The following is a 71,392-nucleotide window of genomic DNA, read 5'->3' as shown; positions in this document are numbered from 1 at the left end:
TTACCTTTTCGAAGAACGAATGAAAGACAAAAAGAGCAGAAAAAATTACCTTTTCGAAGAAGATGACGCCATCGAGAAAGGAGGACGAAAAGATCGGATTGTTGGATAACGACAGTTAGTTAGTGGTACTGGTGGTCCTTCCAAATCTAAAAACCTGGATATACTACAATAAAAGGAATAAATTAAATAATGGGACCATAATGTTTTATTCTGTCGGGCCAAAAACACAAAGCCCAATCATACGCAAGTCCACTAAATAAACAAACAAAGTGAGTTAAAAATAGTTTAATATTATAATAACTAATTTAACAAAAAAAAAAAGATTTAATAAATAACATATAAGATTATAATTTATTATAATTTTTTAAAAACTTATAGATAATTTAAAGGATAATAATCTTGTTTATTATTCAGAAAAAACTTCAAATACACGAAAATATAAATTATTAAATTAATAAATCAATAAGATTTTCAAATATTGCCCTAACTATAAGACATAGAAGAATTTATATAAAATAAAAATAAATAAAATATCTAATCTTTAATTAAATATTCAACTCTATTTAACTACAATATATTACACAATTATTAAATGTGCAAAGTTAATTTTTTTTTTAACAAATATAATATATATATCTTAAATAATCGATAAAAATATAGAGATTCAACAATAATCAATAAAAAATAGAAAAAACTGAGAAGTTAAGAAAAAAACACCACACAATTAAATCATCAATAACACTAATAAAAAAATTATATCACTCTAAAAAGATAAAAAACAAAAGAAATTTGTCCTTTCAAGTTTTGAAACTATAGATTGAACACATTTTCAATAATATACACCCTTATACTCATTCATATTTATTCAACACTAAAAAACAATTGCTTCATTCATCATCCTCCAACACAAAATAGTAGAGCTGTCAAAAAGGGTCGGGCTATTAGGCTGACCCATTAGCCTTATCCTTTTACACGGGCCAGACTTCATAAAAAATGACTGTGCCTTATCGGGCCGGACCTTATCGGATCAGGCTTTTCCATGAGCCGTCGTGGGCCGCCCACAGGCTTTTGAACTGGCCCCTTAAAGAATTACAAAAATTATTTAAAAATTTTTTATAATTTTTTTATTGTTATATTTTGGTCCTATTTTTATGGATAAATTCTTATATAACCTTTTTTATTATTTTTGTTGTTTATTGTTATTATTTGTGTTTTGTTCCAATCTATAATTTGTATTATCCCTATTTTTAAGCATATCACCTTTTATTTTTTTTAATTTTTTTTTTTTTGCAATTATAACGAAGAATATAAAACTTAGAATATAGTTATTTAAAGCATATCATTTTTTTATTGTATTTATTTTATATTCTTTTTAACAGCTCTAAAAACAGTCCTACCAATACCAATATATAGTACAATTACTTAGATGACATTATGCGAGTCCCTCTTAGTTTAACCAAACTTTTGGGTACAATCTCTAATTATAGAATGCAAAAGGATTAAAACACTCAAAGATAATTTGTAACTAATTTAGATATCACAAAAAGTATTCGATAATTCTATTCAATTTTGAGTAGGAACTCCCCGTTTTTTTTAAAAAAAATAACATGTAAAAAAATAAGTTACAATATTTTAAAGAACAATTAATGATTAATTTTTAGCTCTAATTTTTTTTTAAATTGTATAAAAATATCTTAATTAAAAATACAATAGTAAGTAACAAATTAATACTCTTAGAAATTATAACAAAGAACTAAACTAAATTGATAAAAACACCCCACATGTGTAAGAATTAAGATTTGAACGGAGTTATCAATCAATTTACATCAAATTATATATATATATATATATATATATATATATATATATATATATATATATATAAATGATAGAAATAACCAAATAAACAAATTTTTAATGTGTCCGCCATGTTTGAATCACAAATAGATAAAGTCATATATGGACATCCAACTTTAAGTATTTTAGAACGAATGATTTTAAACATTGGAACGAAAACTAAAATTAGCTAAAAAAATATAGACCAAAAACATAATTTACCATGTTCTAAATTATGAACCATTTAAAGTTATACAATATATTCATCAAAATTTCTTGTTCAAATACTTTGCACCTCCTCAATATAATTTATCCAACTCATAATAGACACATGTAATCCAATCTTATTATTAAAAATTGACAAATATCATCACAACTTTTCCTACTTACTGAAAACAATACCTGCTACACTTCAAATTCATTGCACAAGGAAGAATGAAGCAATCCAACCACAAGATTCATACATATGTATTACGATCCAGCATGAAAAATCAACAGCATCATGAACTTTCGCAAACATCAATTAATATACATAAAACAACACAACGTAATACCAATACAATAAAATGACAGCAACAAATATCATTATAACTAAACCAGGTTCTTGTTACAAAGTTACTAACTTCAAATTACAACTACCATATTTCAAAAGAAGTAGAAACTTAACAAACAAACTACATTAACATCTTATCAAAACATTAAAATTGTACAACCTTAATATGATTCATGAAGCTGCAAAACATTTAATACTAACAGCATAACAAAAAACATGAATTTTCTTCATCAACCAAAGAACCATGGAAGTACTGCAACTCTTACAAAATATAACTCATTCCAATCATTACATCCTTAGATAAAATTAGAGGAAGAGGAATCAGTATGTACTCTGCCAATAAATCCACTGTCATTACGAACATTGAACTGAATATATTTCCTGTGATACTCCGGAGCTGAATCTTTCAGAATTGTTTGGAAACGTTCTTCAACCAACACTTTCTTTCCAGCATCATCACAATGTGGCAAAGACGATAACATCGCACACTCAGATAAATCAGAAGGTAAATCAGCAGAGGCAGCCTGAAAGATACACTGCATTTAAAATTTACATCAATCCAACAGCACAAGCCACTCATATAACATAATATACAAACAACATTATAATCTCAAAAATATCTATGCTAACAATACAAACCTTAGTTGGAGTGAAGTTGTTGCCAGCCAAATGAAATTTCTCAATCAAGTCAACACCATCAGTGACTCTCAGAACTTCGACAACATCATCAGTTACATCATCAACTCTTCGAATTTTCTTGACAATCATCAGTACTGATTTATCAGCCAACACCTTTTCACCATCATTACTCAAAGCAAATGAAGATCCCTGAGAACATCACAAAAAAAAACCAATTAAAATAAAAATTATCGACAATGAGGATTATTGTTCGAAAACAAGCAAAGAAAAAATAAAGAATACATTATTATTGATAACATCAATCCCCTCGAGCAAATTCTCAGACATTGGCAATAATGCAGCGGATGTAGCATCTTGAACTGCAATTTGAAGCCTACAACTACAAATATAAGAGCACCTATAAAAATTATCCAACAAACAAACAAAGCAACAAACATCACAATAACTTTCAGAAAAAAATCAGAAGAATACTTCGATGTTGTGCCAAACACACTATGATGGCAACTAACGCAGTAATAGGATCCAGCTTCATAATCCAAAAAATCGCCACAATGACAAACAGGATAAAACCATTGATCAACTTTGAAAAGACCAACAATTTTGACACACATCACAAATATTCCATCTTCAAATGTCTGAATAAAATCATAGAGAGATTTAGAAGGATACAATCCATTGAACTCTAAATCTTTACATGATGTCGAACCAGAATAAAACTGATTCTTCGTCACTTGGCTGGAACCACTAACATAACCCATTCTGAAACATAAAAACCAAAAACATAAGATCCAAAATAACAACATACAAAGAACATACAATATGTTAAAAAACATATAGATATATCATATATACATATCACTTACTTAATCTTAAATTCTTCCACTTCCAAAATAGGAGGATTCAAAAGAACTTTAGTAACTTGATCCACAGATTCAACAAAAATAACACCTTAGCATTAAAAAAAAACACAAGATAGAAATACTATTAGTAACAATCATGTCATAGAAACAACTACATTGATAAGACAAAACAAAAAGAATTTAATTCAACAAACCTTTATTGCTAGTAATGCTAACAAACTGCAATAGTAAAATAGCCAACTCAGAGCCGTTTTCATAAAGCATATTCTTCAATTCATCACCATAATCACCATATAGGAAACACTCAAACATCCCTCTTGAAGTATTTAAAAAAAAAAAACAAAAACCATCAATCTTATATCTAAAAAACCAAATCTCATAACTAAAAAATGATCCTAACAACGAAATACCTCTTATCAGCCAATGTAACCTTCACAGCACCAGTATCATTAGCTGGATTGACATGAACCTCAGTCACAACTCCAATAACATCTACATTATACAAAAGCGAAAACACAAAACCACTATAATCACAGTTATCTAAAAAAGACAATAAAAAAAAACCTTAAAAAGAACACAAGGAATTCACATACCAATAACATACGATAAACCATTTTGGTAGTTCCTAATCTTTTGAGAATCAAATAACATCAAGGAATAGTAAGGAATAGCTAAATTTTCAGATGAAATAACCTTGGTCCTCATACAGAATGTTAACTTGTACTGATTCATACAAAAACTAACATTTTCTTCCACTTGAAAGTACCTCATGGAGTACAAACAACCTTCACACAAAACCTTAGAGAAAAGATCAACACATAAAGCAGGTACAGTAGCTTGAATCTTCTTACCCTGAATAAAAATTAAAATAAAAAATAGCCATAAAAATATAAAACTATAAAATAAAACTTCAACTATAATATAAACACAAAAAACCAGAATTCAAAAACTTTACCCCACTATCAAGTAAAATAAGTTGTATCTCCTTAATTTTTTCTGGAGAGAACGAACTTCTGATCTTCCACATTCTTACTAACCTAACATTAATAACCCAATCTAGCTTAGAAGTGTTCAGACGGTGCAAAGGTGTAACATTGAACAAAGAACTCATTGACATAATGTACCCTACAAAGAAATTTTACACAGACAAACAAAATAATGTAAACTAAGCTTCACTACACATGCAGACACTCCTATTTTATATAAGCAACCAAAACAAAATTCCAAATGTGGAAACTATGGAAATGACAGAACAACCCTCTTAACTTGAATAAAAGAAGCAAAAACAGCCTTATCGATTAAGGCAATACTCAGAAACTTAATAACCTGTGCATAAAGCATTAGACCTTGCATTAATTGTGATAAGTAGTGAGTGACTTATTGGGACGTTTTTGAACCTTGATGGTGATTGATATCATTACAAATATAGTGAGTAGACCACACAAAACCAATACAACCAAATTAATTTAAGACCTAGATTTGGTAAATCATCATTTCAATAAATTACCAACTATACAATCAAACAAAAAAAATGGTTTTAAAATCTTTCCCAATAAAAAAAAATTACACTTAAACGAATATGTTAAAAAATACATTTAGTTTAGGTTAATCACAAAGTCCTAAATTTTTATGATATAACTAATCTACACAAGCAATAAAGTTGATCAATATAAATTGCAAATAATATAAAATACCTCAATAAGCATAAACAATAAACTAAAAAAAAATTATATTAACTAATCGTTGGTTAAATTTAATAGTGATTAGCGCTAACCTTGGTAAAGAAAATCGCAGTTCAAGAGAAAGTTAAAACAAATTAATAACAAAACTAACCAACAAACCAAAATTAACAAACAATGAACCACCAAAAAGAAAAAATATATATTAAGATAAATATTAAAAAATAGCACGAATAGTTTGTCAAAATAATATATCAAATTTTGCTATATATATTTCCGAAATCATATAATTAGATTTTCAGTTTTTATATTTTTTAATAAACTATAAGCTGATTCAATAAAAAATTTAATAATCAACTAATCTACACAAATAATAGGATTCATCAATATAAATTAAAAACATGAAAAACCTCATTTAGCAAAAACAAATAACTAACAAAGGTTTATATTAACTAATCATTAGTTAATTCATTGGTGATTCACACTAAGTTTGATACGGAGAACCATGATTCAATCCACCGCAATTAGAGCTGTCAAAAATGGTCAGCCTATCGAGCTGGCCCATTAGCCTTATCCTTTCACACGGGCCAGGCTTCATAAAAAGTGGGCTGTGTCTTATTGGGCCGAACCTTATCAGAGCAGGCTTTTTCATGGGCTGTCATGAGCCGGCCGACAAGCTTTTGGCCGGCCCCTTAAAGAACTTCAAAAAAATTATTTAAAATTTTTTTTATAATTTTTTTATTGTTATATTTTGGTCCTATTTTTATGCATAAATTCATATATGACTTTTTCTATTATTTTTATTATTTTATTTTTATTATTTGTGATTTATTCTTATTTATAATCTGTTTTATCCCTATTTTTAAGCATATCACCTTTTATTTATTTTAATCTTTTTTATGCAATTACAACAAAAAATATAAAACTTGGAATATGATTATTTTAAGGATATCATCTTTTTATTATATTTATTTTATAATCTTTTTATATTTTTGCTTTTTTTTACTTAAATTACAATGGATGAATGAAAGATATAAAACTTGGAATTTTTTTTGGGTAGTAATAATAATAATAATAATAATAGGCTTTCCCTTATCGGGCAAGGCTAACCGAGCCGTGCTATGAAGTTAACGGGCCGGGCTGAGCCGACCCCTTTATTTAACCGGACCCCTTCAGGCCGGGCCGGCCCCTTTGACAGCTCTATCCGCAATTGTGATCAGGAGACAGCTGAAAACACTTGATGTAAAAATTGACCGCAGAACCAGATTAAAGAAAGGATGAAAAACTAAAAAAAAAAAATCTATTAAGATAAGGATTAAACTTATATATGAACAAATAGTCAAAAAAATATATTCAACATATCACATTACTTTTTTTAATTAAATCACTATGGACATTTCTTCGAAACCACATATCAATAATTCGAATTCGAACCTTCCTCTCCTAACTACGCCACGAAAAATTTCCCGAAAACCAAACACTTAAAAAAATTTACTTTAACCAAAATCAGCCACAAAATAACCAAATAATTATATGCTACCTCAGCGATTGAATTACCTAGTTGATCCACAAAGATCATCAATGGTCGCACAAAAGTCAAGCTACATTGTTCATATCGCCGATTATGTCAAAAAAATAAGAAATTTAAAAACTTGGTCAAAGAGATGTCATTATGGAATATAGAGTGTTGTACAAAACCATAAAACTCTTGCAAATCTTCTAAATGCATTTTTAGAAATTATTAAATTTAAAAGAATTTTCTTTTACAACTTTGAAATAAAATCAAGAGTAACACTCAAAATTATATATTTAATAAAACCAACAAATAATTATACATATTTTAGTCCAATTCAACAAACAATTGAACTATTGAAGGAAATTCATGCTAACAATACAAATTTAATAAAGAAGCTAAAAACATCAATAAAAGTAACACCATAAAGACAATGTAGGATAACAAAATATAATACAAATACAATAAAACAAACTAAATAATCTTGGCATGCTTGACCAATTTCTTCTCAGAAGCTAGTGAAGAAGATTCACAAATGAACTCAGCCTTTCTCTTAGATTCAGCACAGGGTAACTCTTCACCTGAATATTCATCTTCTTTTGAATAACTTTCACCATGAGCTACAAATGGTGACAACTTTCCAAAAGGACAGTCAAGAACTCCATAGGTTGGCATATAATATTGACGGAACTTATCCAAAACCAAAGGATCAGAAAGCATATCAACTACTTCATAAGAAGATGAAACATAACGACCATTTACAGATTTCTTCCGAACTTTAAAAAGAATTGAATCACCATACATATCATCCATTTCATCAGGATAAACAGAAGAGCTTTCACCCTATAAAGTAAAACATAGGAATCATAAACAAACTCACAATTCAAACCAATACACAACAATGAAAACATACTTTTATCAAATCAATAGTAACATTAGTAAATTTTAAAGAAATATGAAACAGATAAATAAACTCACAATGGAAACCAATACACCACAAGTCTCAAAAGCCAACTTCTTAACTTGTTCATCAAACAAAACCAAAGTTGTCTGGTGGTACTCATCTCGAACATTTATCTTGAGACGAAATCTACAACAATTACAAACAAATTAATGTATATTTAAATGAATCTATAAAAAAACTAAAAACCAAAGACAAAAACTGCTATAACCTTGGCTGATCAAGATAAATTCCACCGGAATACCAAGTATCAACCCCTTCACAAACAGAATCGTACCAACCAAAAACAATGACAGTTGAACCATCTTTAGAATCAAACAAATCACTTAATCTCTTGACTTCATTACTTCCAATAAATTCATACAATATCAAACAGCTGGACTTAAGAGATGAAGAAATAACCGGAGAAGAGAAAACCAATGGAATGGAAGGAACAATAACTTGACCAATTTTAGATTCACATGAATCACTTCTAAGAATCTCAGCCTCAACAACAGGTGAAATAACAGGATCATCTAAAGTAACCTAAAATACAAAAACACAATATTTAAAAATAAACTTAACCTTACAAAAAAAAAATAACATCAACAAAAATAAAAAGAAACAATTAAAACAATATAACTTACAGTAGTAGAATAAGCAACATGACCAGGATTAAGGTAAATTTCCAATAGATTACTATGAAAAAGCACATCCAAAAACTCAACTGAAACTGAACCACAAGAATCACAACCATGTTCTTTTCTAACTTTAAAAAGCATAGGGTCACCAAACATCTCATCAATTTCATCAGGGTACAAAGTGGAAGAGGCATTCTGTTGATGTAAGTATGTAACAACACACAAACATAATTACAAACAATATACATTCAACAAAACCATAAAACTAATAAAATCAAATAAACAACATAAGTATGATAAAATACAAACCTCTTTCAGCAATTTAACACAGGTTAAAGGAGCAACTTTCTTAACAATTTCACCATACAAAACAAACTCAAAATCATCAACATCATCACCAACATTAATTTTGAGACATAACCTACATGCAAAAAACTGCAATGTAAATCCCAAAACAAATTAACATAAACATGGAAACATTAAACACCAAAAAAACACCTTGGAATAACTTTAGTTTCATCATCATACACAACATCAACTCCCTCAACAACTCCAAAATAACAACCAATGACATAAGCAATAGAATTTTCCTCAATAGTTAATAACTCTACTAATTTTGAAACCTTTCCACCATCAAGAAACCTACTTACATCAGAACTTAAATAGGAAACAACCATTCTTAATAATTTTTACTGCTTATGAATTCTTTAAACATGGAAATGATATATCCTATGGAAAAGAGACTAAGTAACTATAAATAGAAAATACAACAGATTCAAACAATTTCTTGGAGGGAAACCACTAACTTTTTTCCACATATGCCCCTACAATACTTGAAACACAAAAAAAAAATGAAAACTAAACAAAATTCCAATTCACTGTAGACAGTGATAGCAGCCACCAAATTCTGACCGGTAGTCACACCAACACAAAGTTACATATATTACACCACAAGAATCCAAAAACTAAAGTAAAAAAATTTAATGCAACTCAAACAAAAACCCAGCAATTTGCAAACTAACTCAAGCATGGTCTTTCAATCATAATAATCAATAACAATAAGACAAAACGAATTGAATGAATCAAACAAACCCAAAGCCATTCATATCAAATAAAACCTCGCAATTCTTGAATGATCAATCAGTAATCAAAACCATCTAATTTAACTAATAAATAGACAAAACCAATAACAAACTAACTCCAATAATACCGATCAATAAACCACAAACAACGAAAGAAGCAACAACGAAAAACATAACAGAACGACCTAATTTTCTAAATCAGAGTAAATCCTCGACGCCAAGACCTAAAACAGATTTCGCATAAAAAACAACAAAATAAACCGAAACCATAAAACAAACGATTGAATTAAAGTTAAACAATACCTGAATCAATGAACCAAATTGCCAGCGGGAATAAGAAGAACAAATTATCCCAATCCACGCATACAACGAAGGAAGAACACAAACAAACGAAAACCAAATCCACAACCCAAAAAACACCCTCATAGAAACAACAATAAATCATTGGAATATTTTCAATTTTTTAAGGTACATAAACCGTATGCATTTTTATAAAACATATTCTCTTTTGTTATTATCAATTTTATTATAATATATTTATTTTGTTTAAAATATTATAAATTCAAACAAATTATTAAAAAACACGGCCCATAATATTCATAATTTATTTAAATAAAACAATTTTTATTCTACTTACAAAATAATCGAGATTGACATAAAAATATAGAAATATTTATAGAACATATTCCCTTCTATTATTACCAATTTTATTATTTATTTCAAAATACGTATAGTCTATTTTTTTATTTCCAATTTTGAAGCGTAAAAATTTAAATTTAAAAAATAGAACGGAAAAAATCGGCTTTATTTTTTATTTTCGAAAGAACCGGCTTGTATATATATATATATTACAAAACAAAACCAAAGTACATCAACAAAAATATATTAAATAACAATATTTAACAAAATTAATCCATATTTTTTTATCAATTTAACATTAAAAATATAAAAATATTTCTAAAACATTAAATTAAAGAGCACGAGCCATAGCTGCAACCACTGCATGTCCTCCATCACGGATAACTTCCATTACAATCTTAGAGCATCGACAATCATCTGTCACAACAGCTCCATGATAAGCAATGATTACTTCATTTATTGTTTTTGTGTAATTAAGACTTGAAGCATACACCACATTGAAATTATCGAATATATTTATAGAAATTATATGAATTATCGACCAATATTTAAAAAGACAAAAAAATTATTATAATATATTTATTTTGTTTAAAATATTATAAATTCGAACAAATTATTAAAAAACACGAACCATAATATTCGTAACTTATTTAAATAAAACAATTTTTATTCTACTTACAAAATAATCGAGATTGGCATAAAAATATTGAGAAGATTATATATAAGCAAAATAAAGAAGAAACAAATATATTACATTGATTGTTGGTGATGGTATTACAAAATACTACATAAAGAGTTAACTGATCAACATGGAAACAACAGCAGGAATCAATAAAAAGACAACAATACTAAACAGAAAGATAAGATTATTGCCTCTATATAGGCAACATTTTCTTGGAAATAAACTAAACAAACAAACTTTTAAACCACAAACCCAACAAATTAAACCAATCAACATATTCTTCATTGAGGAGAGTATTTGATACGCTTAGAAGAACTGGCTTCATCATCATCACATCCAGCAAAAGCATCAGACAAATTTCTCTTAGCAGCCAAAACCTTGCTCACATCCACACCAACACGTTCACCCAGGAAAACTTCAAATCCATTATCAGAATTATCATCCAAATTTATGATCTCAGGCACCAATTGAGCAGTTGAAAGCTTCAATATAAAAATACAATTATTCTTAATACTGTTAATCAATGATCAGCAACAACTGTACCGCAAACACAGCACAAATAAATACAAAACACTTACATCAATTCCATGTTTAACTTTAACATCAGTTGGGGAAACAATGAGATTTCCCACAACATCCTCCACAGGGGTATTATCAACATAATCTACTTCCAAATCATAACCATGTTCACCAGAATCATCTTCAGCCATAGACTACATCGAAACAATGAAAACCAAATATATAAAACATAACCAAAACACAACAATTAAGATAAACCAAAAAATAAAAACACAGAACATCTTACTGCATCAAAGGCCTTCACAATAGACAAATTACTGCATATTCTCTTAACTCTAAATGAACCATCAAACCTTGGAACTCCATAGGAAACTTTCTCAACCTTGAACAGCAACCTCTTCCCTTTCAGCAAGTCTAATTCAGGAGGACAATAATCACGATTTCTAGCCTATAATCAGATAATTAACAAAAACAAATACCACAAAGTCATATTCAAGAATTAAAAAAAAAATTACCAAAAAAAAAAACAAAGAAATAATAAACAACACACAACCTTAGCTGCAGCAACCAAATCAGGGCAACATTTTCCAACCAATGAACTCATATCACCATCAAAAACAACAAACACTCCTTCAGCAGTTCCATCATTAACCACAAGCTTAACCCTAAACCTGAAATTAATCAAACCAAATTCAATAAGTTCACTAAACATAAGACAAATATATTCAAACAAAATAATATATGATAAAAACAAACCTTGGAACCATTTTGAAAACATGTTTATCACATTTTTTGCAATAATAAGCCCCTGAATCAGCAGAAAGTCCCTTGTGGCACTTACAGGATGCATACCACCAATCTTCACCTTCAAGCAAACCACCAACAACACCACTCACAACATAGATACCATCTTCGGCCAATTCAAGTAAATGAGCTATGGAAGTCTTTGGATAATTTAACAAAAAATCTTCTTCAAAAGATGGCTTCACACGTTCCCCAATAGCAGGTATGGAAACACAAGATTCAACACCTTCAAGAGGCATACTAATTGACAAAACATATTAATCAATCATCCAAAATCATCAACTAACTCTAACCAACAAATAATAAATAATTAATAAGTAATCAAGACTCACACTTGTTTGAAAGAAACAACCTCTGGTATTGGGGGATTAACATAAATCCTAGTAGCATTCAATACATTTTGAATTGACACTTTCCCTGCATAAATAACATAATCAACCACTAAAAACACAAATTAAAACAAATCAATAAAAATAAAAAAAAACTACAATAAATAACCTCCAAACATCTTTATCTTGGCAAATTGAACAACAACAATTGGCAATCCATCAGCACATTTTGCAAGCATCTCTTGAAGCTCTTGCACATAACCACCAAACAAAGCACACTCACACTTTCCACTATCCAAATAACAAAACCAATGATAAGACAATAAACAAAATATACTACTACAAACATTAAAATTCATTGATTCAAAGCATATTCCAAACCTATTATCAGACAACTCAATCACCACCATCTTAGTGACCTTTCCATCACGAACATATTCCTTCTCAGGTGAAATACCAGTAATTAAAGCAACAACATCTACAAATATTTAAAAAAACAAACTTAGACCAATATACAACAATTATAACAATAAACATGATTAAAAACATAAAAACTAACCAACTAAAAAATCATGATCAGGTCCATAAGCACAAATGTCTCCAATAGAAGTAAGAGATAATCCATATCGATCTATCACACCACTTTCACAGATCTGAACTTTTGTTTTCATCTCAAAGCTAAGCTTGTATCTATGAGAAGTTGTCCGATACAAACCAGACTCTGGGTAAACAACGAAAAATGACATCTTATAAACACTACCCTCAACAATTTTGCCATTAAACAGATACAACAACTGACGACGAATGGATGCATGAATCTTGGCCCCCTTCATACAAATTAAAATCAACAAACAAAGATTAATTTACAAATTAAAAAACAAAGAATGTAAAGTACCATAACAAAAACTTGCAGGTACCTTTTCATCAATTAACACCATCTCAAGCGAATTCACTTGATCTGGTCTCAAAAACGCGGACACACTCCATAAACGAAGAACACGAACTTTGAATCGCCATGAATCCCTTCCAGGACTGACCAAACCAATCGAATCAAACGCAGTATTCATGCCCAAAAAACTTAAAAGATTCAAATAAGTTATAAAATAAAAGTATTCTGAGACTCCACAAACTGTACCAATAAACTACCACGCTCCACATTTTATAGGCAACAAAACACGGATGAGCAGATAAGAACGAAAACTTTATAAGCACCGCGACGAAAACTTTAAATCAATTGAATCAGTTTGACATGAGCAGATAAAACAAAAATCAATAAATAGAACTCAAATCAACAATAAATGGAAGAAGTACAACTCAAAATAACAAATAAATGGAAGTAGTGTGGGACACTCCCTATGAAAAACTTTTAAAACCCAACTTTGATTGTGGAGAGTTCGCGGATAAATCCTCAACCCTGAGATGGCCACGTCGTCCAGCTCTCATGGCCTCACAGCGATCTACAGTGCTTCGAAGGCATAACGAAAAATCCCGCATTCATAAGTTTTGGGATGATCCACCTCGTGAACACCTCTTGCATTGCTGTCCAAAACAAAACACACACACAAGACAATTCATGAATAGAAGTTAAAACTACAAACAACACTTTTGCCTAATGTACAACTTCCTGTCCAAAGACTTAGCAGCAAATACTAAAGTACCATGACGTTAATGGATACCTCTCATTCCATGTGTTGTTTTATTTATTGAAAAGGCCAAATCCCAATCCATGTGTTGTTATTGTTAACTTTGTTATTTTTTATTTATTGAAATAGTACGAGTTAATTTTTATTATTAGAATAATAAATCACACTATTGTATAAAATGAGATTCGATGAAACCTATTAATGATCAATGATAAAAATATTTTAATCAAGTTATTGTGCTCAATTGGTTAATGAACTTCGTCAAATGATGGATTTCGGGAGAACCCGAGTTCGATTCTTGAATGAAACATTTTCTTAGCTAGAAGATTTTACTTACCATACGGCTGAACTCTAGACTATTAGAGTCCTCTTCCCCTAAAAACCAGAGGATTTTAAAAAAATGATAAAAATATTTTAGGATTTGACTGAGTACAAATAACTATAGACAAAATGTATTCAAAATTTATAATTTTATTTTGGGTACAAAAATTTGAATATGGTTTTTAGATAACGACAGGTCGGGAATCAAAAATAAGAAACAATAATATGTTTCTATTTGATTTGCACAAGAGATTATTCCGGGGGCCTAGCACCTCTAAAGGTGGGTCTTGGTAAATCATGATAGGAACTTCACAGTTGCACCCCATATTAGTTAATACATGGATCGATTAGGATTTATTGTTGTAGCATTTTTTATGATTATCATTCTCAACTATTGAATTTATATCGGCCGTTATATTAAATACACAGTTAAATAATTTTATCCATTGTTTAAATCAAACAACCCACTATTGTAATTTGTAACTACACGATAGAAGAAAATTTCATTCATGTGCACATCTATTCGTAAATAGATATGATAGAATGCATTGAATGGGGATTGGTTATATTATAACGGCCGTCTATATTAAATACACGGTTAAATAATTTTAATCATTGATTTAGATGAGACAACCCACTATTGTAATTTGTAAGTGCTCGATAGAAGAAAATTTCATTAATGTTCACATCTATTCGTGAATAGATATGATTGAATGCATTGAAGGCATGCATTAACATAAAATTATATATCTATCAAAATTTTGGAATTCAAAGTTTTTTTGGTGTAAACCATGGACTCTATTCGCATAGCTGAAGGTTAATTTTGTGAGACTCAAATAAGTAGCAATGTTTTTAATTTTCTTTTACTAAACGGCTAACTCTCTAGCAAAAAACATATTTCACTTTATACAAACAATTCTTTATAATATTCTTTCCTTTTTTGTTCTCTTGCTTGCAAGATAGTAATGGTCAAATCATTTATTTATACAAGTGATGATCAAATCAATGACTATTTTTTTATGAAAAATGTTATTCAGTAAAAAAAAATGATGCAAGAAAAATCTTATATGACAACCTTTAACACTTAAAAATTATAATCACTCTCTCGGCCATGTCTACCATGCACAAATGCATGAAGTCTTGCACCATGCAACACTTACAAATATTATTATAACGAATACGAGTTTTACAAAATCGACCGTTGGATTGAAAGTTTATATCATATAGATCATCTATATTTTTTTCTAAAGAAATCGAAAATCATTTGATATGTTATCGAAACCAATCAAAATTAACGGTTTATGGGTTTTAATTGAATACCGTTAATCTTGATGTGTCTCAATAACATATCAAACGATTTTTAATTTTTTTAAAAAAATTTATAGATAATCTATATAATATAAACATTCAATCCAACGATCGATTTTGTAAAATTCGTATTCGTTATAATAATTTTCTCAACTTGTGCACCATGAAAGACTTGTTGAAGTCTTCCATGTTAGCCAAAGCCCACTCTCTCATGTATGGTTCAAATCTCTCTCTCATGTATGGTTCAAATCTCTGTGGGCGAAGCAGCGGAGATAAAAGTGCTTCTATAAAGCTAAATCAGTTGCCAATTTTTGGTTGATAAATTCTCTACTTTTATGAATTCTTCTCTTACTTATATAAATATTTCTTACTGATGCTCTTTTTTTATTTATCAAATAAGTATGATATCAATTACTTTCTGCTTTTCTTGACCGAATCAATTACTTTTTATGAAAAAGTATAAATATTTATATCTTCTCTTAAAATAATTAGGTACGTACCCACTATTCATTTTCTTAAGCAAAGCTAAAAGAATATCACTATTTTGTACCCAAAAAAAAGTATCACTATTAAATATTCATGGACGACGCACCCAAATATGCAATACTACATCATCTGACAAACTAATAGAGTTGAGATGTTAATTTTTTTAAAAGAGTTGTATTCCTGAATACTACTATTTTTTTCTCTGCTCTAATAACATAGTAACAATTAAGATTTATTTAGGATAAACACTCCGTTACACATATTATGTGGATATATACCAGTACACCACTTAAGTAGATAATTGTGATTGGTCCACAAATAATATTTAATATAAAAAATTAATAAATACTATTTATAAACTAATCAGAATCATCCACCTCAACAAATATACCGGTACATATCTACATAATATGTGTACCAAAGAATTCACCTAAAAAACATAACAAACAAACAACCGTGAAACTCTGCATTATAAGAATTTTTATGTAGAAAATAAGTATTTTCTTGCCTACATATATCCATGTAGAAAATAAATACTATTTATAAATCAATCAGAATCATCGACAAATATACCGATATATATCTACATAATATGTGTACCAGAGAATTAAAAAAAAATACAAACATTTGTGAAACTCAGTATTATAAGAATTTTTATGTAAAAAAATATATTTTCCTGCCTTCATATATCCAAGTACTATTATTATTCGTTCCGTCTCAAAATATAAATAAAAATGACTCAAACAAATTTAATGTACTTGGTTTAAAATATGAACTAAATACATTCACTTTTATTGACTAATTTTTGTTTATATTTTGAGACGCGTGAATATGCATATAAATTCCTCGTTTAAAAAAATGCATACAAATCATTGGTGGATATTTTGAAGATGAATGTGGATGGTTCTCTACTCACAACTTTTCTAATGACACACACATCGGTTTGTAGGGTATTATCCGTTATCACAATAGTGCTTTTGTGAAGGTTTTTTTTTTTTCCAGTTACCTCGAGTAGCTTCATTTTTGCTGAGGCTCGAGCTCTGCGAGCATATGTTATTTTAGCTCGTGACACAGGCATTCAAAACTAAGGATGTCAATTTGATCCGTAAATGAAGATTTTAATGGGGATTGCCCTGTTTGAGACCCGAATCCTGTGGGAACGAGATGGAGGAGAAAGCCCCCGTAAAAGAGGTTTGGAGATGGCGATGAAATTTTATCCCTCGTTTCGCGGAGACTTAGTCCCCAAACACTTTATTAAAATAACATATATTCATAGATATTATATTTATTTACATTTTCACAAGATATTGTGTATATATTTGTTTACTTGGGATTTTTTTTTTTCAAGTAGTTTAGTGGCTAGAAATTCCACCCTTAAGATAGATAAGTGGGATGACCGGGATTCGAACCCCGGCCCCGTGCATATATAATGCAATGTCCTGCCAACTGAGTTAAGCTCACGGGACCTTGGGATATCTATTATTATCACAAGACTCGTATTAATGGCTTCAATTTATTTATTTGTTTTTTGAATACAATTAATTTAATTGAAATTAATAGAAAGTTGATACTTTTTTTGAATCATAGGTGGATTTCAGATGGGTCAATCATTCCAACACCACCAAATTTGCATGAGGAACTAGCAAATATGACTATATCTGACATCTTTATAGGCAATGAAAAAAGGTGGAATGCCCCTTTAATTCAAGACCTTGTAGATGACAATACTGCAACAAAAATTCTCAAAACTCCTCTTCTTGCGTCGGTTCAGAATGATCGGATTATTTGGAGATATGAGAAGAATGGTATATATTCTGTTAAAAGTGCTTATCGTTACTGCGTTGTGGATGCTATTGATACTTCTCACCTACAAGTTCCGGGACACTGGAATTTAATCTGGACGATAAAATCTCCACCTAAATTAAGGAATTTTCTTTGGAGGTTATGTCGTAACTGTGTTCCAACTAGAGTTCGCCTTAACGCAAAAGGGGTTAATTGTCCAAATTCTTGTGTGCTATGTGATGATGGCTTAGAAGACAGTCACCATGTTTTCTTTTTGTGCAAAAATAGTGAATCTCTGTGGCGGAATGTGGGCTGGTGGAACATGATACAACAACACATTAATAATAATTCCGAAATTACTGGTATAATTTTTTCTGTGTTGCAGGTTCTTGGAACAGCTGAACGCTCTCTCTTTGCAGCGTTGTTATGGAGTATATGGCAGCAACGGAATAATAAAATATGGAAGAATCATAGTGAAACACTACATGTGGTGTGTGACCGAGCAAGAAACTTAATCATGGAGTGGAATGTAGCACAGGAACAACAACAACAACAACGACGAACCGTTCCGCAACAACAACATGTTGACTCGGTATGGTCAAAACCACCTGTAGGAAGATATAAGTGTAATGTTGATGCTTCTTTCTCTACAAGGCGCAATAGGACAGGGATTGGTATTTGTATCCGAGACGATCAAGGGAGTTTTGTCCTTGCAAAAACTGAATGGTTTTCCCCCATTCTCGATGTCGACACCGGAGAAGCGGTAGGTTTGCTCCATGCTTTGAAGTGGATCCAAGAGTTGCAATTGGAGAATGTAGACTTTGAACTTGACTCTAAGAATGTTGTTGCAAAGTTTCATAGCAAAGCAAGAGATATTTCTGGGTTAGGAGATGTCATTAAAGATTGTCAATATATTCATAACTCTCATTTTAGAAACTCTCGGGTTGAGTTTGTTAGGAGACAAGCCAATGAGGCCGCTCATATATTAGCAAATGTGGCCTCATCTCTAGCTAGTTTCCATATTTTCATTGATGTACCCTCTTGTATCGATTCTATTATTGCTAATGAAATGTCATGAGTTTCCTTCGGTCAAAAAAAAAAAAAAAAAAAAAAGAAAGTTGATACTTTTTTGTAATGTTGATGGATCTCTGTGATAACTGTGGGGATGATGATGAAGGAAAAATACTCTCCGAAGCGGATAATGGGGATGAAGAACATTTTAAATGGCGGAAAAGAGAGTGATACACTACATTTTAGGGTCTTGCTAATCAGTGCCCCCGGACACTAATTAAGGAACCAAAAGAAGAAATAAAATAAAAGTTGTGCATGGAAAACATCAAAATATAGACTTTTGTTGTATTGACTACACAATTTCCAAGTAAAACTTTCTAAATTTGAATCCTTAACAAGTGCCCCTGAAACACTATTTAGCATTTGCCTACATTTTAAATGACTAGGTTTTTTTTTAATTAATAAAGTTCATTAATTGTCTCTATTTTTTTATTGTGTAGTTTAATGACTACAAATTCATCTTTTAAAATCAATAAATAAAAAATCCCAAATTCGAACTCCAACCATATGTAATAATATTTCTACCAATTGTATATATTATTATTATTATTATTATTATTATTATTATTATTATTATCTGTATTTAGACAGATTTAATAGACTGAAATGTCATAATTAGGTGATCTTAAGAATAAAAAAATAAGACGATTTTTCCATAAAAAAGTCTTGACCCGTAAGGAAGGACAATAGTCCGTATTCGTCTGTGATTGGCTGTGAAGTTGTAGTCATATAGGTCAATGACAGCCTTATCCAATTGGATTTATTTCCCTTCATTTTATTTTATCCAATTAAAAAAGATTCACGCAAAACATTAGGTAATTTCTCAACTTAATTTATTCAAGAAATTGGAAAAGGAATGAATTATTTATCGCAAAAGACACGCAAATATTCTGCTGAGTCAGATTATTATGTTTATCCAGTTATTATTAATTTTTAAAAATAAAAAAGTGTCTGCAACTGCAACTACAAAACCGTGTTTTTCAATTTGCACATGGAATGGAAGATAACATTCATTTACTCGGTTACATTACATTACAACAGGTTTAGTTTGTTAGCTAGCTTGTACAGGTCAGCACCAACCGACTTTTTAAAACCATAATATTTCTCTTTTATTTCCTTCCTATTTTAACCCTCACTTTTTTATAATCTTCTTCTTCAATCCATTTTTCATTCAATCTCTTCTCTCTCTCTTTGTCTCTCCACCAAACCAAACCAAACCCTCTTTTTCCTCTTTCCCTTCTAATTATCGCCGTTAACAACCGTCGATCGTCACGTACCGTCGTCATTCATTTCATCATCACCACCATCACCATCATCCGCCAAGGCACACCTGCCCGTTCAATATGGAGTGGGTCGTCGGCGGCAAGTTTAAGATTGGTCGCAAAATCGGAAGCGGTTCATTCGGTGAAATTTATATCGGTAACAAACTTTTACCTCTCCTTATGTTTTATTCATATTTTTCTATGCATATATGCTCATTATTTTTTTGTTGCTTTTTGCAGCGTCAGATATGGATACTTCTGAGATCGTAGCCGTCAAAATGGTTTTTTTTTTTCCTTCTATTTCTTGCCTTTTTATCATATTTATTATTATTCTTATGCAAATTTTGCTGTTTGTTCAATTTTATTTAATTTATTTATTTTCTTCATTTTTTGTATGATTTGTCAATGTGTATCATAGCTCATTATTGCTTTTGTTGATGTTTTGGTAATCTACGAGTTAAATATTTTGAATCCGAACATTTTGTAGTTCGATCCATGTATACTACATGGAATTAGGGATGGGTTTTTCCATTTTTGATATGCTAAACCTGCGTTAATTTGTCTATGTGAGCATAACGTCCCAAGTTATATGCAAAAGTCGGGGTTTGAACCCCAGACACTCCATTTTTTTTTGGACAAAATCCCAGTCCCCAGACACTCCATTTATACACCTTGAAAAGGTGGAATTCTAGCAACTTAGGCTACTTGTCCAAAAAAAAAAACTTCGGTTAATTTTTAATGAAGAGAACTAACTATACTTGCTTTGCTAGGTGTATGCTAAATTGCTAATTGCTAATTGCTATGCCCTTTATTTTTTGACATACCTTCATATTTGATTGTTCAAGTACTATATGTACAAGGGTTAATGCTGATTCGTAGTGGCTGCATTTTTATTTCGTAGGAGAAGAAGAAAACAAGACATCCACAACTATTGTATGAGGCTAAATTATACAGTATTCTTCAAGGAGAAAGTAAGTTATAAAAGAAGTACTTTGGTATTTTAGTTAGATGCATTTACGTCATTTGAAAAAGGTTATGTTATTTGTTTTTTCTGATTCTTTTTATACTTTGGATTTTAGGTGGTGTTCCGAGTATGAAATGGTGTGGTACTGATGGAGACCATAATGTTCTGGTTATTGATCTTTTGGGACGTAGTCTGGAGGACCTTTTTGTCTTCTGCGGGAGCAAGTTTTCTTTAAAAACAGTTTTGATGTTGGCCGATCAGATGGTAACCACTGATTCATGTCTCGATTTCAAGTGGCAGCATTAGTTCCTTGCTGATTTTAATTGTCTTTTCGAAATAAACACCATGTTTTTTTTTTTGCATATCAATAGTTTTATATCTAAAAGTTACTTCTTGTTACAGCTTTCGAGAATAGAATATATGCATTCCAAGGGATTTTTGCATAGAGACATAAAACCAGATAACTTTCTAATGGGTATTAGGAGAAAATCAAGTCAGGTAAAATATCCAAATTCATTATTTTCAATGGCTAACTTATGTTGATAATTTTCCTGTCCCATAATTCTTTTTGTGCTTCATATTTCTTACATTTTCTTCCTTCAATTTGTTACATTCATAGGTTTATATAATTGATTTTGGACTAGGAAAAAGATATAGGGATCCCAAAACAAACAAGCATATTCCTTACAGGTATATTTTGTTTATATTTTTATTCTTCTATTATGGATCATGTTTTTACTTTTCTATTTCGTAAGTCTAGAGGTTTAACCAAATGAAACCAGATTTTTTAATGTCATATATGCAGTAAAAAACCCAAAAAACAAGGAGATAATACCAAACAGAAGATAAATTGAATGTTGATATTATTTATTCTTTATTGGATAACAGTCAATAAAGGTCTTCAATCAAGTTTTCTGCAGTTGAAATCTTATAAAGTTATAATCACCAAACACTTTTCTAACTGGTGTGACCATTGCCTATTTTCCTCTGCCACCCTTGATGTGTATTTTATTTATTGAAATGGTTTCTCTTATTTTTGTTTTTGTGAATTAAATGTACATTGTTGTGTTGTGTATCAATGGATCTAGTAGTCTTCCAACTTGTTATCTCAAATAATTCCTTTTCCGAACTCTTCTGATTGTTTCATTCTCACAGTTATTTGAGCTTTACCAGTTTAGCTAGCAGGTTTACATTGCCTAATGTTTTGACCTTTGATAAACTTATACAGAGAGAATAAAAATTTAACCGGGACTGCACGATATGCAAGTTGCAATACTCACTTAGGAATTGGTACGTAGAAAGAACTTCTCCTTATTTACAGCTACAGCTACAACTTGTAACCCACAAATTTGACTCGATTGTGGTTTAATTTTGTCAGAGCAAAGTCGTCGTGATGATTTGGAGTCTATTGGCTATGTTCTTATGTACTTCTTAAGAGGAAGGTATGTTTCTTCCTATTCATTGTAATTTTCTTAGCATCTTGAATTTTCAAAAAATGATGCATATGAGTATAAATTCCACATACTTTTAAGGAGGATTTAGGGCTTGACTATATTGTTCTTGCATTTCAGCCTTCCTTGGCAGGGTCTGAAAGCTGTCACCAAAGAGGAAAAATATGACAAGATTCGTGAGAAGAAGTTATCAACTTCGATTGAGGTATAAATTTTCACCTCCATAAAATGATTAACCCCTGACCCCCTCATACTTTGGTCTACGGTAGAAATTGGATTAGGTTTTGATTCCCTCAGCAGTCCTTTTCCTATTTTTGTGTTAAAGAGTGGAACAAGAAAGTGTGTTGGCAAATGCTAAGGTAGGAAATGGTAATGAATTATGCAAAAACAAGAAGAGGCAACTGTAATCTCAAACAATATTAAGAGCCTTTAAGGATTGCTATTGCTGGATTAATAAAATTTTAGTTAGTTCCCTCCCCCTCCTGAGAGGTTTTCTTGTTGAATTTTTTTGTTACTCAGAAGTTTAATGAATCCACATTTCTTGTTCTCAGAAACTTTGCGAGTCATATCCCGTGGAGTTCACGTCTTACTTTAATTATTGTCGCTCTTTGACATTTGATCAAGATCCAGATTATGGGTTCTTAAAGCGTCTGTTTCGTGATTTGTTCACTCGTGAAGGTATTGACTGTTTTTTTAACTTGTACTTGATTTTAAATAGTTCCGGTCAATTGGACCTATATCACATTGTTGATATGATACTTTGCTTATTGGTTGATTGCTTTAGCCTGTTGACTATAGGAGGTAAATGAATGCCACCAAGTATTTAACCTTTCTTCCTCTCTCTCCTCTAGCTATGCAAATTCTGTGCCAGAGTATCTCTACTTAAACACAATTTGCATACAATACAGAGCTATACGTTGGAGATGAGACCTACTTGAGAGTTGAGAAAAAAGCCAATTGTCTAAAACTTTTTATGATATTATCGTTTTTAATCCCTCACTCAATCCATAAATTAATGTTTTCAGGTTTTGCAAATTTTATGAATTATTTCATTAATTATTCATTTGTCTTTACTTGGGAATAAATGATTTAGCTATATCATGTGTTGTATTTATCTTCTCCCCTGATGCAATAAGAAGTTTATTTGGCTGAATTTAATGAGCAGGATATGAGCATGACAATTTATTCGACTGGACCATCCTAAAACAGCAACAGACAAAGAGACAAATGCAATCACCGGTTAGTATTTTATTTTGAACCTTTAATTTAATTTTTAATTATGGTTGAGATTGCATTTACTGGAATGCATATGGGTTTTATGATAGTCCGAGTATTAAACTTTCCCGATCTTATTCTATTCCTCACTTGAGTTAATGACTATTTGCAGCCTTCAAATGCTGTGCCTAGTGCTGTGCCTAGCAGTCTACAACCAATGATTGTGGAAAAGCATACAGGTAACTTTAGTCTCCTATGTTCATACCACGTGGTTGAAACTTTGAAGGAATTCTGTTTTATGGTGGGAGATTTTTCCTATTTGTATTTTCCAGTAGAATGAGTTAGAATTTAAAGTGACATTTTAATGCTCACAGGAAAACGGAAAAAAGGATATAACTCCTGACTTATATATGTTGGTTACTTTTAATGGAAATTTGTTATTTCTGAAAACATATTATAAGCTTCTGATGTAGTACTAAGAATTAGGATAGTTGTCTAGACTGACAGATATTTACCAATAAATTCCTTGTAGTTGTTGTTATTATTATTATTCACTTGGAAGTTTTACTTTGATGTACCAACCAGTGTTCAACTAAGATAGACTTAAAAGTTCGATTCCTGGGTAGAACAATTTCTTGGCCAGGCTTTACTTACCTCACGGCCGAACTCTAGACTACTAGGGCCCCTTTCCCCTAGGAACCAGAGGGTTATAAACCAAAAAAGATAGACTTAAAAGTTTGCAGTATAGTGAATTAATGCTTTCTACAGATCACATCCTGATGATGTCTATGCCTTAATTTCCTTTTCAGGAATCAATAATTCACCTCAAATTACTGTAACAAAATTGGTAACCAATCTTGATCGTCTAAACGTGCGTGGGCAGCCTAAGCCATCTAATGTTAAGAATCTAAATGCCAAGAATCATACCGGAAAACATGTAAGTTACAGTAATTTCTTCCGACTTCCATCGGCTTTCTTAATATTACATCTATACCCTCTATTAATATCTAACACATGGTGACTTCACTTCTTTCGTCATGTTTGGGCTGTTATTTCAATCATAAAGATATTTTGTTTTGAATTTTTATTTGGCTGAAGAAATTCAACTGATTGAGATATAATTTTTGCAGAATGTGAACAATGGTCCATCCACTTCATCTGCTTTGCCCAAATCGACTACAGAAAATGTTTCCAAGCCTGAAAGGCCCACAGGAACCTCAAACCTAGGTCGTGTATTTGGGAATAACTCCCATGTTTCAAGCAGCTGGATTCCTTCATTACGGCGAATTTCTTCAGCCAAATAGTTGGTAAGGAAATCGTTTATCCAGTGTATGAAATTGGACTCTGCTATATTATTATATTATTATGAAATTGGACTCTTCTCATTGTATTTTGAATGACACATTCTATACCATAGTTGTAGAGTATTTCGCTGAGTCGCTGCCTTTATTTGTTTCTCAGATAGTATTTCGGAGGAGTCACTTAAAGCTTCTCTTTATTTTCACTGTTGCATATGTCATACCACTCACTTCACCAGAGGAACCGTACGACAACTAAGATTCCTTGCATGATTAACTACATGGCACCTTCCTATCAAATGTAATGGCTTGTCCCACTTTAAGAGTCGGAGAGAGGGAAACTTCAAAGGTTTTAACAATTTTGAAGAACAAGGTATGCTAATGGACATCCATATGAGGTTCAGGGTCATCGGTTATAGTAGACCTATAAATTGTGATTAGTCAAACGTGCATGAATGATATGAGGGGAAGCCACAAATTATTTGTAGTCATTATTTAAGTGTCTTGATTTTCTTTCAAGCATTTTAATACACATATTCGGTTGTCTATCTCGTGTACAGTTAGGTTTGTAAGCATTCAGTCTGATTGTAACTGTAACCCAACAACTAAATTATTCACAAATCAATCCAATTCATAGTTTATTGAAACTAACATTTTGTTGAATTTGGTGTTACAATCCTAGTTAGGCTTTTCATCTCAGGGGTAGTTAGAAACTTAGAATGGAAGGAATTCAACAAGCAAATATTGAATAATCTAAAACTATCAAATTCTGATTGGTGTCTACATTTTTTGTGAAATTATAAAAGTAATAGTCAAGGAATAAGAGCCGTTTGCTTTGTACTGGCTGCCGCGCTTTTAAATTGCCAACATGCATCTTTCTTTAAAATATACTATTAAGTATTAGGTAATGGTCACTTTATAGTTTTAATTTACTTGCATAATTGTGGTCACAACATTGAAGAATTTGTAGTATTTCTTATCACACAGAAACTACAATAAGTTTTCTATAATTTTTATGATGTCAAGAATTATGTCATAACCAGAATGCAATTTAAAACAGCCTTTCTTCAAAACCACAGACTGATTGTCAACTCTTGAAATACCAAATTACATTATTGCAGCTACCTAACAAAGCTATGTATGCATGATTGATCTTCTCAGTAATCAGTAACAAAAATGAAGAAAATGTGAGGTAAAGAAACAGTGTATGTATAAATGGGTCCCTAAATTCTACTTTAAAAAGTGATAATGGTGACAAATAAGACTTCTGAGTAATGAACTCCGCTGCCATAAAAACAGGTCTCTTTAACTCTTTATGCATAAAGCACTAAGAGGTGGAAGTGGAGACAAATATAAATGGCCTTTCAATTGTGTCCTTTTGATCATCACTATGAATCTTTTAAGTTGTTTTTTATCATCCTAAATAAAAAAAGCACATAGAAACAACTTCACATTTTCTTTTTAAATATCTAACAATTGCTCATATATTCTCTCATGATATTGCTCTCTTGAGTGATTGAGACCTTAGGGACTTAGTTAGGGTATTCATCTTTACAAGTGTGTTAAAATTGATAAAATATAGAAACTTCTTTTCCATTTCAAGATAACTATTGAATATGAAAAAAGAATTCAAACTAATTATAATTCTTATGTACAAGTTTCATTCATCTCATGAAAATATTTAACTCATTTTCTGTGATTAATTTCAATGTTAGTGAACTCCAGCGCCTCTGTCTCTAAATGCTTCGTTCATCAGCTCGAGAATATAGACGAGAACGTTCCTGCATCATCTTGCGCACAGCCTGAAACCCCTACAGAATCTATGGAGTTCCTTGCTAGATCTTGGAGTCTTTTTGCCACGGAACTCTCCAAAGCACTGCATAGCACCAATACTACGATCAATGGCGGATCCAGGACCCTGAGTCAGGGGGTGCAGAATTTTTTCGTACTTTTTTATTTTTGTAAATGAATTTTTATCGTACTTAATAATTATAATATATAAATATAAAATACACATACTACTAAATTTATGATTTTTTCATCTTTTATCATATTAAATGACTATTATTTTGTCTCATAAATACAATTCAGAGCGTTTATACTCGCAATTTTCCGGACATAATGTGTATAAAGCTCTCAAACTAAGATAGTGAATTTTTGGAATTTTTTGTTTCTATTCTACCCTCATTTTGAAAAAGGTATATAGTTATTAAAAAAGAAGAATTAATTTCATGAAAAATATGAAGTATGAGCTATTGAAAGAATAAAAATATAATTAATAAATTATAACTTTAAACTACCAAAATAACGGTTAAATAGAAATAAAAAGTTCTTTTAATAGTACACTAACAAATGTCCTAAGGATATATGTTAGTTTTTGCCTTAAAAAAATGGAGTGAATAATATATATTAAATTTGTGAGACTTAAACTTTATTATCATTGTAGTTTGGTGGCAATAACCTTTTTTATTAACATATGGAACACCTGTTCGATCCCCAACATTCATTATTTTGGGATTATTATAAGTAGTATATTAATCATTAAATAAACAATAAACAATAGTAATATGGAGAAAAAAAAAAAGAAAAGAAAGAAAAAAGCATGCGCCTCTGCTAGTGCTACTATTGAAACAGAAAGGTAAAGTTTGTGTCAGATAGTCATAAATGAGGTGATAGATACTGGGGTCTAAGTGAAAAATCTTTAGACTCAAGGTGCAAACTAAAAAATTCAGTGTGGTCAAAATGCAAAAAAATAAGATTATTAGTTCAATTTTTCAAATTTCAGGGTGTGCAGGTGCACCCCCTGCCGGCTGCCACCACACTGGATCCGCCCCTGACTACGATGTCCACCGCCATTGAGATGCAACTCTTATGTTCTTCTGACCAGTTTTATACCACTGCCTCTAAGGATTCTGTAAGAACATTTTCTTTGATTTTGTTTAAGCATTTAGCTATTTGCTTTTCACAATGCAATGCTGCATGTAAATTGCAAACCATGCAAACAAAATCTGTGTTAGTCCTAGGATACTTCAATATTAAGAGACACATAGTATTGTGTTGTGTTCCTGCTGCTTTTATGTATTGGTTCTGAAGTTCTGATACATGTTAGTTCATAGCAGTTATGAGTGGGCGTTGTCCTCAGATTTTACCAAAAGAAAGTGGCGAAACAAAGGTACTTTACTAACAAACAACTCATTTTAAACTTGTGTGATCCTATCATTGGGTGTTAGCATCTTTTCACAACAAATCATTTGGACCATTTTTTTTGTTTCAATTAAGATTTTGAGCCTATCATTTGATGTTAGCATCTTTTCATGAGATACACATTTTGTTCTCACTTTATCAGCTAAATGAGGTTCACTTTTCACCTTAAAACCTTAAAATCATTTACTAATGCATGTATAATTCTTCATCTGCAGGATTTATTTTTACTTCATCAAGCAATTTCTCTAGAATTCCTGTCCAGTCAAAACTTGCTGAGAAATGGGGTATCTTGCATGGGAGATTCTATGGTACATTCCTTTTTTGGACTGTTTTGGTGCAGTCTTTTTTTTAACCAATAAAATTCATTTTAATTCTTACATCAGCGCAAGTCTATGGTAAGTCCTTTTTTTAAACAAACTTTTATTTATTGCATATGAGTCCCCCATCAAGTAAATATTCATTTACAAATTACAAACAAAAAAAATAATTTATTTCAATTAAAAAAAATCATGCCTAAAAAAAACCATCAATATGTCAATTAAAAAAAAATCATACTTAAATCCCTAAATAATATATGTGATAACATCCATTTTCTTTCTAACATCAAGAAAACCCTAAATCCCAAATTGAAAAACCATCTCAATATCTGTATCACAAATTTAAGCTCAAATTCCATGTTCTTGTCAAATTTCATCTATGCTATCACTTCGTACCAAAATCAGTGTTTTTATTTATTTTATTTTATTTGGTAGAAATAGTGTTTTTATATTTTATTTATAAAAAAGTGAAGTTATTTATTATTTTATAATAACCGAACTATGTTTGTTAAAAAAAAAAAGATTAATGTGAAAATTGTTGAGTGATTATAGGAGATAATCACTCAACTATTAAATATACAGATAATCACAACAAAAAATTAATATTAAACATTTGGGGCTTGATTTACATTAAATTATTATCATTATTATTGATTATTACTTAAAGCTTAAAACGAAACAACAGATTTCAAACGAAATAAGGGGCACCACCAATTTTCTCATTGATGACCAGCTATTAATATTCATTTCTCTTTTGTAACAAAAAATAAAAAACCATTCAGATTAAAAATAAAAAAACTATTAATATTAAAAAAAAATTAATTTTACCAATCCATTAAGAATATTTTATTTTGCCAATTCATTAAGCATATCATCTCGCAATACAAGTTGTAACTAATAATGAGACAAATTTTTGAAAATAAACTACAAAGTTCAACTAAATAATTTGCATGAAATAAGTCTGCAAAATTTAATCACGATGTAACAGACCATAGCAGATTTCATCTGAAATACTCAACGTTGATTAGCAGATTTCATCACTTGTTGTAACAGACCATAGCATGAATTTGAATTTTCCCCAACACTCATTCCATATATTGGGTATACGGGTGGTACGTGCATTGGTTGAAGTTCATATATTGGAGAGAATTGTCTGCTTGTGCTTGTAACATCCACAAGTGATTTTGAGAACTGAGAATTTTTAATTTTAGTGATTTTGAGACTTAGAGATGAAAGGAAGTGATGATGAAGAGAGGTTTCAATTTTTTTTTTATATCGTATAAAGCCAAAGTAACTGACTTTGTTTCTTTTTTTTTTTCAATCACAATTAAAATAAAAAATAATTTAAATATTGGGGTAGTTTTATAACTTTTAATATGATAGAGACTTAATTGAAATATTATTTGATATAAAGATACATGGTAGGTACCATATAAGTGGTTTGTACCATATAATTAAAAATTAGTCAATACTTCCATTCTCATTGATCAGATTAAGACTGCACCAAAACAGTCCAAATAAGGAGCTGCACCATAGAATTTTCCATCTTGCATTCAATCATGTGATTATTTTCATCAATTATACTCAGATGCCAGCTCAATTTGTCAGACTGTTACAATACTACTCAGAAGTTGTTTTTCTTTCATTCTTTTTAATTATTGCAAATTTTCGATTACCAGCTTTACAGGAGCTTGATAAGAGGAAGGACAACAGGCAGGTGGTCGAACATAACAATAGATAGAAGGTTTTTCTCTTCTCAACATATCAAGCAAATGTAAGTAGATAACAATGATATCATTTTTTTTCTTTACTTAAACACAACAGTTTTTTCTTTGCATAGAACAAGGCATATTTTTTCCACCATTGATATTTTATTTTGATTTTTAACTGATATTTTCAAATATAGAAAAGAAAATAGATATTTTCAAAGTATCTGAAAAATTAAAGAAAAAATGAATTGAAACCGAATAACTTTTACTTTGGTCCTTTATTTCATATATTTTGTTGTTAAATCTTTTGTTTCAAGAGAATTAACTTTTAAAAAAAATCATAGTTGAAACAAAAAATTGGCAACCATTACTGATTAGAAAGAACAAAACAAATATATCATACACGGGACAAGTTATGTGCTGATCAAAACACATGAAGATGCATAGCTAATTGATCAGTCTAAACTATTTTAAGTGCAATGTTTGTCACCAAGTAAAATATATAAATTAAAAATAGTGATTTCAACGAAACAAACACGAGACAAGTTATGCGCTGATCAAAACACATGAAGATGCAAATAGCTAATTGATCGGTCCAAACTATTTTAAGTGCAATATTGATCACTAACTAAAATTTATAAAACAAAAATAGTGATTCCAAATTTAATATCTCAGTTTCTACACAAGATAATTCAACTTGCAACATTGAATTTGGTTGATAATAATGATCCACACACTACGACCAAACGCACCCCACGACTCAACAACTCCGACGAAACCTAACGCGCGGAACGCGCGACACCCGTGCGACAGCACGGGTATTTTACTACTACTCTTAAAAATTTAAATTCATTCTATATATATATATATCCTTATTTAATTGCTCTTAATTCAACTAACTTATATTCAAATTCTCTCTCATAATAACTAAGGGTATAAATGAAATTAAACATTTAAAACATTTGAAAATTGGTTAAAGTTTCTTATAAAAAAGACCGAACTTTTTTCCCAAAGTGTTTCTTATAAAAAGGGCCGGAGGAAGTATTTAGCAATGCACTTCGTGGAACGAAGATCATCTGACTATGCAATTAGTAACTTTTGAAAATTTGATGATGTTGATTGTTTATCGCAAGGACAATCTCAAAGTCAATAATAGACTTTCATTAAAACCTTAATATGGTTTTTCAATCTGGGGCCAAGCTCCTCCTATGTTAGTTTTGGAGAATGCTTTGGTAAGCTCTTACTTGACTTTGATTTTTGCATAGTATGCTAGTAATTTTATACATGAGATGAAGTGGTTGGATGTGTAGATAAGATACAGTTTCAGGTACATTATCAAGTGGTGCGATTATTATAGAGATATAAAGACAATACAGTTAATATATATTGATGTGCAATTAACATGTTATTTTATGGTTGCAACCAAGTAGCATATATAGGAGTACATAATTTTATTTCAGATATCCAAAATATATCAATGCCTTTGAGTCTTGAAATTGAACATAACATGGTACACAAAGTTGCATAATGCAGGTCCATACAGATTAAGCTTTGGATTCACTCCATTCTTGTAATGTCGGGGTTGCAACTCCAATATTTTTCATGTCAAACACATTGGCTGAAACCACCCAATTATTGCTCATCGTTAGAATCTAATAAACTTTGGTCACATAATTAGATTTCAAAAGCAACATGTTGAAATTGATAATACATACCAAGATGAATATCAGGTGTTGCTGCTGCTGTGGCATCAACAAGAACAGTCACATGTTGATAGTCCAATGCTACAGCATCAAAGACAGTTTGCCGGATACAGTTTGGAGTTTGAACACCTACAAATTAAGTTATATGTCGTGTTTGTTTGGATAAAAAAACTTAATGAAACACTTGTAGCTTAAACGTTTATTATAGTACTAATTATATGTATAAGTTATTTCTATAACAAAAAAATAAAATAAAGTCAAATTACTCACCGGTGACCACTAGACTATTGATTCCTGCTCCTTGAAGGACTGAATGAAGGTGTGTAAAAAAGAATGCACTAAACCTTGTCTTCACAAGTTTATAATCTCCTTCTTTAATGACGAGACCGTCAACTAATTCTGCACCTTCGCTTCCTTTCGTTGCTGGACCGACATTCCCTGATGTGTATAGATGTCGACGAAACATTTCAACATCTCTTCCTAAGGAATCGTGTTCGCGTACCACCTGAAAAACAATTTGAGAGAGACACAGTTCAGAAATTTAAGAGTTATTTTGTTGAATATTTGCAACTGATGAGGTCTACACAATCATATCCTGATGTGGTTGTAGAACAATTAAATTTTCTTTACATATTTTGAGAATGCATAGGTATTTATCGGTACACAAGACACCTCTTAATAGTAGAATACCTTAATTTCTTGTAACTAAATCCCTTATAAATGTGCTTGAATCTAGAGATACATGCTATATAGAAAAATATAATGAATCCTAAAGTATACACCAATAAGGGAGGGGATGAATCAAATGTTAATTTATATACTTTCAAACACCTTTGCTAGCAGAATATTTACATAAATTTTGAATACTCAACTATCATTCAACAGACTAATAATTTGATGTGCATATAATAATATATATTTTATTAATCAATTATATATTGATAATGAAAAATTCTCATCCCCACACATATCTAATATACTCTAATATATATCCATGAATAATCAATGATTATTAGTAACGGCTTATCAAAAAAAAAAAAAAAAAGATTATTAGTAACGATGAAACACTCACAGAACACTTACAATATTGACAACGACTATAATTGAGAAAATCAAAGTGATTGTATGTAGCCACATTCCACATGATACTCTAACATGCCTTCAATTTAACGTGTCATTGCCTCATATGAATAGGATAATACTCATTTTGTGGTGAGTGCTACGGTGGACAGTCTTCACTTGTAGAAATTTTAACGACAATCGACAATACTCTTTACAAGTAAAAAATTAATGATTTTCCTCATCTTTATGACTAATATAATGACATGATTGACGTAAGTTCAATACGAGTTACATCTTTATATTTTATTGTGTTAATCGAACGATATCAATTAAATAATTATCTCAATTGTAAAAGTGAAGATAAATTAGTCCCAAGAAAGGTAAGATAATTATAATTTATACTTCCAAACAATGTGAGAAATACTTATCCAGGCACGAGCCCAAATAATTATTTTAAATATTAATTAATGTGACAAATTTACATTGTGAACATATAGAGTTAGACCTTTTTTTTTTTTGACAAAAGGGAGTGAAGATTTATTAATTACCCAAACAATGAGAATTCCACGTTGTCTAGCAACCTCAACAGCCTTGATCACATTTGGGACAATATCTTTCCCTCCTTTTAGTCGTATAGGACTCTCATCATCTATAAAATCTTTCTGCAAAAAAATCCAGATAGTAAAAAATCCTTAGTTTCTCCAAAAGAATAAAACATCCTAAGGAAATAGACAGAGCATATTAACAACTACCTGTATGTCTATGACTAGAAGAGCTGTCTGATTCCAATGCTCTGTCATTTCCTAAAGGATCAACTTATCCAACTTACAAAGATTTTGGCAAGTTGAGTTGTGTATTTATGTATGTAGGATATATAGGATCCTACTGCAAGAAAAACTCCTTCAATTTTTTGTGGTTCCCACATAAGGTTGGCATGTGGCAGTTGGCAGTTGGCAGCATTCTTCCTGTTATGGTTTTGTCCTTGTGCAATTGTTCCTATTGTAATTTGTTACCGTTTTTCACGTGCATGCATGGTTCATGAACCCATTTGTGCCTTTGCGAAATTGTGCTTAATAAGTTTCTCAAATATCATCCGTTACTTATGTAGAGCACGATATATTTTCCTTAAATTTATCATTTTATAACTTCTACTATTTAAGTAACGGATGAATAAAATTTGAACGCACGAGAAACTCATAAAAAATCTACAGAAATATTCCTAAGAAATTATGTTGTTGTGCATTTATTTGTTGATTGACGTGTTGGTGAACCTTTGGAAGCAATATTACATTTTGCATGAGTAATTAATTTGTCAATAATTTTCCTTTAAAATATTATTTGGAAGGCCACTTATGATTTTTTTTTTTAATAAAATAAATTAGTTCATCCAAATTGGCACAATGTATAATTTAACCTGAGACCTTAAGTAGAAGCACACTCCCAGATTTAAAGTCAATACCACCAGACCAACTCAAATGGGTTGAAGGCCACTTATGGTTATGAAAGAATTGGAACAACTTGGTGGTACTTGAATAACTTGAACAACTTGGTGGTACTAGAATTAATTTGATGGTCATGAAATTGGCATTTAATTGAGGATAAGTCTTAGTTCTCGTTGGCACATGGATGGAATTTCAGTAACATTTATAGCACTAATTATTTGCATCCGTTTACGCTGCAATTTTGGACTTTGCATCTGTGTCATTACTTAAGGGTGCATTTGGATCATTATTGCTCACAATAGAGTGGGAATATGCTAGGTCGAACTAGATTTTCCTAAGTTTAAGTTTGACGTGTCAAAAAATCGAAGGTCTGAATTTGACTTGTGGCTTATTATAGGCTTAATTTTTTAGGTCTGAGTCTGACCTTTTAAAAGCTTAGCGTGGCCTGTTGTTAGCCTGTTTATATACGCTTATTTCATATAAACATATTTAAATAAATAATATATTTATTTTTAAATATTCTTATGAACTAATAAACAAATGTTTCTTTTGATATTTAACATGTTATTTTAAAGAATTTGATTATATACGTCATCATATTTCAATTCTAATTTATAATAATACATGTTAAAAACTAATGTAGATTGAGAAACTTAAACTACTTAAAAAGTTAATAGATTTATAATTTAATCAAAGTAAAAATTTTAATATATAAATAACAATCATAGTAAAAATATTATACTCTCTCCGTCCCGAATTATAAGAGAAAATAAAAAAATCACACTTATTAAGAAAAAGTAAAACATGAAAATTTCAAATATGTTTTTGTGGGTTTTCCTTGGAATAAGTTGCATAGGAAGATGTAAAAACAATTTTTATTGGTTGTTGTTTATTGAGAAAAGGGTAGAGAGAGAAAATTAAATGCAATTTGCATTTAATTTTATGAGAATAAGGGAAAAACATTCTTGAAAATGACTTGCTCCCTTATAATTTGGGGGGCTTTTTTCCCTTATAACTTGGGATGGAGGGAGTACATATTAACTTAAATAGGTCAACCTAGTAGGCCTTAAAGGCTTTTTTAATGGCCTGCGGCGTGATCTTTTTAGCTAAATAGACTTATAAAAAAGCTTTGACCTGCTCTATTTAAAGAAATAGACAGGCCTGACCTGAGCCTATGTAGGCTAAGCCATAGGCCCTTGTAGACCGACCTGAACTATTCCCACCACTACTCAACAAGAACACGTGGACAACCTAATAATGCTGCGCTGCCATAAGTAGAGCTGTAAAAAGGGCCTTAAGGGGCCGGCCCTTTAAGGGGCGGACCCACTTATTCCTGATTATTAATTTTATTTAAATTTTAAACACAGTTTTTTTAGGGTGCCGATCGTGGACAGTGCTGATTGAAGAAAAAGAGAATAAGTTCACGACACTAGAAAAATTGTTTAAAATTTAAATAAAATTAATAATCAGGAATAAGTGGGTCCGCCCCTTAAAGGGCCGGCCCCTTAAGGCCCTTTTTACAGCTCTAGCCATAAGACAACACCAGTCACAATTAAGGATAGAAGAATATTCAAAATTCCTACAACCCATAGAAAAGTAGTTTTCTTGGACAAACATATTTTCTTTAAAATTCACTTTTATACAAACAAGGTAAAAATTTACTACTTTCTTTTATAAAAATTAATGTTTATCAAGATAAATAAATGCAAAATAGTGAGAATGCATAGGTTTGTTCAAGTTCAAACTGTTTTTTTTTTTTTGTTTAGCATAGCTCTGGTATGTCTAAATCCTGAGGCTTATTATGTTGATGTTGAGGAGTGCTAGCAACACACTCCTTAACAAACACACTTCAACACACTTTCTTTTATTGGTTGAAATTCACATGAGTCCCATAAAAGTTATATGAGTCCACATTTTTTATGGGACCCATGTAAATTTCAACCAATAAAAGAGAGTGTGTTGGAGTGTGTTTGTTAAAGAGTGTGTTGCTAGCATTATTCTCTGTTGATGTTACTTACTGTGCTACACTATTTATGTAGTTAAGTGGTGTTTTGTTTTTCTCCCATTTTATTTCATTTCATTATGAATCACTTTAACTCCTTGCATCATGATGTTTAAAACTCCTTAATATATCTAAAAGGATCATGTCAAAGAAAGCTTTGCAGATAAAGGGCTAATTTAACTTCCAAATAATACATATATTATTTTACGGCGTGACAAACTATGGAGCACGAACACAACAAATAACTCATTCTCAACACCCCTTTCCGACCTGTTCAAAATGCTGCCACCTTCCCTAATCCTTTTCACAATGTATCTGAATTATTCATCCCGCCACCAAACAGATTAACCAATCACACACCATATGGGGTTTTGACCGATGCCATACTCGATGTCTTTGAAGAGACTCATGGCCAAGTTACAAACTTGGAGCTTGCTCAAAAAGCTATGCAGAAGCTTGGAGGAGGAATAACACCTACTCTCCGATGCAGTGACCACAACCAAGCTTCTGTTGTGGAGACAGATTGATAGAAAATTAGTTATTCCTCCTTAGGAGCATACTAAGTGCATTTTTCATGATTTTTACTTTAGGATTGGTAATATTGTATTAGTTTTCAACTTAAAAGGGCTGCTGTTTACAGCTAGTCAATTATGTATTTTAATGGGTGTTCTTTGTATTAAGGATTGTGTTTTTCAGTTATAAATTTGGTTTATTTGACAAAAAAAAAAGTTAAAAGTTTGGTATATTTGGCCAAATAGTATTTTTTCTGTGGTAATTGCTAGTCTTAAATATTGTGCTGAATTTGGTGGTTCCCTGTCTTGTAGTTATCAATAATCTTTACAAGAGCCGTGCCTCATTTCACTGTTCATTCGCGGTTTTAGGCGTTTTCGTTTTTCCTGATTTATGATTTTTTTTTTTTTTCCGCGTCATCTGTGCGGTTCTCCCATGGCGTGTTGGTGAATTTTTTTACCCTGTGTGATTTGCAGGATTGCATGCAAAATCTCTGGTTGCATGCAAAATCTAAGGTATTAGGCATTGATTGTTCATGTATTTAATTTAATTTCATTTTGAAGTTTTAGGGTTATTATGTTGTTTGGTTAATTACGCATTATACAGTTTGTATGCAAATTCTGTGCCAGAGTATCTCTACTTAAACACAATTTGCATACAATACAGAGGTATATGTTGGAGATGAGGCCTACTTGAGGTTTTGAGAGTTGAGAACAAAGCCAATTACCTAACATTTTATGATTTTATCGTTTTTAATCCCTCACTCAATCCATAAATTAATGTTTTCGGGTTTTGCAAATTTTATGAATTATTCGTTTGTATGGGAATAAATGATTTAGCTATATCATTATCAAGTGTAATAAGAAGTTTATTTGTCTGAATTTTAATGAGCAGGATATGAGCATGACAATTTATTCGACTGGACCATTCTATTTGTCAAAAAAATAAATAAAATTTATTCGACTGGACCATTCTAAAACATCAGCAGACACAACAGACAAGGAAACAAATGCAACCATCTGTTAGTATTTTATTTTAAGCCTTTAATTTATTTTTTAATTATGGTCGAGCTTGCATTTACTGGAATGCATATGGGTTGCAATGTAGCCCGAGTAAAAAACTTTCCTGGTTTTATTCTATTCCTCACTTGAGTTAATGACTATTTGCAGCCTTCAGATGCTGTGCCTAGCAGTCTACAACCAATGATTGTGGAAAAGCATACAGGTAACTGGATTAAGAACGAACTCTGTTTTATGGTGAGAGATTTTTCCTAAAACATCAGCAGATGCAACAGACAAGGAGACAATGCAGGCTTCCATTGGCTTTCAGTAATTTCTTCCGACTTCCATTAGCTTTCTTAATATTACATCTATACCATCTATTAATGTCTAACACATGGATTCACTTCTCTCGTCATGTTTGGGCTGTTAGTTCAATCATAAAGATAATTTGTTTTGAATTTTTACTTGTCCAAATAAATTCAACTGATTGAGATAAATTTTTGCAGAATGTGAAAAATGGTCCATCCACTTCATCTGCTTTGCCCAAATTGACTACAGAAAATGTTTCCAAGCCTGAAAGGCCACAGGAACCTCAAACCTAGGTCGTGTATTTGGGAATAACTCCCATGTTTCAAGCAGCCAGATCCCTTCATTACGGCGAATTTCTTCAGCCAAATAGCAGGTAAGGAAATTGTTTATCCAGTGTATGAAATTGGACTCTGCTATATTATTATTAGGAGGCTTCTCATTGTATTTTAAATGACACATTCTATACCATAGTTGTAGAATATTTGGCTGAGCCTCTGCCCTTATTTGTTTCTCAGATAGTATTTCAGAGGAGTCACTTAAAGCTTCTGTTTATTTTCACTGTTGCAAATGTCATACTACTCACTTCACCAGATTCCTTAAATGATTAACTTCCTTCACATGACACCTTCCAATCAAATGTAATGGCTTGTCCCACTTTAAGAGTCGGAGAAAGGGAAACTTTAAAGGTTTTAACAATTTTGAAGAACGAGGTATACCAGTGGACGTCCATATGAGGTTCAGGGTCATCGGTTGTAGACCTATAAATTGTGACGATTCAAACATGCATGAATGATATGAGGGGAAGCCACAAATTATTTTTAGTCATTATTTAAGTGTCTTGATTTTCTTTCAAGCATTTTTAGTACACACATATTCTGCATTCCGTTGTCTATTCTCGTGTACAGTTAGGTTTGTAAGCATTCAGTCTGATTGTAACTGTAACCCAACAACTAAATTATTCACAAATCAATCCAATTCATAGTTTATTGAAACAAACATTTTGTTGAATTTGGTGTTACAATCCTGGTTAGGCTTGTCATCTGGACTTGGATTATATTCTAATTTCTAACCAACCTCTCCGTGGTAGTTAGAAACTTAGAACGGAAGAAATTCAACAAGCAAATATTGAATATTCTAAACTATTAAATGCTGATTGGCCTCTGTGCATGTTTGCAAAATTACAGTATAAAAGTAATCTGACTTCAGTCAAGGAATAAGAGCCGTTTGCTTTGTACACTGGCTGCTGCACTTTTAAATTGCCAACATGCATCTTTCGTTAAAATATAGTATTAGGTAATGTAATGTTCACTTTATGGTTTGAATTTACTTGCATAATTGTGGTCACAACATTGAAGATTTTGTGGTATCTCTAGTCACACAGAAACCACAATTAGTTTTCCATAATTTTTATGATGTCAAGAATGTCATAATCAAAATGTGATTCAAAACCGCCTTTCTTCAAAACTGCCTTTCTTCAAAACCGCAGACTGATTGTTAACTCTTGAAATACCAAATTGCATTATTGTAGTTACCTAACAAAGCTATGTATGCATGATTGATCTTCTCAGTAATCAGTAACAAAAATGAAGAAAATGTGAGGTAAAGAAACAGTGTAATGTATAAATGGGTCCCTAAATTCTACTTTAAAAAGTGATAATGGTGACAAATAAGACTTCTGACTAATGATGAACTCCGCTGCCATAAAAACAGGTCTCTTTAACTCTTTATGCATAAAGCACTAAGAGGTGGAATGAAAAGATACAACTTAAGTGGAGACAAATATAAATGGCCTTTCAATTATGTCCTTTTGATCATTACTATGAATCTTTTTAGTTGTTTTATATCATCCTAAATAAAAAAGCACTTTGAAAAAACTTCACATTTTCTTTTTAAATATCTAACAATTGTTCATATATTCTCTCATCATATTGCACTCTTGAGTGATTGAGACCTTAGGGACTTAGGGTATTCATCTTTACAAGTGAGTGTTAAAATATAGAAACTTCTTTTCCATTTCAAGATAACTATTTAATATGAAAAAAGAATTCAAACTAATTATAATTCTTATGTTCAAGTCTCATTCATCTCATGAAAATATTTAACTCATTTTCTGTGATTAATTTCAATGTTAGTGAACTCCAGCGCCTCTGTCTCTAAATGTTCCGTTCATCAGCTCGAGAATATAGACGAGAATGTTCCTGCCTCATCTTGCGCACAGCCTGAAACCCCAACAGAATCTATGGAGTTCCTTGCTAGATCTTGGAGTCTTTCTGCCACGGAACTCTCCAAAGCACTGCATAGCACCAATACTACGACATCCACGGCCATTGAAATGCAACTCTTATGCTCTTCTGACCAGTTTTATTCCAAAGGTTTCACTGCCTCTAAAGATTCTGTAAGAACATTTTCTTTGATTTTGTTTAAGAATTTAGCTACTTCCTTTTCACAACAAGTGGAGTATCATAGCTACTTGTAAACCATGCAAACAAAATCTGTGTTAGTCCTAGGATTCTTCAATATTAAGAGACCCCTAGTATTGTGTTGTGTTCATGTAGCTTTTATGTATTGGTTCTGAAGTTCTGATACATGTTAGTTTTAACAGTTATTAAACGGGCGTTGTCCTCAGATTTTGCCAAAAGAAAATGGCGAAACAAAGTTACTTTACTTACTACTCATGTTAAACTTGCGCGATCCTATCATTTGGTGTTAGCATTTCACCACAAATCATTTGGACCATTTTTTAGTTTCAATCAAGATTTTGAAGCCTATCGTGTTAGCATCTTTTCATGGAGAACCACCTTTTGTTATCACTTTATCAGCTAAATGAGGTTCACTTTTCACCTTAAAACCTTAAAATCATTTACTAATTCATTTATAATTCTTCATCTGCAGGATTTATTTCTACTTCAACAAGCACTTTCTCCAGAGTTTCTGTCCAGTCAAAACTTGCTGAGAAATGGGGTATCTTGCATTCAATCTTGTGATTATTTTCATCAATTATACTCAGATGCCAGCTCAATTTGTTAGACTGTTACAATACTACTCAGAAGTTGTTTTTCTTTCATTCTTTTTAATTATTGTAAAATTTCGCTTACCAGCTTTACAGGAGCCTGATAAGAGGAAGGACAACAGGTAGGCGGTTGAAAGATCAGAAGGAGAGGAAAAAGCAGGAAATTAGGACTCATAATGCTCAATTGCACGCTGCAGTATCAGTAGTTGGTGTTGCTGCCGCTGTTGCAGCTGCTGCGGCTTCAATAGCATCATCCGGAAAGCCTAATGCCTACCAAAAGAACCCTATCATGGCTTCTGCTGCAATTGCATCTGCAGCAGCTCTAGTAGCCTCTCACTGCATTGAGATTGCAGAAGATATGGGAGCTGAACAGGATCAAATCATAACAGCAGTTGACTCTGCTATTAATGCAAAAACTAATGGAGATATTATGACTCTAACAGCTGGAGCAGCCACAGGTATCAGAATATCAAGTCTATTTATTCATCTCGGACAAAACTGAACTTTGTTTATGAAAGTTTGAGCTAAAACCTACGATCTGAGTTCGTTTTAGATTGATTCCACCAAACAAATTCTAACACAAATTAAGAGAAAATCTAATGAACTAAATGGTAGCACTGCGAGGAGCTGCTACTTTAAAGGCGCGGCTGCAGAAGGGGTTTGGAGCTACTACAATTCCTCCAATTGAGGAGAAGTGCGGTGAAGCCAAAGAAACAAACATATTGACAGCATTGGACTACGTCTTTAGAGGTGGAGCACTTCTCAAACGTACAAGAAAAGGTATGTCTACTGATATGTTTGCAACAATGATTTTACTGAAATTGAATAAAAAAAGACAAATGGAAAATGCATAAAGCAATTTGTACTTCTAATGCAAGTAACCATATGCTATTTTAAATGTCCATAACAGGAGTTCTTCACTGGAAGCAAGTCTCTTTCAATGTTAATTCAAATTTGCAGGTAATTGCTTGAAGAAGACACTTCTATATCGAATACTACACCATAGGCATGAGTTCCAATAAATTATAAGTATGTTAACAAAGTATCAAATATTAATTCTTGTAGAAAATTAGAAATCACTTCACAGATCAGATAGAAGCATAAGTATTGGCTGTGTCTATATTTCAATCATATAATTATTTGAAATATCTATTCAACAATGACAACAGGTAGTAGCCAAAATGAAAAGCAAGCATATTGGAGGAACATTTACGAAAAAGAAGAAATGTAAGAAAAGTTTTAGTACACAAAAATTACTTATTTTACTTTTGTTACTAGAAGCAATGTTAAGGTATGGCCTAAAATGGCAGATATAGTCACTGGAGTGTGCAGCGATATCCCTGCTTGGCCGGGAAGGGAGAAGGAAGACATTGGCGAAAAGAGAGCATACTTTGGAATAAAAACAGAAGACAGATCAATAGAATTTGAATGTGGAAGTAAAGGAGACAAACTGAGCTGGTTAGAGGGAATCCAGTACATGTTGAATTGCAGTGCCAAAGTAACATACTAAAAAATACTCCATCTGGACTTAAATATAAGCCAAATAGTATACGTATCTGGTCCACATTTAGACCAAATACATGTACTCTATTGCTTATATTTAATCTCGGAGTAATAAGGATGTCATTGGGATTGCTGTAAATATAGTTTTTTCTTTTCGCCCCCCCCCCCCCTACCCTATATAGTGATTGGAGTGGTTATCCATAGATATGTTGATTGGACAGCACGGCTATAAAAGTCCGCTTAAAAAATATGTTGATTGGAGTGGTTATCCATAGATATGTTGAGTGAAGATTGAAGAAGTGTAGTATCTAGATACAACCATGCTATTGTCACTCTAATTCCTTCAGAAAATCAACATTATCAACAAATACCTGCACAAAGTAATAAATAGATCAAATGATAAAATACAAGATGTGAGACATACAAAGTTTAACACAATAGGAAGGTTTCAAAGCACATAATACATCACATACAAACAAATAGATTGAAAAATGCCGTACCAATTTCCAACCATCGGGGTCCAAACAAACAACGATCTTGGTGTTGATACCCGGTAAGGGTCCAGGTTCACGGATAATCTTCCCTCCACTTAATTTGATTGCTTCTGCAGTCTTATAGACATCATTTGTGCCTATTGCAATCTGTTCTTCAGACACAAAATGAGTTATATTCTTATAATCACACGCGTTATACGTTAATGGAGGACCATGCAACAATCATAAAATCCTCTTTTGAAAATGGAAAAAGAATAGAATATACCTGTGCATAACCATTTCCTTTATCGTAATTAGTGACGCCATAGTTATATGTAAGTTCTAGAACAGGACCATGACCATAACCCAACACGGCTACTGTGTACTGAAAACAATCATAATCAACGACAAAAGAACAATCATAATCTTTATTATGCAGACATTACAAACATCAATCAAAACAGTGATCTCAGAAACACATAGTCATGCATCTGATTAATAGCCACAAGCAGTTGTTACCTTTTCCTCAGGGTTGTCTATCTTACGGAGAAGTTTCATGCCTGCAGCCTTTAAAATCAATAAAGACGAGAAAAACATTTAGCTACTTGTACATGTTTACATCTAAGCAAGCAGAAAGAACCATCACAATAAGAACAGTAAATACACTCACTTTCTGATAGAAGTCTACGACACGATCAAGATCACCTACTTGAAGCATCACTTGGGACAAGGGTTCGCGCGTGAGTTTTCTCTCCAAAAGCTCAAACCTATAACCACTAGGATCTTCAACGGAAGCAGTTACTACAGAGCCACCTTTGACAAGACCGGGTTCCCTGGTAACCTTTCCCCCTTTTGCTTTTACAATATCTACCGTCTTTGCAACCTGCAAAATTGGAGCATAAAACCACAATAGTCTTAATTGTCTATAATAGTTAACTCACATAAATACTTGTATCAGTATCAGTTAATAGAAGTCAGATATATGCTTTGCTTTGCAGATAAATAATAATGCTTTAATTATCTTTTGAAGAGCTTACATCTTCGGCTACAATACCAAAATGACCAAAACCAGTTCCAATGTTATAGTTATCCACTCCATAATCTGCAATCACCACAAAATAGCAACTACGATGAGAAACAATTTAGTGTAAGTGGAAAACATAAACATAATGATTTTTCTAAAAAAATCAGCTTTAAGATTTCAACTTACTATAAGTGAGTTCAACTGTAAAGTAGGAATCTTCAGGCCCATATCCAAGAAATGCATTTGAATATTTATCTTCTGGTATATCGCGTTTTCTCAACAGCTTCATGCCAAGGCATTCAGTGTAGAACCTGTCAAATTTCATTTCACCCACATTTCAATAGATTTATTTGAGCTTATCTACTGATATAAACACTTGTGAAATTGTTTGAAAGATCTTATGGAAATCACTCATGACATGTCTGTCTATAAGCTGCTTTCAGCTTATTTCTATAAGCTCTTTTCTCAAACAGATGTGCCAAGTGTATATTTCCAAAATTGAACAAGCAGAACATACTTGATAGTCTTGTCCAAATCTCCAACACTGTAAACAACATGTAGAAATCTTCTGTTATCATTTTGGACCCAATCAAACAAGTTTTCAGCAGCATTAGCTTCTGGTATTCTGAAGAATTGTGATCCTTTTGCACCAAATAATTGGGATTGTTGTGGTAAAGCTAATAACCAAATCAATAATAACCAAATGCAGCAGCAGCACCAGATAACTAAGTCATAACAAAAATAAATAATAAAAATAATAAATGAAGGATTTGTTTTGTGTGTGGAGAAAGGTATAGAGAGATTAGTTACCAATAGCACCAGTAGTGAGAAGATGAAAGAGAGCAATTCTTCGAGAAGATGAAGATGGAGATGATGATGGAGTGATGCTACAACTACAACAAGGTCTTCTAAATGTTGTAGCAGATGGTAGTAACATTAAGGATGAGATCATTGTATTGTATTGTATTGTAAAGTTATGAAAATTAATGAAATGTTAGTTTTGTCACAAACCAACCAAACATCTCTTCGATCTGTCCTACGTTATTATAGTGTTGTGTTGCTTTGTTCTTATTGGCTATCACTATATCCAAATCCAGGCATGATGACTCATCATGCAAATGCTGCAATATTGGGCTGGACTGGACTGGGCTTTAGCTGGACTTTTAATTTTCTATGGTTTATTTTAGTAGAGTTTTACTTTTCACACCCGTTAGAAATCCTCGCACGCCCCCTGAAATTACCAAAATAACCTCTCGCATTCTACAATACGAGCACTGTTTGCACCCTATTTTGCGAGTGACAATTTTATTTTCAAGCTCAATGTTTTCACCCTCATGAATGAAAATATTATGGAAAAAAAAGAGTTTGCATTCTAGAATGCGATGCGAACTGAGTTTGTATCCTAGAATGCAAATTCTTGTTTTAATAATATTTTTATTGTGTGTGTAAATAAATCAATGGAACAAATAAATAAATAGGAAGTGTGAGTAATTACTGTTTTGTTTGTTCACTTAGTTTCCTTGTGCTTTACATTAACTAAATACATACCAAACTCACATTCCCACCAACTTAGAGTTGATGGTTTACACATAATGTGGAGGTTACTTCCAAACTTAAAAAGACCATTCAAAGACCAAATTTTAAATTCCTATCATATCTATTCAATTGGTTTAGCAAACAATGTCTTCGTTTCTTCTCCTGAATTCATAATCTAAAATCAAATTTGTTTGAATATCATACAAATATCATATATTTCCTTCACTCTTCTGAAATCACCCTCTCTTCATCGTTGTCGCTGAATAGCATCGCCTAAATTTCTGCTGACTCACGACCTTTGACGCCTCCTTTGTCGCTTGTGTGTAGACCGTCTTTCTCAGCTGATGAGGGCAAGGCTAAAGGTGAACATCATCGCAGGCTCTTATCGTATGAATGCAGGATTCTCAGTGGTGGTGGTGGAGGGCCGGGATGTAAGCTGGTAATCAACTTAACAAATATGATAGTTAAAACAAAATCAAGGTTCATTTCTGACTTAGTAATTAGCCATTGTTTCAATCATCTTGAATATTATATAGTGTGTGGTCTATGTTTATCGATAGACCACGCACATAAAACACACTATCTTATTTGATAGTAAAGTTTTAATAGATCTCGCCAATAAAGAATTTGATCCCACAAAATCATGTAGACACCCCTTTAAATTGGTGGGATGTATGTAATTTTCAACAAAACAAATGAAAGAGATATAGTTGAATAGAGTTGAGATAGAAAATGAGTTCAAGTTTTGGTATATCAATTCATGGAAGAAAATGTGAGTAAGATTAGCATACATAGGAATGGAAGATGAACATATTACAAAGACAAACCATAATATAATATTAGTAACATAAATCTCAAACTGTAGTCACTAACTGAACACATTCAACGAACTCGTGTTTCGTTGAGATCAGACATTTCATATTTCAAAATATGCTTGAGATTCGATAAGACTATACGAGTCCCCTAACTACGTAAGTCCATGCAGTCATGACATGACAACGGCCAATCCAGGTTCATCCTTTAGTGAAAAGGACTACCCTGAAGTTTCTTCTCTACCCAAGAAGGAGACAAAACAGGACTCATATCATACTCCCTAATCTTAACTTTCCCTCCACACTTATTATTATTATCACCAACAACATCCAAACACACATTTTCATCATCAGAAAAAACCTTAATTCTCCAAACCTTAAATGTTTGATCCAAACTAGCACTATAAACCAAAAACCCTACAACAACTTTCTCCATCTCAAGACAAGCAGCCAAACATCTAACAGGTCCTCTATGTCCATCCAAAACCATCAAACATTCATGATAACAACTTTCTTCCTCTCTTCTCCATACTCTTATTGTTGTATCTTCTGATCCACTAAATATCATGTTCCCTACCGTTTCGACACAAAGTACCGCGAAACGATGACCCTGCAAAAATCCTCCATGGTTGAATCTATAACACAACCTTTCCTTCTCCCAGAAATTTATCATTCCATCTGAAGTTCCTGAATAGAGGAAACAATGGTTGAATGATGAACTTAGTGCAAGTGCATTAACAGGTGAAGGTTGAAACTTTAATGTCATTGTTAATGTATGTGAGTTTTCTGTGTATACCCTTCTCCATATTTTCACTGATCCATCAGAAGAACATGTGAAAACACAACCATCATCTTGGTTTACTAAGATTGAATTTACATGATCTTCATGTGCTCGAAATGAGTCAACACATTTTCTATCAGAGATTCTCCAAGCTTTGACTGTTCTATCATGAGAGCCAGTATATAATAGTCCTTCTGAATGGTAATAAGCCATGCAAGAAACGGTTTCTTTATGTTTGTGATTGTTGTTTTTGGTTCTGTTGAAGTTTAGAATGGAGTTTTTTGTTCTTCTAGGAAGTGTAGCTACTTTCTTGGATTTGAAGTTTTCTGAAACAGTGAAGTTCCAAATTCTAATTTTGTGATCTTTGTGTGTGGAGAAAACCATATTGTTACAAGCTAAAATGGCGCGAACACCACCGGAGCTTGATTTGAGGTAGCCTTTGTCCATGCAATCTGGTTGCTTCCAAACACGAATTCGACTACTGTTGGATCCAGTAAAGATGAAACCTTTGGAAACTGCAATGGAATAGATGTTTCCTTCATGACGGTGGAGGGAGGCAATACAATGGTAGAGCAATGAAGGGGAAGGAGATGGAAGATGGGAAAGTGTCCATGGTGATTGTGGAAAATTAGTAGAATGTCTTGGTGGACTAAATTGAACATGTTCTTGTTCATTTGTTTCTTTGTGAGTTTGGATTTGTACACGAAGGTGAATGTTGGGGGATTCTTGCGGTTCTGTTTTTTCTTTGTCCATTAAGGTTAGGAGGGTTTTGTTGCCATAGAAATCCATTGCAATGACATGCATGATGAGGAGTATAGATTGAATTGTGGTACTTAAAAAATGTTGAAAGGGTTTGGTTGATGGGTGGTGTATTCATGAAAGTATAAATGTTACTCAACTGTGCAATCAAATCAGTCTCTTCTCCTATATTTGTATGATTAGAAAGGATTAGGATTGCACACAGTTACACACAGCAGTAAGCAATTTCGACCGTCAAAAAATAACTAGACTGTTCTGATTTATCGGTGTAATTTAAACACAGTTCTAATCTTTAGCTATTTATTGTTGATCGAATGGTCGAAAATGACTACTGCGTCAACACAGTAACAAAGTGTAATCCTCAACTGGTTAAGCTAGTTGAGCTAAGGGTTAAGGAGCAGGAGGTTAGGGTTTAAATCCTGGCAAAAGAGAAAAAACTAACATAACATTGTAATACTAACACGTCTAAATAATCAAGTTTATTATTTGGGCACCAATTAATTTTTTTATAAAATAAACTAAGGTATCATCCGCACGCAACTTTAGAGACTAATCTCTTGACCGCAAGTGCATCAAAACTTATTTGGAACATAAATCAAGACATTAGATTCAAGTGTTTAATGAGCTACACCAAAGAACATATCGTTCGAGAGAACCCGAATTCAATTTATGGGTAAAATAATTCTTAATCAGAGTTTACTTACTTCGCAGTCGAACTCCATATTACTAACGCTCCCTTCCTCTAAGAATCGGAGGGTTAAAAAAAACTTATTTGGACCATGCATGCTATGGACCAAATTAACATGCCATTTATACTTCATATATTTGAGTTATCAAATTTTCTTTTGACTCAGTTTGAGTTATCAAATTAATTTTTTTTATATATAGAATTAATTTTCATTTTCTTTTTTTCAGAAAGACATTAATTAATCATTGAAGTATCAATCTAAGAAATAACTCTATTTTAAATATGTTGCCTTGGTGGCCTATTGTGAATTGTGATGGCTACACACTCGTTTGTTGGTTGAAGTACTAATAAGTCAAAGTATATGAATAGGTAGGGTAGTTCTAATTATTATTGTCAAGGGGGCCAAATTCAAGAGAGACTTTCTAATGTTATTAATATATGGTTGGTAGAGTTTTATTTTCAGTACTAAATTTTGGAGATTTAATTACTTGTTATGCAAAATGTAGTAGTAACTTCATAGTAGCTACTTCTAGTTCAAATTTAAATAATTGTTGTACCATGAATGTAGGAACTAGTTTGGTGGTTTGGTTGCAACTGGGATTATAGTGTCCAACAGTAAGAGTTGGCTGCAATTAATTAATGCATCATCAGATGGATGGATTCGAAGCACCAATTAACTGCCTCTTCAATTGGTTTAATATTTAGGAGAAGAGAGAAAATTGTATCTTAAGTTTAAAATCTAGATTTAAGTATCATTTTATTTAATAGTATGACATTAAGTATTTTCATTGATAATCAACAGAGTTGAGTCTAGCGGAATAAACTAGTCTCCTACAATATAGCGAATTAATGTTTGAATATTAGATGCAAGTGATGTCTATATTTAATATCTGACAGTAACTCGAATAAAATTACCTGCTTCAGTATGATAAAACCTATAGGAAAAAAAATGTATTTCCACTTACAGTAACTTTTTTTTTTTTACAGCCCATTGACAGTAACTTGAATCTCTTTTTTATCTCTTTCCAATTCTAGTCTTTACTTGTACAAGGTGATTACCAATGGCTCATTGGATTTGATCCTAATTAGGCTTCCACTGATAAAATTAAGACTGAAATTTGTTAATTTCTAATAACATGCAACATTTTGCTAGCTTAACCTTCATTAATGTGCCACTCCCTTTCCTAATTATTTTTTGTAAACAGTGACATCATTATTATTACCATAATGAGATTATGATTAAGGTAAATTCCACATAAAGTGTTCCTATTCAAGAACTTAGTTAAAAGTAGAAAAAAATTAATACTATATATCTTAACCACTACATACTCATAATTCATAAACCACACTTTTGCATGCTATATTATATGATTGTAATTGTAATCCTCAAGTAAATGTATATCCTTTATCTGATTAAACCAACAATCAACATGTACACTAACACTATGCAGATACTATTAATTACTGTACTAATTACAGTTTCTTGAAAAAAAAAAATTTCCTCCTTTGTCGGGAATTGAATCCTAGACCTCTCATTCCTGTAATCCTTAATTCAAACGAGTAAGCTTCAAACATTTGAAGCTAAATGTTTATGTTGTGATTGAACTGAATTTGTTTCTTGTCTTGCAAACCATTGAACTGTTCTTCTTGCAATTGGCAACCAAATCCTCCATAACCTCTCATCATTTCCATTCTCTCCATTACCATTCCTTCTGTTGATTTCCACAAACCTTGGAACATTTGCAATCTCAGACATAGACCTTTTCTCACCAGGATTCAATGCTGTAAATGAATTTTCATCCTCATCATTAGGATCAAATCTCGCACTTGATACATCATGAAGCATCTCACTGCTCAATGATAACAAATCTGAAGAATTAAGATCACTCCACCGACTCCTCGTAACTGCATCAGAGATTAATATTTTATGATTAATCATATGCAAATTTTGTTGTTGATGTTGTGTCCACTTTGTAACCTTATTACTGCTACCACCTTCTTCATGATCAAGAAAAACCAGTTCTTGTTCTTCTTTGTTTGTTCTTCTTTGTGACGGTTCTCGTTGAATAAAGATTTCAAGATTAGGGTCTTCACCTAAATTTGAAGGGACTCTTAAGAATCTTGAGCTGAATGAAAAAGTGAAGTTTTTTATATCATTTTCTTCAACCATATACCTACAAAGAGGACAAGTAGAGTGACTTTCAAGCCACTTATCAATACAATTCATATGAAACGCGTGTTTGCATTTCGGCAACAATCTAAGAATCTCTTCATCTTCGAATTTCGACAAACAAACGGTACATTCTAGTCCTTGTTTAGAACCCTTTAAAGAAGAAAATTTAAAGAAAGGAAGTGTTTCAATTACATTTTTTTCAACACCAGAAACTATAGACCTTGATTGAGATTGTGCATGATTGTCTTGAAGATGAAGAGGGTGATGATTTAGAAGATGAAGAGGCGTAACACGACAGAATTTAACATAAACAAGTAAGATAAATGTTATGAGAAACATTATGGAAAGAACAATTATTACAACACCTTTACTTGGAGTCACACCTTGTGGTAAGTCTGCCATGTTCTGTTGTTTTTCTCTGTTTTCTTGGCTTTGAGTGATTAAGACTAATGAAAGAACCATAATTAGTATTAGAAAATGATTAGTACTAAACATGTTGTTATGGAGTCTTGTAAATAAGATTAAGGGTTTTCTTTCTGGATTTTTCCCTACTTATGTATAAGTAGGTGGAAATTCAGAAATGTATGATGATTGATGAATGAAGACAATTTCAAAAGCTTAAAAGTTTGTGTTTTGATTTTGTAGTAATTTATTGTTAATAGTCTCCACAATGATATAATATCATAGCTTTATCTGTTTGTTTGTTTGTTTGTTTTGTTTTAGTGCTTGTCTTGGATAATTAATTAATAATATCTTTTATTTAAACAAGACAAAAATTTGCATCAGCTGATAGGTATATCTCTTACTAAAACACATTTTTCATGGTTGACATATTATATTATCATTTTATTATATGAGATTACTTTTCATACAGTAAAATTATTAGTATTGAGTATTAGTCGGATTTCGGTTGGTTTCAGATTGAAAATCATCAAAGCAATCTCTTAATGTTAGAACAACCAGTAACAAAATGAAATAATAACGAAAGCAAATGATAATGAACATACAAGAAGTTTGGTAACGGAATTCCCTAAGTGGCGGGTAACTATAGAATTCGCTACCGCACGTTTCTATTACATCTTGGAGAATTCTACCGTCGTAGACGTACCCGCCACTTGGAAAACTCTGTTATCAAACTTCTTGTGTTTTTATTATCGTTTGCTTTTGTTATTAGTTGTTCCAACATTTTGATCCAATTTTGACAGTCTATACATTTTTTATTTGTTCTGATGTCGGGCCGTACTAGTGGTGGGTAGAACGAGTTGGTGTTATCAAATATAGATAAATACAACAAACTGAAAAGTAAAAGAGATTGAGAGACGGGGAAAAAAATTAAATTACATCTTAATGTTTGTTCGGTCATTTTGATTACATAGATTTCTAGAAACCCGCCTATATACAACCACTCATAATCAATTTTTCATAACTATCGACTTGAAACCTAACTCACATTTCATTGAATCCTTCAATGTGTTGTCAATTATATCGATTGAATATGGATCCGGACCCGTTGAATACTTGAGAGTACATTAAATTATGGATCGAGTCTTGCGGCAGCTTAAATTTTGATTAGAATATTTAGCCAGCTGATGGATATTGTAATTGCAAATTTGCAAGAATCAAATGTTGACTTGGCTTTTGACAAACACATGAGGGTATCAATCCACATGTTACTGACATGCTGATTAATACAAGAAAAAAATATTTTTTTTTATGGACTTCGATTCCAACTCAATAAAAACAAACACAAGCTATGAATAAAAGCCTATGGAATCTTAGGTTAAGAAAATAAACATTTTTTTCTTCTTTCAATCAGTCCAAAATATACTATAGTATCTAATTCTATTTCTGTTTGGTTCATTTCATCACTCAAAAATATTTTGTTGGATTCTAAAGAACAACTATATAATATTGGACCATGTTAATCCACTTGTGTTGGTCTAGTGGTGTTTTGGAGTATGTTCCTCTCAAGGTCTCAGGTTCGATTCTCCCTTGTGCCAATTTTGGTGGGCTCAGTCCATACAGAGAAAAAAACTCTGACTTTAAATGGACCCCACAAGTGGGCGGTGGGATTGGTCCCCTTGAATTAGTCAGTCCTAGAGCCGGATACCAAGTTTTTTAAAAAATATTTGGACCATGTTGTTGGGTTCCTAATTAAGTTGCGTATGGCCAAAGGACCTACTTGGACCATTATATAATACGTTTTTTCTTTGAAGAAGGGACCATTATAATATCGTTAATGACACACATATATAACCAAATAATTTTGTATTGACAACAACCTTATATCTTAATTGGTAAAATTGATTGCATTATGCCTTAGACTATAAGTTTTAGGTTTGATGATAACTAGTATTCTTTACTAAGTTGGTCGTACGTAAGTATCAATTAGGATAGGATCTTATAGCAGTTGTGTAGCAAGTTGCCATGTTAGAAGTTTCATATTATTTAGAATGAACCTGTTCAAGTAAGTGATTTGAGTGTTTTAAGCAAGTGGTTAGAGGTTTGATCTGTCTTTTGTGTATAAAAGAAATTCCATTGGGTGGAAAGAAAGGAGAAATCCACTTTATTTACTTCGCAGATTCTCCGACAGAAACTTCTGACGGGTAATATAGTAATAAAAATAAAATACTCCACTTTGAGTTTATGAGAAAAATAAATTGAGCCACTTTAGTTACTACCTCAACATATGTTAAGTATGACTTATATGCACCAGAAAGAGGTTAGGGGCGGCCCAAGAGCTGAGCTAGCGGAGCGAAGGGGCGTTAGATACAAAAATGCTATTAAACATCATATTCAAAAATCAGAGACTACTTTTTTATTTGTACACATTGATGAGACAACACTCTCTAAAGGTTCTTCGAGGGAAGACATTTATCATTATTGACAAGGATCACAATGTACCTTAAAATCATCGATGTTACATGTTTTCGAAATTATGACTCGGTGAAAACAGGTTGAATGTGTAAAGTTTATTTAGTTACTTACTCCACTAACAAAATTTCTCCCTTTTCAAACACTAGAAATATGATCACAGGTTTTAAGGAATGAATCTACTGATCTTGGAATGAGATTGGCATGAAAGCTCCATGAAATCCATATGGAACTCTACAAGGCATTTCAATTTTGGCAACAGTCTCACTAGAAAAATTCTTTGTGTCAATTATATGAACCTGAAAGAAAGGTAGATAAAAGAAAATTAATTAATAAATGTGTTAATATTAATCACTATTCTAATTAGAATCTACTGAACCTACTTGAGATGTGTTAGTATCTTCATTGTGAACAAAAGCAATGATCCAACCATCATCTTCTTCAACACCTTCATCTCTGGCCAAAAAGGCTGATCCACTGCAAAATGTATTCTTCTCAAACATATGGTATTCCATCTTTATAGGTTCATCTTTTTCTCTCTGCTTCACAAAATAATCTAAGTTATGACATTGCTAATTAATGCTACTAGGAAAGGGGATTTTGTTATAGCATTTGTATACCATTGACATAGACAACTCTTCACTTGATTCTTCAAAGTATAGCTTTGCTAAACCTCCATATTTTTGCACATCTAAATAACACAAAAGCAAAATATGAAAGGATATAAGCATTTATGAGATTGTTTTGAAGAGCTTATGAAAACAACTTATTGTTACCTTGAGTGGTCGAGCTTGCAATGTGATCAACTACTTGTGTGTAAGCATATTTATGCTTAATACCAACAAAGTTTTCATTGATCATAGGAAAATCCATATAAACTATTTTGTAACCACAAAGATCTTTCTCCTTAACCTCCCCGGTTTGCATATTCAATCGCCATTCATAACAACGAGATAAGCAGTCAAATTCGTTCGAACTCGGGTCACGTTCAGGAACTAAAGAATCAAGAGATCTGCATCCCCTCACTACAACCTGTTGATCCACAAAATGAGACAACTTTAAAATTTTAGTGCAGACCTATTATTCTTATTATTGTTAAATGACACCGGCCGAGTCTCTTTGAATTAACTTACTTCAACTTATTTATTGGCATATAAGTACTTGTTAGATTATTTGGAAGAATTTACTGAAACAATTTTTGACTTGTCTATAGTTTTAAGCTTATTTCCGTAAATTCTCCAGTATAACTTATAACTTACAACTTATATAATCACTTATAAGATAAACACTTAATTAAGTTGTTCCAAAATCTTAAATATTACTTTAGGATAACAACTTGCCTGATCTCCATCCTCAAAAGAATTGATAATGTGAAAGGTGCAATTAGGTTCAACTTCAAACCATTTGATTGAGTTAGCATTACCATAGCGTGGCATTATCCCAATCCTTGCATATTCTTCCTTATCATACTTTATTAATCTACATGGAGACAAAGAGAATTCAAGTCACATAAGTTAATTTTCTATAACCTTATCATAAATTAATCAAATTGAAGACATTAGTTTATATAAACTTACGGTCCTCCTCTTAGAAGTCTTATAAGATCAATGGTTAGTGGAAAATCCATGATCACATTGTACCTGCAAACAAAATCACATAATATTTTACAATGCAATTTTCACACCTATAGTTTTAGATAATAATAACTCCAAACAGCATAATTGTCAATAATTTTACCTTTGTGTAACACCTATCTCATGACAAAGACTACACCTATTTAGTTTGATATCAACTTTATGAACCAACTTCTTTCCATCAGCTGAAAATAAAAGAGATGGGAAAAATAAAATGTTAAAGTCTCCGATATTGCGTAATCGGAAAAACACAAAGAGCATACCTACCTGAAATAATTCCAACCACAGTAAAAGGTTTTGTTGGTGAAAAACCTAATGTAACTAGCTCCTTTGTATTTGGAGCTTTCTGTGATAATACATCAAAAAGAATTTGTGAGTGAACAAACAAATGTCGAGTGCTAAAAGTGTTGATTTGAAAATATAGTAATAGTTAAACAAAAACCTTTGGATGGCTTGTAAAAGGTCTATTCCAATCTGCACTGAGTTCCCAATTGTTCAAAGTTTTCAAGGACAAAACATCAATCTCTTGTGGCATGTGACTTTCAGTAATTGAATAAAACTTCCCTGAATGCTCAAACACATTGGTGTTGCTATTGTATTTGTTTACTATGCCAAATCTCAACTGTTTTTAAGTCCACATGCAAGATGTAACCAAATAAGTTCACAATAATAGTATCTTGATGCATCAAAGCAAACATAAAACTATTAAATGTGATCAACATCTATGAAGCACGAGCACTCCTTAGATTCAGCATGTCCGGTGTCAGACACCAACAGGACACCGACACTTATGATTACACTGATTTATGTCATTTTTTCAAATTATTATCGGTGTCGACATATCAGTGTCGTGTCGTGTCCGGTGTCCGTGTCTGTGTCCATGTTTCATAGTTCAACATAGAATGAATGTAAGCTGACCCAGTTGAAGAGATAAGCAGACAAAATGGCAAGTGAACTGCCTTCTGCAGCAGGCAGAAACAATGGTTTGTTTCTTTGTTTTTCAAGTTTGTATGTTTCGGTTTCAACATGCTTATTGTTGTAGTGTATTTTCCAGCTTCCATTACTTGATTTTTGAAAATACAATGCATGAAGCATTCCTTCTCCTTCAACCCAAATATGACTTGACTTACCAAATATTGAATTTGTTGATTTCAATCCTCCAAATAGTGGATTTGATCCTGCACATATTATATACGTATGTAGCCAATATCATCAACGTATAGTGGAAAACTATCTTACTTTTTAAAAAATATCATCAACGTATGTAGCCATTGATCTTATATAATTATGCTTTTAAAAAATAAATAAAAATTTATAAAAAATAAATAAATATAAATTCTTTCTACCGAAAAATATATAAAATTCGCAAAATGAAGGATTCATCTTAAATTTTATTTTAGGCTTCAAAATATGTTGGGTTGGCCTTTGTTGTTTATGATTTGAAATTTTAAGCAAAAGAAAGACAGAAAACTATCATTAAATGTAGGGATATATAAAGAAAGAGTTATGCCAAATTGAGTGTGTGGTCATATACATAAAGATAAAGAGTATTCCAGAGACAATCGTTAGCATTTTCCACAAAAGAAAATATCTTTGCCCTTTTAATTTTTGGGAGGAAGGTGTAACTTGAGGGTAGCTAATTCAACTTTGTTCTAGTCTTGTTCCTATTATTGTTCAAGTTTGGATCCAACTCGATCCAAAACTTACGACCGAGATAGGTTAGCCATTCGAACCGGGTTTTGTAAACCTCAAATGATATTGTTGATGGTAGATGTACAATTCATATCAAATAATTCCAAATTCTTTTGAAGTAGATTTGCATGTATTCCCAATTGCATTCAATTTAAAAAAATTAGTGAAGAGGAGTCGAACCTAATATTTAGTGACAAAACATGCTTTAAAAATTTAATATGGTGTCAAAGTTAAACCTAAATTATAGGGTTATATTTCTTACATAAGTTGGTTTTGTGAGATTACTTTTCTTATGAGCTGATTTTGTAAAAATGATTACAACAATTTATTAGGATTATATTTAAAAAATAATAATAAATACATAAAGTAATCCAAAAGAGGACTTATATTTTAAGACAATTTTTTTCTTCTAATGGACGGTTATAATTAGAGGAAGTAATTACTTCCTCCGATCTCAAATATAAGTAAAATTCTTTTTCTATTTAGATCAGATACATAAATCATTCAATGAACTTAGAAAGATAATTTTTGTTTATATTTGAGATCGGAGGAGTATTGACTATAAATTATGTATATCAAAGCTAAAAGGAATTCCCACCATTTCTAATGTAGACACCTTCTGGAAAATGACTAGGAATTCGTCCTTGAATGCAAGTGACAAGTATGGCTTCCCCCAACTCTTCCACAGGAGCAAAGTTACTCTATTGAACATGTAATAAACAGAACACAATTTAAAGATTCAGAACAGTGTGTAGTGTATGTGTTTTGTGGCTAGAAGCAAGAAAAACATGAATATACCTTAGATGGAAGCAATGGCTGGTCAATGAATTCAAAGAATGAATCCACAAAAACGTCAACAAATTTAGCTACACTATTTTTCATAGTTTTTGGAACATCAATTTGCAAGGAACCTTTAGGTAGTAGAGTTGATATCTTGTTTTGCTGCTCGGTGAATTAATTAACCACATAGATATATTTAGTGAGAGTATCTTTTTGCAGAAAAAATGTATAAAACAAAAACATTAACAAATTAAAATAAAATGTCCCATATAGAGATGTATACTATCATGCTAATTAATTACCCTAAAAATAGAGAAGAGTGGAATATTGTTGTAGTGATGAGAACTATCTGAGACATGATGGGAGGGTCCTTTCTGAATGCAGCAATTTACTATAAATGCATTATTACTATATGAAATGGCCATAGTGTGGGTTTAATTAACAGGTTGGTGTGTATCTATATATAATATGGGATCTCTACAAATCTTTTAAACTTAATTTAACGTATTCAAAATGTGTAGTTTAACTTAGTTGGTATAAGATATTATATTTTATATTTAAAGATTGGAGTTCAAATCAGGAATACTCCACTCACTCACTTTAAAAAGTTGAAATTATAGTCACTAGGCTACTAGAAAAAAAAAGTCTCAAACAAGTTTTCAATCTTATTTTAATATAAAAAAAATCTTTTATTTAGTAAAAAAAAAAGATCTTTTATGTTTCTAAACACGGACATTAAAAAATCTATAAATCTTATTCCATTCGTTTCTTTTTAAGTGTCGTTTTATATTACTACACGCATGTTAATGCACAATTTTGATCACTAATATATTTAATTATCTATTATAAAAAATTATGAAAATGTTATATTTTGAAAATATTTGTCGAGACAAATTGAACAATATATTATATGCTAATATTTATTTTTATATATTAATAAAAAATTACGATTGAAATAGATTATATGAATAGTGTACACAATTTTCAAACGACACTTAAAAAAGAACGGAGGGAGTAGTTTAAAGTAATAATGTCGATAAAAGCTTTTATGTAAATATTTTTAATCAGCTTTTATGTAAATATTTTTGTCCGAGACTTCACAATTATATCATGTAAATGAATGTGAAATAAAAGCTGATTAAAAGTTAGTTGAGGATACCACGTGTAAATTTTATGTGGCTTGTCTTTATTGATTGTTCGATAAATATTATTAAATTATCAAGGAATGGTGTAGCTAGGCATCACCTAATAAGATTTTGGACAAAAAAACTAATAAGATTTTGTTTGTAAGTTTGAAGGGGATGGAAGAGTTTTGGGGAAAAAAATAAGGAACAAGTGGAATGAATTATTAAAGAAGCTTGGCTGATTCATTTTAATTTTTTTATAATATAAAATTCTTCTAAGTGGAACACGAAAATTGTATTGGAGGAGAATTTTGAAATGTTTGTATCAAATCTTCAAATTTAATCTATGCTATTATAATACTCTCAAAATTAAAAATATATTAATCATAAACATTTACTTAACATTTACTATAAAAATAATCTCTCAAAAAATATGAAACATTTCTCTATTTTTGTTCTTTACTTTTCTCCCTTGAAAGCCATCTCCTTCTCTCGGAACTCGCAAACAAAAACTTAATTGAATCACAATATTTTAAAATAATTGAAAGAAGAACATGATAAATGATCACATAATACTTCAACTGATTACATTAATTAGATCCATTTAAAATACATTTCATAGTAAAATACATTTCATAATATTCTTAATTTTAAAAAGAAAAATAACTTCTCGCTTCACCTCCCATCCAACAACTTACTTGCAAACAAAACCTAAGTTATCATTGTTGATTGATATTTAGAAAAATAAATGACTTTTAGATCTCAAAAAAGATATATGTGTTGAATTTTTAAATTGATTTAAAATACTCTCGATGCATTTTTGCCAATAAATACACTAATATCTCTTGATTTTAATTCTAAACTTTTTTTATCGGCATATGTTAGTTGTTAGTATATTGTTAGAGAAGAGAGCGAAATGTTAGTTGTCAAAGATCAAATCATGGACCTCATTCTGAAACTCTTTTAACGTCTCAACCCTTTACCACTAGGCTACACCTTCAGAGACCTGTAATTTTAATTTTGACTGTGATCGGAGTAATTGGACAAGTAACCTATAGTTTTTTTTTTCCTTCATTTCTCTAAAATATAAAACAGTTTTTTATAATAAAATCATTTTATGGTTCTAATAATTATAAAATCGTTTATATGCTCCTATAGTTGGTTTTAGACTTTTAGTTAAGAGTGTTTGATACTTTGATTCCTCTTTTAGTTTGGGCCAGAGATTGATATGCACAGTCTCGTGAGCTTAACTATGGTTCGAACCTTGATCATTCAAATTATCCACCTTAAGAATAAGATTTATAACCACTAAATTACTTGACAAAAAAAGATATTGATAGACACCTGGAAGAGGGACATTAGAAAAAAATAAAATAGATATCTGCATGTGACTTATAACTAGTGGTGTATTTTTTTGAGTAAAAAAGAAAAACTAGTTGTGTATATTTTTTTCTTTTAGACAAAACTAGTGGTGTATTTAAATACAGGAAAAAAATGTACCTTTGCATCTAAAAAAGAGAGACGCATCTCTATGCACCGGTTGGTGAAATCCTATTTTTGGCGTATGTAGATGTTTCAAAACATTGGAATATTCCTTTTTTCTTCTATTATTGGAAACAGGGTTTAACTTCAAAAGAAGGAATTTTTGTCTAAAAAAAAACTTCAAAAGAAGGAATTACATACTCACGGTGTAAATCCAAAAAGAATTTAATTTAAATCACTGTCAGTATAAAGTTATTTTATACATGCATCCAATAATATACTGACACATCATGTATGATATTTAAAAACACATAATGTGTTACATTCATTAAATGATATGACAACACATAATTGAATGTATGTGTAAAGAATTTTTACACCGACAGTGCACAACAATTAAACTCATATAAAAAACAAACGAACTACACAACAATTATACGGAATAAATTTTTTTGACAAAATTATACGGAATAAATTAAACTCTACAACATCAGCTATACATAAATCATTAATTTAAATTTTGTCAAAAAAAAAAATCATTAATTTAAATCATAAAACATCAAATTAGAATTTAAGGAACACTTTATATTTGCAAGAGTATGTACACATTAGCTTTGTATCTTAACATCTCACTCTGACTAAAGTAACTTTGTGATTTGATGGCATAATCTCTAGCTAGCAAGAGGGCTCACACTTTTGCTTACATGCAACATAATTAAGCACAACTATTTTGGTGCCGATTATTAGTTTCGCATGAAATATTCCTCTTTAAACATCTTATTTTTCACCTTTTCGAAGGAGAAAAAAATTGTAATTATTTTAAATCATCATATAATTACTCCTTCTATTTTTAAATACACATTTTTAAGAAATTATTTTTGCACAAACATAAAAAATAATTATTTTTATTAAAAACACAAAATTCATGTTAATAATAGCCAACCACATAACTTTTAAATTAAACTCTTACGGAAAATATTGAAATATTCATCCGACAAATTAAAAGGTTGTGGATAAGAAAATGTTTTTAGATAATTTAAATTCTTGTACGTAAATTTTATTATTTGGATAATAAATTTGGAGAATTTTTAAAATGATAAGAATTTTAAATTTGGAGAATTTCAAATGACATCTAAATATTTGAAATTTCTTCATTAATCTATACAATGTAAATGTCAAAAATTACAAATTAATCCCTATTTTTTTTTCAAAAAAAAAAAAAAAGCAAATTGGACCGGAAACATTTTTCAAAAAATACAATTTAGCCCCTTTAAATTTTTAGAAATTGCAAATTGGTCCATATTTTTCAAGTTTTGTTTTTGACCCAAAACTTTTAAAATTTATATAATATTTCAAAAAGTTTAACAATAAAGAATTTTATTACTTTACCCAAACAAAAAAATTTAAAAATGAAAGAATTTTCATTAAACCATTTGAATCGTCTAGGATTTTAAATTCTCTAAAATTTCCAATTACTCCTTCCAAACACAATTGTTTGGATAATCTCTTTGAGTTTGTACATATATTAGAGATATATCTCTCTTTGTATAACTTGTAGCAATCTTGCTAAGCTTATTTGTTCTGTTTAACTGTTTAAACAAAGCCATATCAATAGGTAGATCTATGTAGGGTACAAGGTCAGATCTATGCAATTAGGCGCTTTGCACAGGTTCTTAAAATTGAAGCCATAAAAATAATTCATATTCAATACTCTCTCATTTGTTATTTGAATTCACCCTTTGATATGAGATTCAATTCATATCGATATGAACACAAGTTTTAAGGAATACACATTGATCTTAGAATTTGATTTGGGTCTGCTCAATCTCATAAAACCACCTTATAAGATAAAGGTGGCCGAAGCTTTATAAGCATTATATAGGTCATATTTCTAAGCAATGTGAGTCTGAATTCACCTCAAATGCCGCAATTAGGTAGCTAGTGACTAAGTGCAACGAAAACGGAATTTCCAACAGTAGATATATAAACAAATAATGTATCTATTGATCTTGGAATGAGATTGGCATGAAAGCTCCATGAAATCCATATGGAACTCTACAAGGGATTTCAATTTTGGCAACAGTCTCACCAGAAAAATTCTTTGTGTCGATTATATGAACCTGCAAAAAAAGATGGAAATTAATGAATTTGTTAATAAGTGTTCTAATTATTCTCAATACAAAAATACAAGCTACTGAACCTACTTGAGATGTGTTAGTATCTTCATTATGAACAAAAGTAATGATCCAACCATCATCTTCTTCAACACCTTCATCTCTAGCAACAAAAGCAGCTCCATTGCAAAATGTATTTTTCTCAAACATATGGTATTCCATCCATATAGCTTCATCTTTTTCTCTCTGCTTCACAAAATAATCTAAGTTATGACATTGCTAATAATTGCTACTACTAAGGAATCATATGAAGTTAAGGGATTTTGTTATAGCATTCTTTTACCTTTGACATAGATAATTCTTCACATGATTCTTCAAAGTATAGTTTAGCTAAACCTCCATATTTTGGCACATCTAAATAAGTAAATATATATTACAACAGAAAAACCATGTTATAAAATATTTATATATGAAATATGAAAGGCTACATACATGTTACAATTCTCCACATAAAGAATAAACTTAGGTGAACACTCTGGTACACATCTTATTTAGACATGTACCGATACATATGCTCATGTGGACAATTCTGATAGGTTCACAAATAGTATTTAATATAGATAAATAAGATGTATACCGAATTCACCATAAACTTATAATCTATTGTTAATTACCTTGAGTGGTAGAGCTTGCAATAGGATCAACTATTTGTGTGTATGCAAATCTATGCTTAAGACCAACATATTTTTCATTGATCATGGGAAAATCCATATAAACTACTTTGTCACCACAAGGATCTTTCTCCTTAACCTCTCCGGTTTGCATATTCAATCGCCATTCGTAACAACGAGATAACCAGTCAAATTCATTCGAACTCGGGTCGGGTTCAGGAATTAAAGAGTCAAGAGATCTGCAGCCCCTCACTACAACCTGTTGATCCACAAAATTAGACATACCTTCAAAATTTTAGTGTAGCCCTTTATTCTTAATTTCTTATAACTGATAAACGATACGAGTCTATTTAGATTAGCTTATTCGAACTTATTTACTGACATAAATACTTATAATAAGACTGTTTACGAGAGAGCTAATGACATATTTTAACTTTTGCTAAAGAAATAACTTATATGTAAGCACTTATATTATAAGTGCTTAATTAAACTATCTATCTCTATCCAAACAGAACTAATTTTTCAGGATAACAACTTGCCTCGTTTCCATCTTCAAAAGAATTGATAATGTGAAAGGTGCAATTAGGTTCCACTTGAAACCATTTGACTGAGTTAGCATCACCATAGCGTGGCATTACCCCAATCCTTGCATAATCTTTTTTGTCATACTTTATTAATCTACAAGGAAACAAGATATTCAGAGTCACAGAAAAATTATATACCAGTATCCTAAATTAAATTGAAAGCATTCAGTTCATATAATTACTCACTGGCCTCCTCTTAGAAGTCTGTTTAGATCAATGGTTAGTGGAAAATCCATGATCACATTGTACCTGCAAACAAAATCACATAAAAAAGTATGTTACATGAATAGTGCATATGGTCAAAATGTGACACTTAAAAATGAACGATGTTTATTATTACCTTTGTGTAACACCTATGTCATGGCAAAGACTACACCTATTTAGTTTGATATCAACTTTATGAACCAACTTCTTTCCATCAGCTGAAAGAAAAATGTCAAAGTCTCATAGATATTGTGCACAGTAATTAATATTAACTAAACTTATTTCTGTTCAATTTTTTTTTTATTTACAAAGAGCAAGAACATACCAGAAATAATTCCAACCACAGCATAAGGTTTAATTGGTTCCACACCTAATGTAACTAGCTCCCCAGTAATTGGAGCTTTCTGTGATGATACATAAAAAAAAAAATTTGTCAGTGAACAAAAAAAATATTGAGTGATAAAAGTGTTGATTTGAAAATGTAATAATATAGTTAAATAAAAACCTTTGGATGGCTTGTAAAAGGTCTATTCCAATCTGCACTGAGGTCCCAATTTTTTAAAGTTTTCAAGGACAGGATATCAATTTCTTGTGGCATGTGACTTTCAGCAATTGAGTAAAACTTCCCTGAATGTTCAAACACATTGGTGTTGCTAATGTATTTGTTTGCTTTGCCAGATCTCAACTGTTTAGTACAAAAGATACAACCAAATATCATGAAATAGTTGTTCACATAATCATATCATGTTGGTTTGAATGTTATAACAAATGCATGGATTTTATGAAGTAATGGCTTTTAAAGGAGTGAATGATAATTTCCATACTCAAAATTGTATTTAGTCTCTCAAATTTACCAAATAGCAAATTAGTCTTTTAAATTAAAGAATATCAACGAATTTAGTCATTCTACTAAAATGTAGATTTGGATTCGGTGAAGTGTGATTGCATGCGGTCAGCACATCTGAATTGTCCGATCAGAATCATATATGACCGACTGCAATGCAGTCAATGTCTTCTGATTGCACACAATCTCAATCCCTAAAATATCTTTTTAGGAAACTCGTTCTAAACCTATGAAAGACTTATATATTGAGTTGAATAGTCTCTTAAAACATCAAAACAAACATAAGCTATATTGACCGACATTGTTCGATTTAATGACTAAATTATATTTAGTAAATTTAGATGAATAAATTTTCCTACCCTTACAATTTCAAGGAATAAAATGATGATTCACTAATTCTAAAAAAAATTATTTGCAATAAAATCATTTTAAATGTGTTGAATATGAAATGAATTAGTAGGCTGACCCAGTTGAAGAAATAAGCTGACAAAATGGCCATTGAATTGCCTTCTATGGCAGGCAGAAACAATGGTTTGTTTCTTTGTTTTTCAAGGTTGTATGTTTCGGTTTCAACGTGCTTATTGTTGTAGTGGATTTTCCAGCTTCCATTACTTGATTTTTGAAAATACAATGCATGAAGCATTCCTTCTCCTTCCACCCAAATGTGACTTGACTTACCAAATATTGAATTTGTTGATTTCAATCCTCCAAATAGTGGATTTGGTCCTGCACATTATACATGTATGTAACATATATATCTGGCTTATATGATTGTATTCTCATCACATAAATGTCCTTATTTGATTTTTTAAACAAGTTCACATAAATAAACTTTAGTCTTCTAAATAAAATAATTATCTGTATTTCGGTGGATTACCACTTCATCTAAGACCAAAAAATAAAAATAATAATTATCATCATCTGTATAAAGATAGTTTATACTTCATCAATGAATATTCTGTTAGTAGTTAGGAATAATTAGGAGAATAAAATTTTGTTAGTAGTTTAGGAAACTAGTTAGTAGTTGATTAAGCTTCAATTATTCTAGGCCAGTTTACATTTGTATTTTATCTGGGCCAACTTAGAATGGGCCTCATTAGTTTTCTTTATATTGGGCCTCATAAGTTGTTTGAATGGAAGTATTCGAGGAAATTTTTTTTTCTACCCCAATAATTGTCAATCTACCCTAACATTAATTTTGAATGGACGAATTTACCCTCATATATAAATTAAAACCCTCAAGAAAAAAATTTGGTTACCGGAACACTTTGGAAAAAAGTGTTCTGATATGTAAATTTTTTTTTGTTACCGGAACACTTTGGAAAAAAGTGTTCAGGTATATAAAATTTTTCTTTTTTTTTTTACCTGAACACTTTGAAAAAAAAATGTGTAGGTATGTAAAATTTTTCCAAATTTATTTTGTTACCTACACACTTTGGAAAAAAGTGTTCAGGTATGTAAAAATTTTCTAATTTTTTTTGTTACCTGAACACTTTGAAAAAAAGTGTGTAGGTATGTAAAATTTTTCCAAATTTATTTTGTTACCTACACACTTTGGAAAAAAGTGTTCAGGTATGTAAAATTTTTCTATTTTTTGTTTTTTACCTAAACACTTTGAAAAAAAGTGTGTAGGTATGTAAAATTTTTCCAAATTTATTTTGTTACACACTTTGGAAAAAAAGTGTTTATGTAAAATTTTTCTATTTTAGTTACCTACACACTTTGGAAAAAAAAGTGTTCAGGTATGTAAAAATTTTCTATTTTAGGTAACAAAATAAATTTGGAAAAAATTTACATACCTGCATACTTTTTTTCAAAGTGTTCAGGTAACAAAAAAAATTAGAAAAATTTTACATACCTGAACACTTTTTTCCAAAGTGTGTAAGTAACAAAATAAATTTGGAAAAATTTTACATACCTACACACTTTTTTCAAAGTGTTCAGATAAAAAAAAATAGAAAATTTTTATATACCTGAACACTTTTTTCCAAAGTGTTCCGGTAACAAAAAAAAAAAAAAAACAGAACATTTTTTTTCAAAGTGTTTCCGGTAACCAAATTTTTTCTTCAGGGTTTTAGTTTATATATGAGGGCAAATTCGTCCATTCAAAATTAATGTTGGGGTAGATTGACAATTGTTGGGGTAGAAAAAAAAAATTTCAGTATTCGACAAAAAATAAAAGCCCATATTTTAATGTGTGTACGTATGCATGACATATACATCAATTGTGTGTATGAATAATAGTAATAAATAATTCTGTTATATAATATAATAATCTATCTATTCAGACAAACCATAAAATTATCCGCACACCAACATGAGGGGGGCAGGGGGTGTATTAGAAAATAATCTAATGGATATAAATGTGACCGGCACAAAATCTATTTACTATGCTTTGTGTTGTTTTTATCTAATCTACAATAGTGTAGATTATGAATACTATATGACAGAAATTGCATAGAAAGAAATGTAAAATTCCTTTTTTTGTTCCTTGGTAACTAGATTAATTATCACATTTGTTGACCATTAAATTGATCAACAAGCTAAGTAACTAGTAAGAATTAAGATCATATACTTATAAGCTACATCATATTCTCTAAAAATGTAACTACTAACTATAAGTTATATATAAGTTAAAAAAAAAAACTACCAAGTTATATATGTTGAGTTAAAATATATATAAAGTTAATAGAAATTCCCACCATTTCTAATGTAAACACCCTCTGGAAAATGACTAGGAATTCGTCCTTGGATGCAAGTCACAAGTATGGCTTCCCCCAACTCTTCCACAGGAGCAAAGTTACTCTATTGAACATGTCATAAACATAACACAATTTATAGATTCAGAACAGTGTGTAGTGTATGTGTTTTTGTGCCTTTATTTGGTGAAGCAAAAAAATTAGATACCTTAGATGGAAGCAAAGGCTTGTCAATGAATTCAAAGAATGAATCCACAAAAACGTCAATTAATTTAGCTACAACATTTTTCATAGTCTTTGGAACATCAATTTGCAAGGAAACTTCAGGTAGACTTGATTTCTTGTTTGGCTGTTCAGTGAATTAATTAATTAATTAACCACACATTAGTCAGTTTCTTTTGCAGCAAATATATATGTGTAAAAACATAATAATTAACATAATAATAAAATGTATACTTTACCTTAACAATAGAGATGAGTGGAATATTGTTGTGGTGATGAGAATTGTCTGAGACATAAGAAGGTCTTTTCTGAATGCAGCAATTAACTATAAATGCATTATTATTATATGAAATGGCCATAACCTTATAGTTGTGGGTTTAATTAATAAATTGGTGTATATCTATATATAGTATGGTGTGCATCTAAATTGGTTTTATAAGGTTTGGGGTTCTCAGTTCTCATCACCACAACAGCGAGAGAACAAACACAACTAATTAAGGTCCCTATCATTTTATAAACAAATGTATATATATATAAACCCCTATTGACATTATTTTATAGATAAACTACTCTCTTAGAAAACATTTTTGTGTGTCAACTGAAGTCGGTCCAATTGATAAGAAATTAACTCATAATCATACCTTACAATGGTAATCTCATTGCTAGCATAAAGATCTTGTTAAGAGTACATCTCTTTCGACACTCTATGAATCTTGGCATTTGTCTTAATGATTCCTCGGAACTAAATTCATATTCTCCACTTCGGAGCATTGTGTGTTTAGTTCTTATGTTTTTAAGATAAAAACACAAGTAAGTGTAAAATAGGAAAATGGATTTTAAATTGACAAATGGCAAATGATGTCAGCAGTAGACTATCCATACCGTCAAATGATGTCATTTGTCAATTTAGATTGGATTGTAACTATCCAATCTAAATTGACAAATGACATCATTTGACGGTATGGATGATTTGGACCGGACAATCTAAAATCAAAAGCTAAGATTTGACAAACTATATTATTCTATTACTGCATAAACTGAGCTTGCATCTATCTACAAGAGACGCATCTCTATGCATTGTTAGGTGAAATCCGGTTTTTGGCGTATATGAGGCTTACAAACACATTGGAATATTCCTATTTAAGCAATTCCTCTATTCTATTTTTTTAAGCAAAGTGAAATTCAATCAACAAAAAACCATAAGCTATGCCCAAAATAGTTTACAAGTTCAATAATTAATCCATCAAAACCAACTTGGTATTAGTAATAAAAATAAACAACCCAAAACTGCCAAACACCAAAAGACAGAAGCTCAATAAATCAACAGCTCAAGTCCAGGATTTACCAACACAATCACAAGTTCAGAACTAAAGTGAATATACCCCCCACAACAAGAAAACGAATCCTTCTTAAAAAAAATCTCCAGCCAAGAAAAATATATTTTTAATTACTATATTAATTAATTTAACTTCTCAAACAAGTTACTTTATGATTAGCAGCATGACTTTTTCTTTTTATTTACCAAGGATCGAACTCATGCAGCATCTAGCTAGAGCTGGGTGTATGGGCCAATGTCCGCGGGTCGATCCATTTAACCAGCAATCCGCACGAACTTAAGACTAATTTTTTTTGTCCGTTTATATTTTTGTCCGTGTGGGTTGGACCGTTAGGTTAAATCAGCGGGTTCATGGGTTGGCCCGTGACCCGTCTTATATTTTTTATATATAATTAATTACAAAATTTATCACTTATAAATTATAACGCTGGTCCATGTCCAAATCCAACTTTCTAAAAAAAAAAACAAAAACTTAGTCTAAATCATAATTATAAAAAACAATAACACACTCTTATTTTTACTTAAGTAGACAACACAAAAATCAAACTTTATTTGTTATAACATAAAATTATTAACAATATATTTTTTTTAGTTTTTATTCTATCAATATTTTAGTTTATTTTTTGAAAATATTGTTTTTTATTTTTTATTTTGTTTGGTAATAGTTCATAAGTTAACCGTTTAACCAGCGAGCTTACGCGAACCAGACTCGAGCCTACATATCATAACTCATTTACATTTGATGACGGACTTATTCACCCCATTTAATATGCGGGGCGGATCAACCCGCATACCAAACTCTACATCTACCATATATTATCTAAATCTCTCGCCACTATACCAAACCTAATAAACCTAATAGCAAGACTTTAAAACTTCTACAATGCAATAACCCTTTTTTTAGTACTTATATGCGTATACATCATTTGTTTTTATATTTTCTACTTCAGTACCTAGTACACACCTTATCTATTTGGATTTAATATAATCTCCAATTTCATTTTTCATGCTGCACCAATTTTAGGTGAAATTTAGCATGGACCGTACTATTAAACTTGTCCATGATAGTCAATGATTAGATTTTGTACTTCTATTGAATTTTAACATTTTAACATGCTTCCTTCCTCCACACTAGAGTCGTTAATTTAAAGGGCCAAGTAAATTTGGGCCCAATCTCAATATGAAGGGAGCTAAAAAGACTAAGCGCCCCAAAAAAAATAGGCCTCAATGCCCTAAATATTTTTGTTCAAAAAAATCTGAGAACTAAAACAATTTCAGAGTTTTTTGGATATTTTTCGGGAAAAAAGTTTCAATTTTTTTTGGAAAAAAGTTACTGATTTCAAATAAAAAATTCCAAATTTTGTTTAGGGAAAAAAAGTTTCTGAATTTTTCTAGAAAAGGATGGGGAGAGAGTCTACTTTATTCCCTTGATATCTAGATGCTCTTCACTTTATTAAAAAAATATGAAACATATTTATCAAAAGTACATAAAAAACACCGAATAAATACAAAATATAAATTTCTACAAAAAAAAAATATGAAATATAAATCGTAAAACAAATATTTGTTATTAGAACATGAAATAAAAAATATTTTA

The 71,392-nt window shown here is 31.3% G+C and overlaps 7 protein-coding genes across 17 annotated transcripts; 2 read left to right on the top strand and 5 right to left on the bottom strand.

The window, feature by feature from the left end:
• Window positions 1-11,197: 11,197 nt before the first annotated feature.
• Window positions 11,198-14,210, bottom strand: LOC123893724 (replication protein A 70 kDa DNA-binding subunit-like). Its single transcript, XM_045943522.1, has 11 exons — window positions 14,095-14,210; window positions 13,634-13,748; window positions 13,276-13,543; window positions 13,098-13,194; window positions 12,886-13,007; window positions 12,720-12,804; window positions 12,340-12,627; window positions 12,137-12,254; window positions 11,870-12,031; window positions 11,643-11,777; window positions 11,198-11,546 (listed from the first exon to the last, which is right to left on the bottom strand). Exons 1-11 carry the CDS (start codon window positions 14,208-14,210, stop codon window positions 11,346-11,348), a joined length of 1,707 nt encoding a protein of 568 aa, XP_045799478.1. The 3' UTR covers window positions 11,198-11,345.
• Window positions 14,211-20,293: 6,083 nt separating this feature from the next.
• Window positions 20,294-39,768, top strand: LOC123893706 (casein kinase I-like). 2 transcript variants are annotated; one of them, XR_006803528.1, is made up of 16 exons: window positions 20,326-20,746; window positions 20,830-20,870; window positions 21,491-21,560; window positions 21,669-21,817; window positions 21,956-22,051; window positions 22,173-22,243; window positions 22,782-22,843; window positions 22,932-22,995; window positions 23,125-23,209; window positions 23,556-23,682; window positions 24,170-24,243; window positions 24,392-24,458; window positions 25,029-25,156; window positions 25,350-25,526; window positions 25,681-26,081; window positions 39,686-39,768. XR_006803528.1 is itself a non-coding variant. In XM_045943495.1 (15 exons), the coding sequence occupies exons 1-14, from the start codon at window positions 20,671-20,673 to the stop codon at window positions 25,521-25,523; spliced, it is 1,284 nt and encodes a 427-aa protein (XP_045799451.1). In that variant the 5' UTR covers window positions 20,294-20,670; the 3' UTR covers window positions 25,524-25,526; window positions 25,681-26,164. The 2 variants fall into 2 exon arrangements, 1 of the variants encoding a protein (XP_045799451.1); XM_045943495.1 differs by lacking the exon at window positions 39,686-39,768 and having other exon boundaries at window positions 20,294-20,746; window positions 25,681-26,164.
• Window positions 26,355-43,544, top strand: LOC123893707 (VAN3-binding protein). 6 transcript variants are annotated; one of them, XM_045943497.1, is made up of 9 exons: window positions 26,355-27,074; window positions 27,233-27,408; window positions 28,354-28,431; window positions 28,937-29,005; window positions 41,875-42,244; window positions 42,402-42,566; window positions 42,697-42,746; window positions 42,956-43,013; window positions 43,097-43,544. In XM_045943497.1, coding segments are annotated over exons 1-9 (1,167 nt in total). In that variant the 5' UTR covers window positions 26,355-27,073; the 3' UTR covers window positions 43,297-43,544. The 6 variants fall into 6 exon arrangements, with proteins under 6 accessions (XP_045799453.1, XP_045799452.1, XP_045799456.1 ...); XM_045943500.1 differs by lacking the exon at window positions 26,355-27,074 and adding an exon at window positions 28,637-28,689 and having other exon boundaries at window positions 27,369-27,408; XM_045943498.1 differs by lacking the exons at window positions 26,355-27,074; window positions 28,937-29,005 and adding exons at window positions 28,637-28,689; window positions 41,669-41,737 and having other exon boundaries at window positions 27,372-27,408.
• On the bottom strand, window positions 32,051-34,393 carry LOC123893710 (probable inactive nicotinamidase At3g16190). The gene is made up of 5 exons (XM_045943505.1): window positions 34,265-34,393; window positions 34,061-34,174; window positions 32,721-32,955; window positions 32,463-32,579; window positions 32,051-32,365 (listed from the first exon to the last, which is right to left on the bottom strand). The coding sequence occupies exons 1-5, from the start codon at window positions 34,310-34,312 to the stop codon at window positions 32,292-32,294; spliced, it is 588 nt and encodes a 195-aa protein (XP_045799461.1). The 5' UTR covers window positions 34,313-34,393; the 3' UTR covers window positions 32,051-32,291.
• Window positions 43,218-48,734, bottom strand: LOC123893709 (lactoylglutathione lyase GLX1-like). 2 transcript variants are annotated; one of them, XM_045943504.1, is made up of 11 exons: window positions 47,357-48,734; window positions 46,329-46,354; window positions 45,597-45,744; window positions 45,304-45,463; window positions 44,973-45,097; window positions 44,800-44,864; window positions 44,433-44,645; window positions 44,282-44,329; window positions 44,049-44,147; window positions 43,790-43,930; window positions 43,448-43,660 (listed from the first exon to the last, which is right to left on the bottom strand). In XM_045943504.1, exons 1-11 carry the CDS (start codon window positions 48,717-48,719, stop codon window positions 43,619-43,621), a joined length of 2,430 nt encoding a protein of 809 aa, XP_045799460.1. In that variant the 5' UTR covers window positions 48,720-48,734; the 3' UTR covers window positions 43,448-43,618. The 2 variants fall into 2 exon arrangements, with proteins under 2 accessions (XP_045799459.1, XP_045799460.1); XM_045943503.1 differs by lacking the exons at window positions 46,329-46,354; window positions 47,357-48,734 and having other exon boundaries at window positions 43,218-43,660; window positions 45,304-45,511; window positions 45,597-45,806.
• Window positions 48,735-50,461: 1,727 nt separating this feature from the next.
• On the bottom strand, window positions 50,462-52,229 carry LOC123893705 (E3 ubiquitin-protein ligase ATL42-like). 2 transcript variants are annotated; one of them, XM_045943494.1, is made up of 2 exons: window positions 51,901-52,229; window positions 50,462-51,536 (listed from the first exon to the last, which is right to left on the bottom strand). In XM_045943494.1, exon 2 carries the CDS (start codon window positions 51,530-51,532, stop codon window positions 50,930-50,932), a length of 603 nt encoding a protein of 200 aa, XP_045799450.1. In that variant the 5' UTR covers window positions 51,533-51,536; window positions 51,901-52,229; the 3' UTR covers window positions 50,462-50,929. The 2 variants fall into 2 exon arrangements, with proteins under 2 accessions (XP_045799450.1, XP_045799449.1); XM_045943493.1 differs by having other exon boundaries at window positions 50,462-52,229.
• A 2,141-nt stretch (window positions 52,230-54,370) lies between these two features.
• Window positions 54,371-68,964, bottom strand: LOC123893704 (carotenoid 9,10(9',10')-cleavage dioxygenase-like). 3 transcript variants are annotated; one of them, XM_045943490.1, is made up of 13 exons: window positions 68,699-68,931; window positions 68,446-68,586; window positions 68,241-68,343; window positions 66,005-66,264; window positions 65,200-65,379; window positions 65,020-65,098; window positions 64,831-64,912; window positions 64,677-64,739; window positions 64,446-64,584; window positions 63,910-64,165; window positions 63,579-63,649; window positions 54,793-54,948; window positions 54,427-54,708 (listed from the first exon to the last, which is right to left on the bottom strand). In XM_045943490.1, exons 1-13 carry the CDS (start codon window positions 68,816-68,818, stop codon window positions 54,589-54,591), a joined length of 1,770 nt encoding a protein of 589 aa, XP_045799446.1. In that variant the 5' UTR covers window positions 68,819-68,931; the 3' UTR covers window positions 54,427-54,588. The 3 variants fall into 3 exon arrangements, with proteins under 3 accessions (XP_045799448.1, XP_045799446.1, XP_045799447.1); XM_045943491.1 differs by lacking the exons at window positions 54,427-54,708; window positions 54,793-54,948 and adding exons at window positions 62,803-63,241; window positions 63,326-63,481 and having other exon boundaries at window positions 68,699-68,964; XM_045943492.1 differs by lacking the exons at window positions 63,579-63,649; window positions 63,910-64,165; window positions 64,446-64,584; ... (6 more) ...; window positions 68,446-68,586; window positions 68,699-68,931 and adding exons at window positions 55,030-55,100; window positions 55,186-55,441; window positions 55,750-55,888; ... (5 more) ...; window positions 58,334-58,436; window positions 58,534-58,671 and having other exon boundaries at window positions 54,371-54,708.
• Window positions 68,965-71,392: the final 2,428 nt, after the last annotated feature.

This window comes from Trifolium pratense, linkage group LG7, assembly GCF_020283565.1.
Source record: "Trifolium pratense cultivar HEN17-A07 linkage group LG7, ARS_RC_1.1, whole genome shotgun sequence".
Lineage (NCBI taxonomy): Eukaryota > Viridiplantae > Streptophyta > Magnoliopsida > Fabales > Fabaceae > Trifolium > Trifolium pratense.
Note: the sequence above shows the minus strand (reverse complement) of the source record. Positions and strands in the feature narration are given on the sequence as shown.

Bases quoted from the DNA above. Each gene is read 5' to 3' on its own strand.
- LOC123893707 (XM_045943496.1), top strand. From the start codon at position 27,226: ATGTTAGTGAACTCCAGCGCCTCTGTCTCTAAATGCTTCGTTCATCAG. The intron at 27,409-28,353 runs ACTACGATCAAT...GATCCGCCCCTG, and splicing joins AAGCACTGCATAGCACCAAT to ACTACGATGTCCACCGCCAT. The intron at 43,014-43,096 runs GTAAGAAAAGTT...CTAAAATGGCAG, and splicing joins ATTTACGAAAAAGAAGAAAT to ATATAGTCACTGGAGTGTGC.
- LOC123893709 (XM_045943504.1), bottom strand. From the start codon at position 48,719: ATGCATGTCATTGCAATGGATTTCTATGGCAACAAAACCCTCCTAACC. The intron at 45,745-46,328 runs ATTTAGTTAATG...ACAATACAATAC, and splicing joins GGAATGTGAGTTTGGTATGT to AATACAATGATCTCATCCTT. The intron at 45,098-45,303 runs GTATGTTCTGCT...GAAATTTGACAG, and splicing joins GATTTGGACAAGACTATCAA to GTTCTACACTGAATGCCTTG.
- LOC123893705 (XM_045943493.1), bottom strand. From the start codon at position 52,030: ATGTTTAGTACTAATCATTTTCTAATACTAATTATGGTTCTTTCATTA.
- LOC123893704 (XM_045943491.1), bottom strand. From the start codon at position 68,818: ATGGCCATTTCATATAATAATAATGCATTTATAGTTAATTGCTGCATT. The intron at 65,099-65,199 runs GTTTTTATTTAA...GTATCATCACAG, and splicing joins CTTTTACAAGCCATCCAAAG to AAAGCTCCAATTACTGGGGA. The intron at 63,650-63,909 runs GTAATTAACAAT...TTACTTATTTAG, and splicing joins TGCAAGCTCTACCACTCAAG to ATGTGCCAAAATATGGAGGT.
- LOC123893710 (XM_045943505.1), bottom strand. From the start codon at position 34,312: ATGACAGAGCATTGGAATCAGACAGCTCTTCTAGTCATAGACATACAG. The intron at 34,175-34,264 runs GTAGTTGTTAAT...ATTTTTTTGCAG, and splicing joins TTCTAGTCATAGACATACAG to AAAGATTTTATAGATGATGA. The intron at 32,366-32,462 runs GTATGTATTATC...GGGTGGTTTCAG, and splicing joins AACACCTGATATTCATCTTG to CCAATGTGTTTGACATGAAA.
- LOC123893706 (XM_045943495.1), top strand. From the start codon at position 20,671: ATGGAGTGGGTCGTCGGCGGCAAGTTTAAGATTGGTCGCAAAATCGGA. The intron at 23,210-23,555 runs GTATAAATTTTC...TCTTGTTCTCAG, and splicing joins AGTTATCAACTTCGATTGAG to AAACTTTGCGAGTCATATCC. The intron at 25,157-25,349 runs GTAAGTTACAGT...TAATTTTTGCAG, and splicing joins AGAATCATACCGGAAAACAT to AATGTGAACAATGGTCCATC.
- LOC123893724 (XM_045943522.1), bottom strand. From the start codon at position 14,210: ATGCGGGATTTTTCGTTATGCCTTCGAAGCACTGTAGATCGCTGTGAG. The intron at 13,544-13,633 runs GTACCTGCAAGT...ATTTGTATGAAG, and splicing joins TGGTGTTAATTGATGAAAAG to GGGGCCAAGATTCATGCATC. The intron at 12,032-12,136 runs GTTGTGTGTTGT...ATCTGATTATAG, and splicing joins ATTTGGTTGCTGCAGCTAAG to GCTAGAAATCGTGATTATTG.